The sequence below is a fragment of the Manis javanica genome, chromosome 1 (genome assembly GCF_040802235.1).
Source record: "Manis javanica isolate MJ-LG chromosome 1, MJ_LKY, whole genome shotgun sequence".
Classification (NCBI taxonomy): Eukaryota; Metazoa; Chordata; class Mammalia; order Pholidota; family Manidae; genus Manis; species Manis javanica.
The window spans coordinates 128,839,111-128,911,199 of record NC_133156.1 but is presented as its reverse complement, the minus strand read 5'-3'; the positions used below and the strand labels follow the sequence as shown (position 1 = coordinate 128,911,199).

Here is a 72,089-nt window from a genome sequence, read left to right as displayed (position 1 = left end):
TTTCTACCACAGTCTTTTTTGTGTTATTTGCTGTAATTTTAGCATCTTGTTTAGGAGGGAGGAGATCTCAAGCTGTCATCCATTTGTATCAGAAATAGTAAGTGTTTACCACAAAGAATCTTGTTATATGACCTGGTTCAAGCCAGTGTGCAGTAAGAAGGAAGGTGAGACCTGGAAAAAACATCTTTAAGATTATAATCTGAGACAACATGGTATGAATGCATTTTTTAAAAGATGCACTAATTTATATTTATTTGCTATATAAATTAATACAGCAGTGAGAAACAATGGAAATAATTATGGTAGGCTGAGGAATTTTGAAATTGTTCACAGGGAAGAAGAATTTTAAACTGGGCCTTAAAAATTGTTTCATGGCTGGAGATACAGGAACAGATGAGGGTGAAGGAGGAGCCAATGAAAATTTATGAAAAATAATGAAATTCCTTTGTTATTGATTTCACAGATCCACGCCTCCAATTATTATTATTATTTCTTGTAAAGACTTTTTAAAGTCAGTTTAAATCACACATACATAATCAACAATAAAACTATTCAGGTAGTAGTATCAGAGAGCGATATTTATATCTTAATTTATGAGCCTAAATCTTAATTTTAGTTAGAATAAAGTTATGATGAAATGCACCCATTATATTCACTATTGCTCCTTTTAATAGGTATCAATTAGTATTGTGTATGAATAGAATTGAGGTAAAACCTTTTAAGGATCTTTGAAAAGTAAAAATTTAAAATATTTACTCCAAACCTTATCCTTTCAAATAATTGCATTGTTCTTAGGGAATAAATTGTAACTGAACACAGGTTTAAGCATTTGCTTTAATCAGGAAAGACTAATTACTGAAGAAACATAACTTTTCCATTATCACTTTTCTTTTGTTCTTCCTCCTCCCTCCCTTCCCTTCCTCCCTCTCCTTTTCTCTTTCCCTTCCTTCTTTTCTTATTCAAAATCTACTATAAACAGGAAACACAAAACATGACAAAAGGAATGCGGCTTCTATCTTGGGTGCCATTTTCAAATCTTTTAGTCCAGCACTGAGATTACCTGCCATCACTGCTGCTCTCCGACTCCAGGCTTAGCTCCCATGAGGTTATTGTGCTATTTGCCCTTTGACTCTCAACCAAGTGAAGTGCTTTCTAAAATTCTTTCTTCTGCTTTCATAGCTAGAGTTACACCATTTGGAACCATGTACTATATAGCACTTTTCTCCAAGGTATCCTAGAAAAAATTTTTAATGTTTCATGGTGACTTTTTAATTATCTGGAAAGTAGTCCTGACAATTAGACTCTTTGTTTTATCCAGAAATTTTATCAGAGTATTGGGGATAAATGTGGAGAATTGTTGACAATCATTGTAACTGCAATAATTAAGTGCCCTTAGATAGAATGACAGCCTGTATTTAGAAATTCAGTGTCACCATCCAAGAATAGAATGACCATTGTAACTCCAGGGGAAAATCCCAGGGCAAAGTACCTCTAACACCAAATTCAGTCAAAGGGAGAAATAAAGTTAAGAAATCCTTTTATATCTTACAAGCAGTTGTCCCATCTCTCTCTTGACCAGGCTGCAGCAGAAGAGAAAGAGAACTCCTTCCAGCCTCTCCAGTCCAGATAAACCCTCACATGTCCTTGTAATCACCTATTGATGTATAGATGAACTATTTCTGTCCACCCCTTGTAAACATCTATTGATATGCAGATGCACTAAAACCAGATGAGAGATTCTGGAAATATTGCAATTTTACCCACAACCATCCAAGGACACCAACCAAGACAGAAAAGATATAATTAATTAAACATCAGTAATACAACTTTCCCTGAAAAAAACAGCATCTATACTTGCAAAGTTTTTATGCTTGGTATAATCCATAATGACCCATGAACTAATCAACCACATGTCCTTGTGCAACTTTTTTTCTCTGGAATTTTTTCATCTTTTTAGTTTTGCTGAGGATAATATTTTTGTATTTTTAATTTATGTGTAAGGTCATATTCTTCTGTTTATGCATTGCAATGAATTCTCATTAGAATTCCTATTAAAATTCTCATGTAGAATAGAATTTTAACATCGTTTATAAGCTCAGTCCGACCTGGTTTACTTCTCTGTTTTCACTTTATAAGTTTATAATGTTTTTCATGACCATTGAACTTCTCTATCACTCTCCAAAATATGTTCTGTTTTATTTCATTTTTAGTATTTATGCCTATCTAAAATAATTTTGTTTATTTTATTTTTTCATGCTTTTCAAATACTGTTTCCACTGGCCATATAAAATTCAAAAACGCTTTTGAATTCCAAATATTTGAGAATTCATATTTTCATAATTTTTATTCCAAATAGAATATGTACCTGATTTTTTAAGTTACATAGCAGAAATCAATTTATAATGAATTCAGTAATCCCATACTTCACTAATCCTTTGCAAGTAGCCCAATTTCCTAGAGGAAAATGATTTTAATAGTTTTTATTTTTACCTCATCCTTCTTCTGGTGGTTACTTAAATAATGTTCTGTATTTTGAAAAGTGAAAACATGACAGAGCTAAAATGAACCATGTGAATTTGAGCAACTTAATAAAAAAGTTAACTAAATTTTTAAATATTAAGGGAAAACAAAATACCCTATTAGGTACTTTATTATGTATCTTTTCCCTATCAACTCAAAATTTATTTGTAAATGCTTTTCCTTCCAAAGTAATAAGAGCAAATTTAATATCATGTAGCAAATATTTAAGCAGTAGATGAAATATTATCAGGCTTTTCCTTTAATATCCAGATAAACCATGTTATGTGCCAAGAACAGCAGGTCTTAGATGGACATAAATTGGATTTTAAAAGATAAATCCAATAAACAAAGGACTCTTGTAACATATTGAAATGTCAAAACCTAAGATGATGTGTTAAAAGATACTAGTTTTGCACCTATAACAAAATTATGTCCTCCTGAAGTGTTAAGTTTTTGGAATTTTACTCCAGCAGCTAATTTAATATCTTATTGATGATTAACATGAAAGAAATAAAGTCACACTTTATAATTTAAGAATGTTATAAATGGTGTCTTATTATAAACACAGCATTGATGTAAGGTGGTTTATGGTCTATGTTATATATACATAAATATAATAGGACATTTTATATATGTAAATATATATGTATAAAATCATTTATAACTTACACTGCAAGTTAGTGGTTTATATTATATTATTGATAAAATAAAATGTATCTTAAGATTGTATATATTCATAGCTAATATGATATGTTCCTGTTCTTTATTTTATTTGGGAAGGGCTTTTTTCTTATTTCTGTTACAAATTTGTAAATAGGTTAATCAACAGTTTATAGAGTCCAATCACTTCAACTTAGTATTAGAAGGGGCATGAAGCATTTGGACTTCAGAAGTAAAATTTTAATCCTTGTTTTCATTCCAATTTAGTAAATTTTCAATGTGGCTACTTTACTATTCTTCAGCAAAGAATGACACTTTTATTAATATTATAAATATGTATGTGATTTCACTCACAATTATTTATAATCATAAGTAAATGATACAAGATAAATTTAATTTAGTTAAATTTATTTTAATAAAGATCATCAGTTATTTCCAGTAGCACTATTCATATTTCAAATGTAGTAAAACATACTGAGCTCTTTAAACTAATTTCAGCACTTTTAAGAATGTGTAAACAATATGGATTCATTTTTACAATATGAATTCAGAGTTGTAATAAAAAGCAAAAAAGTTTTTCAGTTTTCAAATTGTCAGTGTCAGTAAAGACAACTTTCAAGAGGATTTCTTAGTTTCTATAGGTCATATTTTAATGGGAATTTCAGCTCTAATTTTTAGATTAATTTGTCCATTTATTCCTTATTCAACAAGTATTTCCATTTATCTTGTCAATGATTTACTGCCTACTATATGTTGCACACTGTTATAGATAAGGACTTACAGTGATTAAAAAATCAAGTATTCTTGCTCTCATTGAGATGATAATTCTGCTTAGAGAAAACAAGAGATATAATTTTAAAGGTAAATAAATTCAAATTGTACTGAATACTTAGCAAAAGATTATAAACAGTTAAATATTATAAAGAAAACAGAGTCACCAACAAATTAAGCAGGTTCTTTTAGAGTAAATTCTTATATTTCTTCTCTGTTTTTGAAGTCTTTTAATTGTTTTCATATTTTAAAATTTGCTGCATAAAAATTAAGCTTATGAAAGCACAATGACATGCTAATAAAACTCTCCTATTTAGATTTTTTTTAATATACAAAGATATCCGGTTTGCTGTTCAAAGTTTTTATACGTGTACAGTTATATTTTAGAAAGGAAAGTTAAGTGTTTATGTGTTATATATATAAAAAATAAAAGTAGATGGGGGAGAGATTGATTGACTTAGAAGAGCTTGGGTCTAAAAGCTCCCAGTGGCAGTGGAGGAATAATATAGCCCAAGTGAATTGACATATGTTTGTAACTTGTTCTTATCACTTTTATAGATTTAATTGCATAGAATTAATAAATAATTGGTAAGGTAAATATATGCATCTAATAGAACCAAACCATTTTCAGACTTGTTCCCAATATTCTTCAAGATAAATGCGATAGATGTAAAATAATTGGAAGCACAATTCAAACTGTGAAAATAAATTTTTTAAAATGAATATCCTTAAGAAAATGATATGACAGAGTCCATTAAGTTTTTTTTTTGCAGAAGTCCATTCAGACAGACAACAAGAATATATATTTAAGTAACTAATGATGTTCCTAACTTGCAGTGCAGGTTATTAATGATTTTACACATATATATCTACATATATAAAATGTTATATTATGTTTATGTATATATAAAAGACAATAAAGCTGTATTCATTTCTGCTATGTTTAATGTTTATGATTAAATTCAATTTTAAGGAAAATATTTTCTTAATTCAATTTTTGGCTTTCTGGAAATAAATATAACAGAAATAAAATAAATGAATGTCTTATTTCTAAGGTCTACTAGTACACAGCACTTTAATTTTCCATTTGTCTGAGACATTTTTTAAGTGCAAAAATCCTGTTTTGTTTTGCATTAAATTAATCTTAAGTGGTTACTTCATGCTCAGATAAATATGAAAGCATGGACAATAAGATGTTAATAGTCAACCATTATTTTAAAATAATGTTTTACTTGAAATTGATATAATGTTAAAATTAATATTACTATCATAACTATCAATATATTAGTAAAATCTTTAATTTGGTGAAAGGACTTTTAAAGTCTACAGCTTTGACTTTAGTAGAAAAGTAAAAATTCTAATGTTCTTGTTATCTGATTTTTTTAACATCTTTATCATCTTACTCAAAATAACACTGCATTTCTCCTATTCACGTTCAATATTAATCTTCATCATTAGATTATGCTTTTAATGGACGTTCAAGATAGTAAATTCTCTATTCTCCTAATGTGATTGTCAAATGCTCCAAGAAGAACTGGTAAATTTCATTAGTCTACCTCTGTATGATTTATAGTCCTGTTTCTTGAATAATGTAGTTTGAGTCAATATGCAAGATCCTTCACAGTGAAGGTGCTCTTGCTACATATAAAGGATCACTTATTCCTCCTATGAATATTAAAACACTGGCTTGAATTATAACAGCACCTTTCAGGGGTTATCCTTAGTACTTTAAGAACAAATTTAGTATCTTTCATGGTAGATGATCACAATAAGTGAAACAGTAACTAGGCCTCAAATAAAAAATGTAGGTTTCATCCAGTCCATGACTTTTGTCCCTAAATCAATTTTTTTGCTTAGTAGAGTGAGAGATTTTCAGAAGAATGTTGGAAATTGATATATAAGACCATATTTTAAAATTTCATATTTGTTGAAAAAAGTTAGTAATAATGTTTTCTTAGTTTCATAAAATTTAGCTTCTGGAAACATAACCTAAACCACTTCAAGTCTAGTTTCTATTAATTGTGAAATTCTGAACATGACTTTTGACCTCTGTGAGTCTTAGTTTTCCAATTTAAAAAAATTTTGTTAAGTATGATAATTATCCTTTTGGTTTCTTGATATTGGGTGAAGGATTAAAAAAATAAAATGTGCAAACAATCTATGTGTTAATTATGAGGTTCTGAAAAGATAAGGATAGGTACCAATAATAACCTGGTAATTTTTCATAATGGGAAAGAGTTTTCTTTGATGAAGTCTGTAACTTTATAGAAATACAGATCCCTTAGTGAGGTACTATTACTCAAAGCATCTCTAATGACTAATTAGAAGGCATTCTGCAACCATATCCACTATGTGCTATTTTAATTTCCCTATCAAAGTTTATTTATTTAATTTTAATACTCTTTTTATCAGGAAAAGAAATATCACAATGGACTAAGGCTATTTCAGAAGACTCTTTGTTAATGACTGACACTCGCAAAACATAAAACAGAAATGTGTGAAATGATATGCTATGTCTGAACAGACAGATAGCTTTCTGATAATGAACTTGACTTGCTTTGTGCATTTTACTTTCAACAACACTTTGAAATTGCATAACTAAATTATCTGGCTACTCTTTACTTGATAATTATTGTTGACATACTTAAGGCCACCCTTCTGCCTGAATTTATATAACAACCATGTTTCCATTGGTTCCATTTTTATTGTATAATATTACCTTCAAATTATTAACAACAAGCTGAACGTGTTTCTTTTATGTCTAAAGGTTAGGGATAATAATAATGGTTTCTTTTTTTCTCATAATGGGGAAGGTGAACTATTTCCTCTTTTATGATATTATATTCCTTAGGAAACAATAAATTTGTTGATTAAAAGCAGTTTCCTGACATACATTTCCCACACATGACAGTATTCATTTTTTAAAATCAAGGGACAAGATAACCTATAATAAAGCGAATGAAGTGAACTAAATCTACAAGCACATGATGACATTTACAATTGTGTTCTCCCAAGTAATCACCACCCAGATCAAGATATAGAGCTATTCTAGCACTCAGAAAGGAATATTTTTGCCCCTTCTCAGTCAAAATTAGCCCCTAGGGTTAACTACTCTTCTGAATTCTCTCATCAGTGAGTTTTGACTGTTCCAGAACTTTGCATAAATGGAATTATGTAGTTGATACTATTTTTGTCTCATGCTGGTTTCATTCAATGTTATGTCTGTGTGATTTATTTATGTTGTATATATTAGAAGTGTATTCTTCTGTACTGCTCTGTGGCATTCCAATAGGAAGATTTGCCACAACTTTATTCATTGTTTTTGTTAAGTATATAGGCTTTTCCAGATTTTGACTGTTATGAATAAATCTGTTGTAAATATTCTTGTGTTTGAATGGACCTACTTCTCTTGTGTACTTTTAGAAATGGAACTAATGGAAATGACAGTTATCCCAAATTGGTTTTATAATTTTACACCCCTACCTACCAGCAAACAATGAGAGTTCAGGTTGCCATCCCTATTCTACATACTTGGTATTTTCAGTTTGAGGTGATTGTAGTTATTCTAGAGACTGTAAAAATATTTTGTGTATTTTAAATTTGCCTTTTCCTGATGAACAGTGATATTCACTACCTTTCATTATACTTACTGGCCATTACAATACCCTTTATCTGAAACTTCTTTGCAAGAAATTTTTCCCATTATTATTATTTTTTCCTTATTGATTAGTAAAAGTTCTTGATATGTTCTGAATATAATCCTTCCAAAATGTATGTAGCCAATATACATTTACTTTCTCTGTTTCTTTGTGTTCTTTTTCATGAGGTCTGATAGAGAGCCATCTTGATTGTTATGAAAGCCAGTTTTAATTTTTCCTTTAATGATTAGTTCTTTAGGGTTTTTGACACCTATATTACAAATCTTTGACTATTGTAAGGTCATATAATTATGTAAATATTCCTCTGTGTTTTCATATAGAGACATTAGACTTTTTCACAGTTATGTCTATGAACTAAGTTGTGTCAATTACATTGAATGGTGTGAGATAAGTGTCCTCTAATTTTTTATCCATTACAGAGATCAAATTACTTGATTCAGTGTCTTATATTGATTTTTTCCTTCAACATTCTTCCCATTTAACCCTTGACACAAATCAAGTGACCAAAGCATGGATCTATTTTAGTACTATTTATATTATTTGTCTATTATTATGCTGATAGTATATGGTGCTAGTTTTTTAGTAAGTCTTGAAATCTGTGATGCTTTGTCCTCCAACTTTATTCTTCTTCAAAAATACATTGATCATTCTAGATTCTTTGCATTTCAGACTAAATTTTAAGATCAGCCTCTCAATTTCTACCAAAATTTTTTAAATGTTAGATTTTCTAATTTGTATTTTAGTGAGCAAGCACATGTATCAATGTGAGAAAAAATCAATACTTTATTCATAAATATGGTATTTCTTTAATTATGTATTTAAACATTATTATTTAGTATTTTTACAGCAATATTCTGTAGCCTATATTGTAGAGGCATTGGAAATCACCTACTTTTTTTATTGAAGAAAAATGTATTTCCTGATTTTATATTTTTGATGTTATGGTACTTTTAAAGTTTATACTCAATTATTCAATGATGCTATTCAGAAATAGACTTAGTATAGTCAGTCATACTGACTGTGTATCCAGCAATTTTGGTAAATATGCTTATTACCTGAAATACATTATCTAGCAGTACAAAACCATGTTTATCTACTTACAATTCAAAATAATATTAAGCAAAAAACAAACATAGAAATTAATTGAACAGTTTTTTGTTTTAATAAAAGGCCTGGAGATCAGTTGATTCCCAAGCATTGATAACATAAAAACACAAGACACATATCAGAGAGAAAGAAATTCACAGAAAAATTAATCAGAGCAAGCAAGGTCACTTACTGTATATGAACTCTAAAATTAACAGAAATTTGTTAGAGGTCATTCATTTTCTTGAGTTTAATTTTAATTTGGTGTAGATGCCATTGTATCTATATTTTAATAAGCAGGTCCTGGCTGATATTTGGGAAAAAGTCTGTCTATATATTCACCTGTTTATGTGTGTTTATGTGTGTGTATGTTTGCATGTGAATATAAATATTAACATACACATAATTAGCACTAATAATGATATATAGTTTGTATTCTAATACATTCTCCTCTATAAGGAATTCAGAAGTAGAAAACAAGAAGCCAATAAGAAAATAACAGGAAGAACTAAAATTTAAGAGGAGAAAATCAAAAGATACTGAAATAAATTCCTTTATTTTTGAAAGTGTTATGATGCATTGTTCTATCATAACATACAAAACATTTATGTGTATGTGTGTGTGTGTGTGTGTGTGTGTGTGTGTGTGTGTGTGTGTGTGTACACACACCCTAAATTAGATTTTAAGTTTTTTGAGAGAAGTCAAAGAATTGCATTTGTGTAGTCCATCGCATCTCTGAGAGCCTGGCATGAAACAGAATTCTTTGGATGACCAAGGAGCCTCTTGGAGCTCAGGCAACAGCAAGGTGAGCAGAGGAACCACAGAAAGAGCCCGTCCCAAACTGCCAGATGTGTGAGACAGGCCATCTGAGAGGCTCTGATCCTAGTGAAGTCATCATGTGAGTATAGCCATATGGGCAATGCAAGTCAAGATCAACAGAAGACCTATACAGATTGCCAGCCCAGAGCATTATGAGAAATAATAAACAGTTAATCTAAGTCACTTCAGTCTGGGGTGACTTGTTATGCAGCAATAGATACAGGTTTCTAAGAAGATAGGCAGCTATAATAAACTAAATTCTACATGAAGTGAAAGGATAATTTGATAAGAATTCAACTCCTGCTTCTGATTTAGCAAGGATGGGAAGCACACAAACACATATGCATACACACACACATCTTGGCCCAATAGGCACAATGATAAAGCAGCTGTAAAATAATATCATTCTTACATTTCTATTCATCTTCCTCATTCTGTATTCATTACTACTGTCTAACTTTCCAAGTTCACTGCTACTTTTCTTTGTTTATTTCTTTACAATGTACTGTATGGACTGTACGTGTCTGCCTCCCCTTAAATTCATATGAGGAGCCCTACTCTTCATACCTCAGAATGTGACTGTTTGTAAAGATAGGGTCTTTAAAGAGGTAATCAAGATTAAAAGTGGTCAGAGGGTGAGGCTCTAATCTAATCTGACCGATGTCCTTAAAAGAAAAAGGAAGACACTTCATGGGTGGGTGGATGTGCACAAAGGAAAGGCTATAGGAGAATATAGCAAAAAGGTGGCCGCTGACAAGCCAGCGAGAGAGACCAGTGCTTTCTGCTGTTGGCGCTTTGGTTGTGGACATCCAGCCTTCTGAACTGTAAGAAAATAAATTTATGTTGTTTAAGTCACCCTGTCTGCTCTATTTTGTTATGGCAGCCCTGGCAGACACATGTGAGAAAGACTTTCCTTCTGTCCTCCTACATTCAATCACTGGATGTCTGAAATAAAGTGACAAAAGGCAGATTAACCAGAGAAAAAGTATACACATTTGTGAATTTTTAATATCACATACACAGGAGTATCACAGGAAAAAATCAAAACTCCAAAAAGGTGAAGGTCTTGGGCATTTGAGGACTTCTGAACCATCATAATAAGGAAATGGGAAGGAGGATGTAAGCAACTTAGGAGTAAATCATTTTTAAGAAAGGTGAATAGGCCTTTAGAAGAATAGACAGGAGATATGATAGTTTATGACACTTTGGGTGTGGTGTCAACTTGTAGTGTCCTTTCCTGTGATAAGAATCAATCTTTAGAAGCTGATGAAACTCCTGGAGAAGGGATTTGTGACAATCGGGTTCTTTTGCAGAATTTGTCTTTAGGCAAATAAAGATAGCACAGAGAAAACCTTTCCCATTTTCTGTTTTCCAAGTGCCTTCCAAGTTCATAACAATCAATATACCAAAGCAGAATATTTTGGGGTGGCATGTCCTGAAGTCCTCTACTGACTAATGTATGTCCCTTAGTACAGGTATTTTTTCCATCTCTTATTTTTAAATTTCTTCTAAAATCAGTGTCACTTTTTCTGTGAAGACTTCACTATTTAGTCTCTTGTGTCAACTAGTGTTAATCTTCCTTGTTTCTCCTTTATGCATAATATTTTATTATTTTGCTTGAAATAATTATTATTGGAAGTGAAAATATGTATGTCCAAGCTTCCTTACCTCCAAACACACACTTCAGTCTCAATTATCAGCTACTTGGAAGGAAAGATTATTCTTATCATAGTCACAATAGGCCAAAACATATCATGAACTGGCCCTCAATAAATATAGATGAACAGATTTGTAGTAAAAGTGCTCTTTTAAAGGGAGATAGAGTTACATGTAAATACAAACCTTCATTTTAATGATTACTCTATGCCTTATGTTTATCATTGCCATAAAATAAAACTAGAATTTGATTATAAATCCAATATTTACAATATAATTTAATATAATCACTGTCAAATACTATAGATAGAAAAATAAGCACTCAGTGTGTTTTTTGAAGCAACTTTTTAAAATATTTCCTTTGACAACTCATACTCCAGAGGCTTACCCCAGGGCCAAACTTAACACTTTGATTTCATTTTTTAAGACTATGTAAGTATAAGCACATGCTTTAGTTCATTTTGTGTTATACTGCTGTGATATGTCACAGAGGATTATTAGTGATTAGGAGTAATATTAGGTCACCATAAAGTGGATGTTTCACTTGAGAAGAATGGCATGGAAAACCCTGAAATATTTGTCTGCCAAAGCTTGCCAGTTGTTCTATTTCAAAATAACAGGATCACCTGCGTTTTGATGTATATTTTTACAAGCATTGAAAATATTACAGGATAGTTCAAAATATTCTTTAATGCCAGCTCTATTCATTTCCTACATAATCTAAATGTGAGAACAAAAAGAACAAAATGTTACTAGGACTTCATAAAATTCATAGAGCAAGTGATATATACTAACCCACTTTCAACATTTTAAAATAAATTCATTGACTTATTCTTAATAAGGCTGAACAGTTAGATAGAGTAATAGAAAAAACATTGAACCACTGCCCTTCACAATGACTGAATTCTACTGTAAAAAAAAGCAAGAGGAAAATTTACTATTTGGTAAAAGTTTGCATATGAATCTGTTAAGTATCAGGTTTCAACGTGGTAAAGATGCAGATTAATGTGCCCGTGTTAAGTTCAATTGATCCTCAGGGACAAGAAGAGTCAGAAATGACACGACCAAAATGAATTGTAGCTCAGATGGAAGGTCTAAGATCTGAGCAAACGAAGTGTCATAAAGCATCGCATATAGTAACAGTGAGAGCAAGGAATGATCAAGGAGATAAGCTAGAGATGTCTCTCTTATGCGCACACATGCATGTACATAAACTTTATATAAAAACCCACTGAAGAGGAGGAGAGGGATTCAGAATACGGCAAATTTCTGGAGAACTGTTTTGTTAAGGAGAGTGACCATATGATATGAGGTTATGAATGAAGTAGACGATTATGCAAAATTAAGCCCCGTGGCCATGTAAAGTTCTATTTTTTTTTTTTTTTTTGCATCCCAGTAACTTAGTAAGGAAGGAAGCTAAAGTCTGTTTTTATCTATATTAAGCACACATACATAAATATAACCAAATCAAAAATGATTAATAATAATAAAAGTGATCTTCAAAATTGTCCCATACTGGGGAGAACTATCAAAAACAGCTGCATTATGGTATTATAACAATCCCAAGAATCCAAGCAGTTTACAAGAAAAGTACATCTGTCACTTACCCTGTATGTCGAATTTGCAATTTGCAACTGCTGTTCTGAAAGCACTACGGTAATATTTTTAGTATTTCTTTCTTTCAGGTTTTATAGAGATGGAGAAATTCAGTATAGGTGACAGGTATTTTAAGAGCTGAATGAACTAGTTAAATTTGTAACTAAAGTTTAGTAACAAGAGTTTGAGAACTAAAGCTTGCTCAAAATGTTTATCATTTGAAAAACTTAGAAGATCAAAGATGTTTCAATTGTTCAGTGCTTTTAGAGCATTGTTTTGAAAAAAACTAGAGATTTTCAATTTTTAAACAAGAAATTAAAAGCAACATTTAATAAAAAGCATTTTTTCCATTAAATTTTATTTGTAGATTTTAATGTGACATTAGTTCAATAGCTTCTTAATATGTAAGATTACCTACCACATGAATATAATTTTTTAGTGTATTATGTATGTATATACAACCAAACACACACTTGTGTGTGTATTACAGGCACACACACATACTGTATATGTATGGAATGCCCTTTACTGAGGAACACTGGTAACTTTGTACCAATGTATCAATTTTCCTTATGATGTACAATACTTTATATCAAATATATATATCCAACATTGGAAAATGTAAGAGGCAAGGGAAATTTGGAGGCAGCATCCAAGGCATAAATGTTTTTTTATACTTGAGAAAAAAACTAAGTAATAATAAAATACAGAAAAATGTTAAAAGTCTGGATAGCTTTTAATATAAATTAAACAACCTTGAAAAATTTGATATATAATTTTCTTGTTATTCTTTATACAAAAAAACAGATACAAAAAGACTGTTATGACGAGAATAGTTTTACTTGGAGTATTTAAGTGATTGTACCAGAGTATTAACAATTGCATGAAATTAAGAAGTATATTTAATTCATTCATGTACTAATCAAGAAAAATTACATAATAAAATAGTTTCTTCTGTTTCTGATTTGTTTTTGATAGAGAGCCAAGAATAACTTTTTTCTTACATGTAACATAAAATGGTTTATATGTAATTGCATCTTTATTTAAAACAATGGGTCATGTACTGTGCTTACTCAAAATACAGAAACAATTTCACTTATTTTAAATCTCCAAAAGGGAACATTTAAATGTAGTTAAAATGAAATCATTCTGTGGCTCTCTTCATTTTAAACATTCTATGAATGAGTATTTGCAATCTGTTTCCTGTCTCTGTCAAATATTATCTATTAAACACCATAATGACAACAGCTGTTGATAAACAAGAAAACATACCCTCAATTCAAATACCATCTGACCAACAAAAAAATCACTGCTGAATAAAACAAAGACAAACGTGAAGTTTTCTGACTCTCCTTTTTTAGCTTTTGAAATCATATTTATTATTTGAACTATAGTTTTCATTTCATCTATCTCAGGCTTGTTTACTCCAAGTTCATCACCTCTATTTATGTATATTGTTTATTATTAGTATTTGCCATAGTTACAAAGCGAAACATCTACAAATGTCCAAATTATCAGGTATTACTAACGCTTTTAATTTCTAATACCTGATCTACGTCCTTCCCTGACGTATTCTCTCCCACTTCCGGAGCTGATGCACCACTACATCCTTGAACTCCCTCACAGTGCCTCGCAGCCTGATGATTAAATGAGATCATGAATCAAATTAGGTAAGTATAAAGTATTGTACATCATAAGGAAAATTGATACATTGGTACAAAGTTACCAGTGTTCCTCAGTAAAGGGCATTCCATACATATACAGTATGTGTGTGTGCCTGTAATACACACACAAGTGTGTGTTTGGTTGTATATACATACAAATTAGGTAAGCACCAGCACTATACTGCTGGTGCTGGACAGCGGAAAAAGCTTGTTCAGAAACTTAGATGTTCATGCCAATGAAAAGGGTCAGCACGACATGATTTTTACCTGTATTCTGAAGTCAAAGATTTTTGAGCGTTCTCCACATTATATTATCTAGACTATATATATGATGTATGAAAATATCAAATGTCTACTTATATGAAAAGTCTGACTTGAATTTTTAATACTTAACTGCTGACAATTTTTGAGCTTCACTATTTCCTCTTCGTCTCCTGCTCTGCATTTGGAAAAGTGGATAAGAAATCCCAGGTGTTCCTTCCTTCAGCCTCTGCACAAGGAACTCTCAACTCTTGCCTTACTCCCTAGTCACCAGAAAAAAACAAACTTTTCTTTCCCTGCCCTGTAAATGCATTTTTGGACCCTCTTGGGAGCTACCCTGTGCTCCACAGAAAGACACTTTATTTCACTTGGAACCTTCCATACCCTCGATGTGTACGTGTGGCGCCATCAGTATCAAAAGTTGAAACAAATTTTCATTGAGGAACCATCTTTTTTTATCTGTAGATGGCTAAAACACTACTTTACTATGTCTTACCCTGCCCTTTTCATTAATTTAATAATAAAGAAGACATAGTCTCATTTTAATTTTTCACAAATAAATAGCCATTTTAAGGAAAAAAGTCAGAAATAAAATTCTTTTTGTAATGTAAATTAAATCAACTTAAGTTAATGAAATGTATATAGCTTTAATCATTGGACCTTCTGAATCATCAGTATCCCATATCTTACTTATGATGAGGAAAATGGGTATAAATAACCTAACCACTTTTATAATGGTGACTTTCTGATTCAATTAAATGTACATCTATAAAGGTCCCATTGCGTATTCTATTAAATATTTTTTATATAGTGCCTTCAGTGATGAAATGAAAAAACACTTATTTAGACTTAGGTAATACAGTGCTATATAACAGTATCTTTTAAAAGTATTTTAAAGGCTTAAGAAATAAAGACACAAATAATTATTGGATTTGGGTACATTTGCATATTCTATTAAAAATATGTGGAATTGGATTTTTAAACATTGTCATAATGGACAACACAGTTTCTGGTTGATTTCTCAGTACAGAGCTCTAGCTGAGTACCCAGATGACAGGTAGCATCAACTGCCAGGCATATGCATGTATGAACTTTCATCTGAATCCTGCAACCAGCCATGCTTTGTTCCAGCCCACTTGATACTACCCAATGCAGAAGGTAGTTGCCCCAACCAGCCCTGGACAAGTTGAAAATTTGTGAGCAAAATAAACTACTGCTTTTTCCAAATAAATTCATCATGATTCTTCTTGGACATATGGTAAGTTTCAACCCTGCATTCATATATATTTACTTATTTATTACATTTTGATATATCTTCATTGAAGGGTAGTATGTTTAAGATCTGAAAATACATTGGTGAATGTGTATGGGTATATTCACTAATACATCTTTATATCACACACACCACACACACCAGACAATACCCTCATGAAAATAAACAATAAACATGTACATATACTCAAGCATGTGTGGAACAAAATAGATAAACAAATGTTAATTGAATAAATGACTAAGAAAGAGATTCTGATTAAGACATTTTTTGAATTATCTGATTCAAGTTGTAATATAGTAACTTCTAATTATCAGTTCTATTAGTCCCTTTAAAGTATCATTCTCTTCACTGTTTGTCATCTCTTTTATTTTCCTATTTCTGGAAGATACAACAATCAATTTCCTCATCCCTGTTTTAACTTTCATGTAGAATTACTTCTGAATTACTTTTCTTTGACTTTTATGTCCAAGTTGCTGACCATGTATGTAAGACAATCTGTCTTGAAACATTATTATTACTAGTTTTAAGTCCCAAAGTGAACTTAAAAATTCAATAGTGTGGTTTATTGAGGTCTTACAGTAATATTGGCCTTCTGTGTAAAAGCCAACAGAAGCTTTGTGGGAACACATTTAATGACAAAATGTGATGTAATATTTCCTTTGGGTAATCAGGCTCACTTTTCTCAATTATACACAAATTTGTGTAGCTGGTTTCTGTTGAAAACAAAATGCTATTTTTGTTATTGTTATTTCTTTACTTAATGGTTGATATCACATATATTCTTTTATTTATTGTCCAACAGCATCTAATATAATGACTTTATGAGGGTTATATACACAGTAATTCTTTTGATTTTTTTCAAATTAATTTAGCAAGAGAGACAATTTTTACTTTATACTTGTTACCCAAGTATACTTTTAATTTAAAAAAATCAGTTTCTCACTTTTCATAAAAAATAGAGTATCTTAGCTCAAGTTGTAAAAAATTAACTAAACTGGGTGGCTCCTCAACAACAGAAATTAATTTCTTATAGCTCTGGAAGCTAGAAGTCTTATATCGGGAAGATCAGCATGCCAGCATGGTCGGGTTCTGGGGAGGGACCTCTTCTGTTTCAGATTGCTGACTATCCATCCCTACATGGTGGAAAGAAAACTAACAAGCTCTTATGCCTCTCCTTATAAGGGCACTTATTTCACTTATGAAGATTCTACCTCATAAACTAATTACCTCCCAAAGGCCCTCATCTCAAAATATAATCACTTTGGAGATAGCCTTTCAACATATGACTTTTGGCAGAACATAAACACTCAGTCTATCATACAGAGCATATACTCAGAGATCTTGTTTTGACAATATCAAGGGATTAAAATATTAAAACAAATGATAAGATGCCTGACCAGCATTTGTGCAAACATATCCCATTAAACAATATGTATGGGAATTCAACTGACATTCCATGAAGCATTAGCTATATTGTTTGTTTTCTTCTTGAGATGAATGAAGATTGATTGTAGACTACATAGTGTGTTATTGGATAGAAAATCAAAATCATTCAACAACGAGCCAAGAAACTTAGATTAAATTTTAAATCTATCACTTAGTAAATATATAAACTTGGTCCAGGTAATGGCCCTGGCCAGTTCTGAACATATAAACAAATAAGCAAAAAATAAATGAAGAAGGGGGCAAGTAGGGATTATATTAGATTGAATGTATACAGAGAGACAGTGAACATATATCTCTGAGATAAAATATTTTATAAAGCAATTTACTTGTAGCTGATATCAAAAGAAGAGTTTCCATGCCCTCCTCCCAAAAAAAAGAAGAGGGAACATTTAACCATGCAGTGACTGCAATTAGAAGCCACAGAAATTACAAGAGAATCAAGTCTAAATGTGAGTGCAAGTTCAAGGGTATATATGTCCTGTGTTTGTTAAGCAATCCAAAAACAAAAACATTCTGATTACCAACCCAGATTTGTGGTAGACAGCCCCTGCCAAACCTGACATGTGCATGCAGAAGTGCCATGTGGGACAGGGAACCATCCTTGTGGTGTGTGCATGTAAGAGCCTGAATTGAACTACAGAAATTAAATGGTTGGAAAAACAACAGCAATGAAAAAACTAAGAAAAGCCTAATGAAAACATCTACTTGTAAAAGCAGTGAATTCCAACACCCAGATCACTGCAATACAACTGAGAAAGATAACTTTTGCTAAAGGAAAACTCACAAAAACAATTATAAGATATATCATAGAATTGAAGAGAGTGTATCGGTCCAATAAATGGAACAAATGCCTAAGAATTGATAAAGTATAAAGCAATTTGAACATCCTTGTAAGTATTCCAAGTTATAAAGGATTGGATAGAAATCTTTTAAAATAACTTTAATAAAAATATAAGTGGATTGCAAAAATTACCAAAACTACTAGAAATGAAACAGTATCAACATTAAAATTCTAATGGTGAAGAAATATAAAACATAAGTGAGAGATTAAACTAACACTACAAAGCTGAAGAGGGAATTAATACACTGAAAGGCAGTACTGGAGAAATTTTTAAAAATTGTTCAGAGAGATACAGAGTTGGAAAAGAAGACAAAGAACCTTACAAAAATTAACTCAAAATGGATCACAGATCTAAATATAAAACACAAAACTATAAAATTCCTAGAATATAATACAGGAAAAAACCTAGAAGATCTTGTATGTAGCAGATGACTTTTTAGATACAACACAAAAGGCACAATCCATGAGGGATATAGTGGATAAATTGGACTTTATTAAAATTCAAAATTTCTGCTCTGTGAAAGACCATGTGAAGAGAATGAGAAGACAAGCCACAGACTGGCAGAAAATACTTGCAAAAGACAAATTTGATGACAGACTGTTAGCCAATATATACAAAGAATTCCTAAAACTCAACAACAAGAAAACAAACACCCAAATAGAAAAATGAGTCAAAGACCTTAACAGACCCTTCAACAAAGAAGATATACAGATGGCAAATAAACATATGAAAAGGTGTACATTGTATGTAATCAGAAAAATGCAAAGTAAAACAACAATGATATATAACTACATATCAATTAGAATGGCCAAAATCAGGAACGCAGCACCTGGCCTGGCAGTGGAGCAACAGGAACTATAATTAATTTCTAGCAAGGATGCAAAATGGTACAGCCACCTTGGAATATATTCTGGCGGTTTCTTAGAAACTAAACTAGCCATTATACAATCAAGTAATCGTGTTCCTTGGTATCTACCTAAAGGAGTTGAAAACTTATGCCTACACAAAAATTTGCACAAGTATGTTTATTGCAGGATTATTTATAATTGACAAACCTGGAAGCAGCCAAGATGCTATCCAGTGAGCAAATGGATAAACTGGTACATCCAGACAACAGAATCTTATTCAGCACTAAAAATAAATGAACTATCAAGCAATGAAAAGACATGGAGGAAACTTAAATGCATACTACTAATTGGAAGAAGTCAATTTGAAAAGCCTATGTACCATATGACTCCAATCATTTGATATTCTGGACAAGGAAAAATGTAGAGAGAGCAAAAATATGAATGGTTTCTAGAATCATGAGGGTGGGGAGGAATGAATATCCTGTGCACAGAGGACTTTTACGGCAGTGAACATACTCTTTATTTTATCACAGTGGATGCATACATCACACATTTCTCTAAACCTACAGAATGTATAACATTGAGGGGGAATTACAATGTCAGCTATGGACTTTGGATGACTGACTTGTCAGGGTAGGTTCATCAGTTGAAACAAATGTTCCACTTCGGATAACAGGGCAAGCTATGCATATTTGGGTGTAAGGGGTATATAGGAAATCCATGAATCCTCCTCTTAATATTTCTGTAACCCTAAAACTGTTCTAAACAAATACAATCTTATTTTAAAGAAAGGATAAGTGTCCATTTCGATAAGCAAAAAATACCAAAAAAACAACAACAAAAAACAAAAACAAAAACAAAGCAAACCCAAAGAAAGTGAAAGGAAAAAAATAAAATAGATCTGAAAGTAACAAAAGGGAAAATAAATGTATAAGAGTGAAAATTTTTAAAATAAGAAAAGGAAATTACTAATGGACAAAGAATAGGGTGCTCAGAAATATGCACAGTTACAACACAAGAAAAAGAAATGAGAGGTTGGAGGACTTAAAAATTGTGCACTATGTAGCAGATGAATAGAACACTGATGTAATTGTTAGTATTTTTATAGAAATAAGGAAAGGTTTTTGTTTCCATATTGAAAAATGCACTGAGTTACTAGGAGGAAAAAAACAAAAAACAGAACTGTTAGATTCTTTTTCACTGTTGCTTCTTGCATGGTACTGTTTCATTCTAGTTTTATTTCCTTTCATGTTGAATATCTAGGGGGAAAAATTATTAGTAATATACTCTCACTATTTTTGAAATGTATTTATTCTGTCTTCACTATAATTGACAATCTACTTGGGTGTGGAATTCTAGTTTGACAGTTACCTTCTTTAAGACTTTACATAGATTATTCCATTGTATTTTGGTTTCTATTATTGTGTGTGAAAAGTTGCTGTCAGTATGACTGTCATTCACTTGTATGGAATCTGTCTATTCTCTTTAGTGCCTTTTCTTTATTAATCCATGTGAGAAATTTAAAGATATAATTTAGTACAAAAGAAAATGATACCTGAATATAGCAGTGGGATGCAAGAAGCAATGATGAAAAAGACCTTGAGAAAATGTTGACAAACCCTCATAGTATTTTTAATTTTTTTAAGTAAGTGTGAATTAAATACTAAAAGCAAAACTCCAGAACAAGGGAAAAAATACACAAGTTTCTTAAAATTGTGGCATAGCCCCAGAAGAAAATAAAGAGATGTAAAGAGATGGATTAAACACAAAAGGAGACTAAAGTAATGCAGATGTTTACTGTATTTGTGGTTAAAAACCTCAGAATATAAAGACTTACTTGGTGAATTTAGTCTATCAATATAACTCAAATCACATTCCTAATGGGACTTCATGTGTCTTGACAAATATTTTATGATGAATATTAGATAATACATATATATCTTTATATAGAGAGTGACATGCCATTTTTATGCCATGAATTTATTAAAAAATAATTAAGTATAACCAAAATTACTCAACCTCAGCAGATATTCTTTGTTGTGGAAACTGTCCTGTGTATTGTGGGATATTTAGGAGCATCCCCAAACTTTACCCACTCGATGTCAGTAGCATCCTTCAGGTTGTGACAATCAAAAATCTTCAGGTACTGATGCCTGTCATTTTAAAAAAGAAGAAAAGAACATAACAAGTGTTACTGAGGCTGTGGAAATCTTGGAATATTTGGGCATCACTGATGGTATGTAAAATGTTGCAGCCACTTCGAAAAATAGTATGTCAGTTCCTAAAAGTTTAGCATACAATTATACCATATGATCCAGCAATTCTACTTCTGAATATATACCCCAAAAAACTGAAAGGAGGGACTTGAATAGATATTTTTACACTCGTGTTAATAAAAGCTCTATTCATAATAGCCAAAAGGTAAAAACAAACCTAAGCATTCACTGACAGATAAATGGATAAACAAAAATGCACACAATAGATTATTATTTGGCTTTAAAAAAGAAGGAGATTCTGATACATGTTACAAGAACCTAAGGACATAGAAATACCATTTCTCCCAGGAATTCCAATCCTAGGAATTTACCCTAAGAATGCAGAAGCCCAGTTTGAAAAAGACAGATGCACCACTATGTTCATCACAGCACTTTTTACAATAGCCAAGAAATGGAAGCAACATAAGTGTCCATCAGTAGACGAATGGATAAAGAAGATGTGGTACATATACACAATGGAATATTATTCTCCATAAGAATAAAACAAATCCTACCATTTGCAACAAAATGGATGGAGCTAGGGGATATTATGCTCAGTGAAATAAGCCAGGCGGAGAAAGACAAGTACCAAATGATTTCGCTCATCTGTGGAGTACAAGAAAAAAGGGAAAACTGAAGGAAAAAACAACAGCAGACTCACAGAACCTAAGAATGTACCAACAGCTACGAAAGGGAAAGGGACTGGGGAGGATGGGTGGGAGGGGAGGGATAAGGGAGAAAAAGGAGCATTACGATTAGCACACATAATGTAGCAGTGGGGGAGCATAGGAAAGGCAGTATGACACAGAGAAGGCACATAATGATTCTTAGCATCTTACTACACTGATGGACAGTGACTGTAATGGGGTATGTGGTGGGGACTTGAGAATAGGGGGAGTCTAGTAACTAGAATGTTGTTCAAGTAATTGTACATTAATGACACCTAAATAAATGAATGAATGAATGAATGAATGAATGTATAAAAAGAACCTGAGGACATTAAGGTAAATGAAGTAAGTCAAGACCAAAAGGACAAATACTGTTTGATCTCACTTTTATAAGGTATTTAGAGTCGTCACGTTCATAGACTCAGTAAGTATAATGGTGGCTGCCAAGGGCGAGGGAAAGGGGGTGTGGGGAGTTAGTGTTTAGTAAGCACAGAGTTTCTGTGCAGGAAGATGAAACATTTTGGAGATGGATGGCAGTGACGGTTGCACAATGATGTAAGTCTTCTTAATAGCATAGGACTACACACTCCAAAATAATTAAAATGGTAAATTTTATGTTTGGTGTATCTTCTCACAATTAAAAACAGGAACAAAACTTTTAGGGACCACACTAGGGAAATAACTCCAGGCATACACTGTCAAATAGCCTTGGGAGCAAGATTATCCTCCATTGAGAACCGAAGTGTAACATCATCAAGTATTCTCAAATATGTAAAAAAATGGAATCACTTCTTTCTCTGGAAACACTAATGTTTCCATGCAAATTGTTACAGCTTTTGGAGAGAGACATCAATACCTGGCTTACTTAGTAATACTCCATAAAACAGCAATTGTATTCCTGAATATATGTACCTAAGAGAAACTCCCACATATGTGTCCAAGAAAAAAAAGTCACAGGAATGTTCTCATCTGTAATTGCTTGTATCAATACAATGGTAAAAACTTAAATGCTAATCAACATAATTTTTAAAAAATATTCCAGTGTGTTTATGGCATTGAATAAATTATATTCCTGGCTAGAAATCAAAGTGCCACAGATGAAAGAAACAATAGGCACCAATAGCATAACTGAATTATGCAGAATAATACTATCAAGTTATTTACAAACACATGTAGCAAAGATCTGTAGAAATTTAGGGGAATGCCAAGTACAAGTTCTGAAGAGTATTTATTTTGGATGGGGGTAGGTTGGGGAGGGAAGTTAAGCTGTAGATCAAGGAGTATTTCACAGGATATTTCAAAGCTATTTTTATCATTTTATTATTTAAATTTGAACAGTGGGCATGCTGATGCTTGTAATATCATTCTTTATACATGTCTGTATTTCTATAATATGGCACAATGCATTTAAAAATGGCATAGTTTAAAAACCACATGTGAACAAAATAATTTCATCATTCTATAAATTTAATGTACTCTGGTACAATTTTACTTTGACATCCATTAACCTCATAAGAAATTATATAGAGCATTATGTTCATTTGGGCAAATGCCGTTTTATAACTCTTGTGTTTTTTAAACAATATGAGAACAAAAGTTTTTCTTATGAAAGAACACTTCAATATAAAACAATTTTATGATTTTTAAATATTGCCCTCAAGTTGCATTTGTTGAGGGAGTTACCAGTATATTCTTATGCATTCCACTCGCTTAGCTTAGCAAATAACCTGCTTTCACTGATAGTTATTGTATTATGACTAATTTCAATAAAAGTTGAGTAAGTTTAGGGAAAGAGTTTTGCCTACCTTTGCATTCACGCAGAATGAGTAATAATACATACTTCATCTAAAGGAAGTGTGAATACACTGTGTATATATGTAAGTGTGGAAAATAAGATTAGGATAGTTGTGGAAGGAGTGCACTTAAATTGTAAACTATAGAAAATATTCAAAAGGTGTTTTCTTTTCCAATACTATGAGCTGTTAAAAATTGTTTCTAAAACCTCAAAAAAAAATTGGTGGTGAGTTAGAATGGAAAATGGAAACAGTAAAAAGACCTTTCCCCAAGTTCAAAGCCAATAGAAATTCAGGCAGTGATTGCTTTTGACATGCATGACAGCTCATTATGCTATAGGCTTATGGAATACAGTGAATTTAAACTTTGATATCTTGCCATATTTCCCTCATGTTGATAAATATCAATTTTAAATTTGTCCAGTGAAATGATGGCTTGTGTACTTGCTAGGAAAAGATACCCTTTATTTTCAAATATCTCTGCTCTAATATTAGATCATAAATTGAAGATGGTAGTGCATTTTGCTGATAGAGTTCCTGGCCGGATGAAAAATTTTGTGGAGTTTTACAATTTGAAATACTGAAAAAGAGGTCAAAGTGATTTAGATTTTGAAAGAATGTCATTGTCAAAGTGAAGAGTCTGTCATTACCTTCATATTATCTGTCAGGAATATTTCACTTTCATTCAAATTTCAACTTTTTGAATGATTTTGAAAAGTTGGTTACCTTAATACCAACCAGCACTAAATGATAAGATAGCATAACCAAGTAATTAACTAGGTAGTGAAATGCTCCATAAACTTAGTGACATGGGAAGGTAATTTCTTTATGACTATGAAAACGTGCCATTTAAATAAGCACATTTCTATTTGTCAGTTTAATTTTTCATTGGGTGAATATAAGAATATAAAATGATAAATTTTTCTCTGTCATGAGTATAAAAATATCTAGATCTCAGTCACCAATGCAGAAAGAATAATCAGAAAGCTACTATATACAAGTTTTAAAATGTAATAGTTGAAACTTGTTACTGTCGGCGTTATGTACTAACATAAAGGATTAAATATTGCAAAATTTTGTGTTGAAAAGCTTTGATAATCAATAAGAACTAAAAACTTCACTAGCTATATGCTTCCATTTTACTTAATCACATCTTGTCTGGCCTAAGTTTGAGTTTTAGGTCCTTACCCCATTCCATCAAATAATTTGATAATCAACTAATAAGTTCTTATTTCTTTATACAAACTAAAAGCTTAACAGATCACCACCCCCCATTACATTTTTTTCACCTGGTAAGAATGTACATAAAATGTTCACTTGTTTGCCATCATTAGGAAGATTATATTTAATGAAAATAGATGATTTATTTTAATTTTGAACAACAGAAACAAGATCATTACTCTTCCCACATAAATAGACAGGATTACCACTCCTCAAATTGTTCAGTAGTTTCCCTACATTTACAGAAATGCCATCTATTGGTATAAAACTTGAAGTGTAAAATCAGAACCCTCAGGTAATGTTAAAATCTACTGTAACAGTTATGTGTTTCCAAATACCTATCAATAGAAGAAAAGGTCAACTATATAATAATAAAATAAGAGTCTGTTTGACTTCTTCATGTCACTGAAGAGCCTTTGTGAAGTATTTCCTAAAGAAAGAAAAATGAAAAATGTGTATGAACAAAACCAAACAATTCACAAGCTAAAGTTTGCCATTGTAATTTTTCCATGTTATTTTCATTTATGATTTTTTAAGACTTTTAATCACAGTGAAATACATACATCAAAATTTTAACTGTACAGCTCAGTAGTGTTAAATACATTCACACTGTGCACAACCACTTTGCAGATCTCTTCTCATCTTGCAAAACTGAAATTCTATACCCATTGAATATCAGCTCCCCACAGTTCTTTCTCCCCAGTGATTGTCAATCACCACACTACTTTCTATGTCTATGAATTTGACTATTCTAAATACTTCATATAAGTGGGATCAAACAATGATTTTCCTTTTGTGCCTGGCTTGCTTTACTTAACATAACATCTTCACGTTCATCCATGTTGTAAAATGCCTGAATATCCTTTCTTTTTGAAGGCTGAATAAATTTCTATTGTGTATATATGTCCTATTTATTTATCCATTCATCCACTGATGGACACTTGGATTCTTTCCTTCCACTTTGAGGTTATTGTAAATAATGTTGCAATGAACATACTTGTACAGGTATCTATTTGACACTATACTTTTCATCTTTTTGAGTGTATATTTATAAGCGGATCTTGGTGCTACATCCTTCTGTTTAACTTCAGAGTAGGGGATATTCAAATGCCCCTGCATCCAGCATCACCCCCACTTTTTGGCTGGCAATTTTTCATTGCTATGGGGCTCATTGTTCCTTTCAGACCACCTGAGAATTAACAGAAATAAATAAGTAGTTATTATTTTCCTGTAGTTCTTCGTAGGTTTTCAGAAAAAAGTCCACAAAACAGAATCATCACAATGAGGTATGCAATATGATTTGTGGAACAAACTTCCAACTGGAACTCCTTTTAGAATTATTATTAAAAATTATTAGGATTCCCAAATTAACCTGAACTTAAAAGCAATCATATTTCTTAATCTTGCTATTTTCAGCATTATAGTAACATTGAACTCTGAAGTTATCCCTTCTTTCTCAATAAAACTTGACTTTAGGAATCCTTATTATATTTGTTAGAGTCATTTTCCTGGTATTTTTAGATTATCAGGGATCTATGGATATAATTATTCTACAGCCCAGTTGCATTAAAGCCATATTCCACACTGCTTAAGCAATAAAACCACTCTTATATCTGCATTCCTTTTTCCAGTAAGCAGAAATGTCAGTAATAGCTTCTATCCTATCTTAGAATGGTTTTCTCTTGTCAATAGTTGATATAGAAAGTATATGCAATCCTTGGATTTTGTTTGGTTATCTGAATATGCCCAGCAGATGGTACAGGAGTTGGGTGAAAGTGAATAAAATACCATAAGATAGGTTGATGCTGGAGATTATGCTACATAAGAAGCTTAAAAGGAGAAATGTGAGACAAATTTTCTCATTAAATGAAATTTTTTAATAGCAAGTGGATTTACATACACACACACACACATTTGCATGCTGAAATTATGATGAAGAAATGACTGATGCTAAACAGGAAAAACATAATTTTAAAAGAGCTTTACAATCTTATGGTGATAAATCTTATATCTAATTTTTAGATATGACTAACAGACCATCTTCCTTGTTCTTTGCTGACTTAGGGTGAAAAAATGTCCTAAACTGAGGCACATACAGAAATTTATAGTCTAGGCAATGATCTTTGTTTGTTTTATTTTTTTATTTTGCTATCATTAATTTACAATTATGTGAACAACATTATGGTTACTAGATTCCCCTTATTACCAAGTCCCCACCACATACCCTATTATAGTCACTGTTCATCAGCGTAGTAAGATGCTATAGAATCACTACTTAACTTCTCTGTGTTATACTGCCTTCCCCATGTTCCACCCCCTACATTATACGTGCTAATCATAATGCCCCTTTTTCCCCCTTATTCCTCCCTACCCACCCATCCTCCCCAGTCCCTTTCCCTTTGGTAGCTGTTATTCCATTCTTGGGTTCTGTGAGTCTGCTGCTGTTTTTTTCCTTCAGTTTTTTCTTTGTTCTTATACTCTACAGATGAGTGAAGTTATTTAATAGTTGTCTTTCTCCTCCTGGCTTATTTCACTGAGAATAATGCAATATACTTCTCTCTTAGCACAGCCTTTGCTGCATCCTACAGATTTTGCAGTGTTGAATTATTGTTGTCATTTGTCTCTATATATTGCTTGATCTCTGTTTGTATTTGGTCATTGATCCATTGGTTATTTAGGAGCATGTTATTAAGCCTCCATGTGTTTTTGGGCTTTTTTGTTTTCTTTGCATAATTTATTTCTAGTTTTATACCTTTGTGATCTGAGAAACTGGTTGGTATAATTTCAATCTTTTTGAATTTACTCATGCTCTTTTTGTGGCCTAGTATATGATCTATTCTTGAAAATGTTCCATGTGCACTTGAGAAGAATGTGTATCCAGTTGATTTTGGATGAAGTATTCTGTAGATGTCGGTTAGGTCCATCTGTTCTAATACATTGTTCAGTGCCTCTGTCTCTTTACTTATTTTCTGTTTGGTTGATCTGTCTTTTGGAGTGAATGGTATGTTGAAGGCTCCTAAAATGAATGCAATGCATTCTATTTCCCCCTTTAATTCTGTTAGTATTTGTTCCACATATGTAGGTGATCCTGTGTTGGGTACATAGATATTTATAACAGTTATATCCTCTTGCTGGACTGACCCCTTTATCATTATGTAATATCCTTCTTTGTCTCTTGTGACTTTCTTTGTTTTGAAGTGTATTTTGTGGGATATGAGTACTGCAACTCCTGCATTTTTCTCCCTATTAGTTGCATGAAATATCTTTTTCCATCCCTTTACTTTCAGTAGGTATATCTCTTTGGGTTTGCAATGAGTCTCTTGTAGGCAGCATATAGATGGGTCTTGTTTTTTTATCCATTCAGTGACTCTATGTCTTTTGATTAGTGCATTCAGACCTTTTACACTTAGGGTGATTATCGATAAGTATGTACTTATTGCCAGTGCAGGCTTTAGATTTGTGGTTGCCAAAGGTTCAAGGGTAATTCCCTTACTATCTAAAACTTTAATTTACCTCACTTCATATGCTATTACAAACATAACCTAAAGGTTCTTTCTTTTTTTTCCCCCCTGCTTTTTCTTCCTCCTCCATTCTTTATATGTTAAGTATCTTTTTCTGAACTCTTTGTCTATCCCTTGGGTGACATCTATTTAGCCTAAGGAATACTTCCATCTATAGCAGTTCCTCCAAAATGCATTGTAGAGGTGGTTTGTGGCAGTTAAATTCTCTCAGCTTTTACTTAACTGAAAATTGTTTAATCCCTCCTTCAAATTGAAATGTTAACCTTTCTGGGTAGAGTATTCTTGGTTCAAGGCCCTTCTGCTTTATTGCATTAAATATATCATGCTACTCCCTTCTGGCCTGTAAAGTTTCTTTTGAGAAATCTGATGATAGCCTGATGGGTTTTCCTTTCTATGTGATCTTTTTTCTCTCTGTAGCTGCTTTTAAAAGTCTGTCTTTATCCTTGATCTTTGCCATTTTAATTATCATATGTCTTGATGTTATCTTCCTTGGGTCCCTTGTGTTGAGGAGATCTGTGCACCTCCATGGCTTGAGCAACTATCTCCTTCCCCAAATTGGGGAAGTTTTCAGCAATTACCTCCTCAATAACAGTTTCTATCCTTTTTTCTCTCTCTTCTTCTTCTGGTACCCCTATAATGCAAATATTGTTCCATTTGGTTTGATCACACAGTTCTCTCAATATTCTTTCATTCTTAGAGATCCTTTTTTCTCTCTGTGCCTCAGCTTCTTTGTATTCCTCTTCTCTAATTTCTATTCCATTTACCATCTCTTCTACTACATCTAATCTGCTTTTAATTCCCTCCATTGTATGTTTCATTTCAGATATGGAATTTTTAATAATTGAATCTCTGTCCAAAATTTGTCCCTGAGTTCTTGAATATTTTTCTGTACCTCCATGATTATGTTTATGATTTCAGGAAGGTTGTTGAGTTCAGTTTCATTCGGTTCCTTTTCTGGGGTTTGTGAGATTTTGGTCTGAACCAGGTTCCTTTGACATTTCATAATTCTATGTGGTGCCCTCTAGTGCCCAGAAGCTCTAGTCTCTGGAGCTGCTCAGCCCCTAGAGTGAGGTTGGGTGTGGAGGGGAGCAGCACAGGTGCCTGGGGGAAAGAAAGAGCTATTTCCTAATTCCAGGCTGCAGTAGGCAATGATTTTTTTTGGATGTGACAATAAAAGCAAATGCAACAAAAGCAAAAATAAACCAGTGAGGCTACATCCAACTAATAGGTTCTGCACAGCAAGGGAAACCATCAACAAAATGAAAAGGTAACCTACGGAATGGGAGAAAATATTTATAAATCGTATATCTGATAAGAAGTTAGTATTCAAAATATAGAAAGACTCATAGACACATTAAACTCAAAAGAAAAAAATCCAGTTGATAAATGGCAGAAGATCTAAATAGACCTATTTCCAAAGAAATACAGCTGAACACCAGGAAAAGGTGCTGAATGTCACTAATCATCAGGGAAGTTCAAATCAAAACCACAATGAGGTATCTTAGAATGGCTACAATAAAAAGACAGAAATAACAAGCATTGACAAGGATGTGGAGGAAAGGGAACTTCTGTGCACTATTGGTAAGAATGTCAATTAGTACATATAATATGAAAAACAGTATAGGGGTTCCTCAAAAATTTAAAAATAGAGACATGATCCAGAAATTCTACTTCTGGGTATTTATTATCAATGGATGAATGGATAAAGAAAATTATATATATATTTATATACATATATACATATATTATATACATATATACATATATTATATACATATATACATATACGTGTGTGTGTGTGTGTGTGTGTGTGTATACACACACACACACACACGCACACACACAAAATGGAATATTATTAGGTCATGAGAAACAATGAAATCCTGCTCTTCAATAAATGCATGGACCTTGAGGGATTATACTAAATGAAGTAAGTTGGACAGAAAAAGACAATTACTGTATGATTTCACTCATACCTGTATTCTAAAAATATAAAACAAACAAAACAGAATGGACTCAAATACAGAGAACAAAGTGGTAGTTGCCATAGGGGCAGGAGAAAGAGGGATGGATGAAATAGGTGAGGGACCTAAAGAGGTACAAACTTCCAATTATAAAATAAATAAGTCACAGGAATGAAAATACAGCATAAAGAATACAGTTGATTACATTGTTATATCTTTGGTGACATATGATAACTACATTTATTATGATAAACATTTTGTAATGTTTATTATTGTCAAATTATTATGCTGTACATCTGAAACCTAAAAATGTATAATATTGTAAATCAACTAGACTTCAATTAAAAAATGTTTTTTCAATGCCATTTCAATTTACCATTGCACTGAAGTTCTTATCCAGCAAAATAAGTAAAAGAAAATAAGTTAATGGTATAAAGACATAAATTTCAAGATAATCCAAGTAGGAAAAAGACAAAAATGATCCACAAAGAGACTGTAACTCCTTGGGGGAATATCCCAGGGCAAAATAACTTTGAAACCAAAATCGGTAAAAAGGAGTAATAAAGTGGGAGAAATCCATTTATTTCTTACAAGCAGTCATCCACTTCTGCCCTCTCGTGTCTCTCAGCTGCAGAAGAAGGGGCCCCACCCAACCTCTCTGGGCCAGATATGCCCTCCCTCCCCCTTGTAATTTCCTATTGGAATGGAAATGGACTCCTTCTCTCCACTCTTTAGAATCACCTATTGATATGGAGATGCACTAAGGCCAGGTCAGAGATTCTGGAAATATTGCAATTTTACCCACAGAGACACATAATAAATCAACCTGTTGAAAGCAAAAGATGAAGAGAGAATTCTTGAAGGCAGCAAGAGAAGAGTGACTTGTTAAGGTACATGAGATCCTGGGTGAGGTTACCAATGGATATCTCAGAAAAAACCTTGCAGGCCTGAAATCAGTGGAGTGATGTACTCAAGGTGCTGAAAGACAAAACTGTCAATTAAAAATTCTACATCTGATAAAACCATCCTTCAAAACTGAAGATGAAATTAAGACCTTTCATGATAAATAGAAGAGAAGGGAGCTCATTACCACTGGAACTGCCATACAAGAAACAGCGAAGGGAGTCCTTCAAGTCAAAGTGAAAAGAATCCCACACAGAGGTAATTCAAAGCCATAAAAAACTATCAAGTTCTCCAGTAAAGAAAAATACATGGACAAATAGTACTATGATTGTAATTTTGGTTTATAGCTATACTTTATATTATTCTATATGATTTAAAAGGCAAAATCATAAAAGTAAGTATAAATCAATGTTAATGGATACACAATATATAAACATTAATAACATAAAGGGGAGGAGGGTCTTTAAAGGAGTAAAATTTTATATATGATTGAAGTTAAGTTGTTATCAGTTTGAAATAGATTGCTAAGACTTTATTCTATGTAAGTACCAAAGTTAGACACAAAGAACATGTTTATATAATATATACAAAGGAAATGATAACAAAATCAGAACATGTCACTACAAAACATCAACTAAACATAAAATTAGTGAGAGGATATGCAGGGCAACAAGCCATAACAGGTATAGAAAACAAAACACAATGTGGCAATAAGAACTCACCTATCAGTAATTATTTCAAATGGATTAAATTGCACCATTACTTATGGTGGATGGTTTTAACTTCAGAATCAAAAAACAAAGAGCAGAATGGACTACAAAAATAGGATCCAACTCTTTGATGTCTACAAGAGACTCTCCTTAGATCTAAGGATATTCATAGGTTGAAAGTGAAAGGGTGGCGAAAGATATTCCATATTAACAGTAACCAAAAGAGGGCAGATGTGGAGGAGTCAGAGAAGGAAGGACTGCAGAGGCCTCCAGGATGGCCTCCGCACAAGCACCTGGAGCGTCAGCATCTTTGACGACTCAGAACATTACCTAGAGTGGACAGGGCTTCGGTCTCAGGTTAAGGATTGCTTCTAACAGGTAAGCTGAAAACGTTGCACTGTGGCAACAGCGTGAACCCTGCTGTGATCACCTTGACCTCTTGGGACACATGAGACAAGGGACAGCTGCACAACCAAGAAGGACAGATTGTGGGGTGGAAGGGGTTAAAAATACTGTTATGACTGACACATTGAGAAGTTTCATGATAGGAATGTACAAGGGGAATATGAGTCTATCACAGTAATAAGGACTGGGATACAAAACAAGGGACCACAGTAATAAGGACTGGCATACAAAACAAGGGACCTCTAGTCTTTAAGAGCTAAAAAATAAAAACTCAGAGGGTGGGTATATGAGTAAAAAAGAGGCACAGTACACAGAGGAGAATTATAAGTCCTTCAAATTTAAAGAAACAGATTTTGTTCAAATATATACTTTAAGTTAAAGGAAATATGTCATAAAAAGATTTTTTTTAACTTTGTGATGTTACAAATCATGCCATTTACAGTTACATCTCTTAAGATCTTAAGTAATTAGGGAATAAATGTTGGTTATCAAGAATATTTCTAAAGAGTACAAGATTCATAAAAGTACTGAGAACAAATGTACCTGGACTACGCGTTTTTCCTTATTTTTTGACTGCATATATGTGTATGATCTGCAATTAATTCTTGTTAAAATAACAAAATTGAAATAAAATATGCATTGTATTAGGCTGATCACATTAATGTGGTGAATTATGATTAAATTTGTACGTTTAAATACATACGTACAATGGTATATTGGTATCAATAAAAAAAAGTCCTAGTACACTGTGAGAGGACTGATACTGCAAAAGTATAAAAAAAAAGATCCTATACTCTGATCTGCTCTTCAAATGAGGGAATAATTATTCACTTTCTTCTCTGTATTCTACTCAGGTTATACAAATTTTGTTACCTTACCTGTCCCTCCAGTCACTTCATTTCTGCTTTTATGTTGCTTCTTAACCATGAATATAGTTTTTCTCAAATCAAACAACAAGGACTCATCACCTTGGAAGGACTAAAAATTTTAATGGCTATTATATTAATTACTTCCATGCTTACTTTTAATATTGTATTATAACTCCAGTTAAGGAATTATCCAAGACTATAATCATTCTTTATACTTTGGCACAGAGTAACCATCCCTCAAATGAATAGTCTTTTGTTAACATTTGTTTCTTTAGGTTATTTTTGCCCAAGATCAGTAAATATTAATATGCCTTAATAAAAATACATATTCTTTCTAAATTTATGTGAATGCAATCAATCCCCCAATTTTTTTAATTTGGGAGAATTCCAGAAGTTTCCTCTTTATATAAACTATGTTAGAAGCTACCCATATAGATAAATATCAGTATACTCCCTCACTTACAAAAAGAGGTATGATAGAAATAAATAGGTATTTTTGGTATGTTCCATATGTTTAACTCAAAGGTATTGTAAGATTATGCAAAACCCTCTGAGCAATTTTTAACTTTCTTGCCAACTGAAAATTATCTATGAATTATTGTTTTCAATAAATTAAAATCTGTTTAAAATTATTTTAAAACGTGTTCTAACCAATGTGGGAAAAGTCCCTCAAATAAAATCAAAGAGAAAAGATCACTCTTCACTAGGCTAATTTTATATAAGCTAAGTATGATTTAAGATATGCTTCAGGACTTTTATTCCTCTCCTTTTTTTTTTGGATGTTTAGTGACATACACATATTTAAGTGCAAAGTTGACAAAATGATCAATAAAAATACTTATAAAATATTTACTTCTCAGTCTAAAATATCTGTCTTTGAGTGGTGATTATTGCTCAAACCCTTTTGGATGGAATGAAACACCCTAGAGAACTTCCAGTTCTCTCAAGTCTATAACATAGTCATACATCAAAATCCTTGTCTTGAAAAATAACTACAGATATATCCATACATTTATTCCCAATAGAGGATTCCACTCTATGTCATTCATATATTGTCAGTTACTGTAATAAAATAACACTCTCCATCCGTTATTTCATCAGCAAGTAGTTTCTGTTTTCCCCTCACCTTGCCTAAGGCTTCCTGCAATCCACTAGAGGCCAATTATTAATTCCTCTGAAAAAAAACATCCAATGAATACATCCTCAGATCTTCAGAGAGCTGTGCCACTGACTCTAAGACCTAGGATCTCCAGCGCGCTGTTAGTACAGTCAGAAGGATTCTTGCCTGGCAGACTAGAAACTTCAAAAGCAGCAAAACAAACAGATGACTTTCAGTGGGAGCCTGCAGACTCCAAACTGTCAGACAAGAATTAGTGACATAAAGCTGAGTCAGAGGCATCAGAAAATGTTTTTTAATTATTTTCCTTGGGTTATTTGGATACATATTTTGAAATTCTATACTAACTGTTCAGTATCATGATGTCTTATTTTTTCTTCTGGTCTAATTTATAACAACTTAACAGGATAGTTGAACAGCTCCTTTAGTAATTGTTACTCTACTTCCATTTTTTCTACTGTATTCTACAAATGTCCTTCAAAAGTCTACTCATAGAGAGATGGTATGAAACAGTATCATTCAGAACAGAAGATTCAAGCCCAGAAAGTAACAGAAAAGTGAATAGCGTTTATCTGTAACAAAAATAGAATGTAATGAACTCTTTAGAAGAGCTTTCAGGCGTAGGCAAGAATTCCAAAATTATTTACCCAGTATTAGGAGACTATGTCTTTACTGGGCCGGGGATGGGCCAGAGAGTCCAGCACAGATTACAAAGTCGTAAGTGAGAAGATAGGTTCTACATAGCAAGTGTCATTGCCTATAAAATTAGCCACATATGTATTGCTAATTATGGACTATCTCCAGATATTACAAGTGTTAGTAAATCTTAACAAGCCTTTTTTTCAGTAAAATGAGCCACAGGGGTACCCTGATGGTTTCTACTGATTACCTCCCTAGCTCCACTAACCTCCTGCCCCTCAGGCCTTTATGAATAAAGGTTAAGTGTGCTGATTTTTTTAAAGTTTTCTTATCTTGCCTAGTATTATCGCATTTTATTACAACTTCACTTGCTTTTGCTAAATGCTATGTGCTTTTATTTACTCAAACTGAAAGTGTCAAATGGCAAAGAGTGGCCATATTATGATACATTTTAAAGATTTTTCTAAAAAAACAAATTTATTGTGTCCTAATATTGTGCTTGCCTAGCCACCAAAAGTTAATGGACAACATGAATATATTTACCTAATTGGGTTGTAATATTTACATTTTTTTCAACTACTAGAAAATTAAAAAAGGTTATTTTTTTCCCAAAAAATTCATATTTTAAGTGCTTGACCTTATTTTCAGTACACAAGTCAACAGTCACTTGGGATAGATTTGCATTTTAAATTGCTCAATCACTTTAACACATACCATTTATACTGCACTAAATGTGCAGGTTTTAATATTTTTGCAATCTGAAAATATTTGGATGATAAAACTTTTTAAATGAGTAGTATATCATTTATTTTTATGGAAACTTACATTATTTTATTGAAAACAATTTGAAGTCAGGTTTTATTTTTTTCTCAGTCCATTAATTGGAATATATCCTTCATGGTTCTTACACTTGTTTGTCAATAGTCATTTAATTTGAATTTCTTTGTAAAAATGTGTTTTCATATAAACACACAAAATGCTCTTTTCTTCAAAAATTATATGTTGTTTTCTTTTTTTAATTTAAAAAGTATCCTATTAGTCAAATGTTGTAGTTTCAACTTTTATAAAATATGGATCTGAGAAAATCTTATTTTAGCTTCAGTATGGAAAATAGAATGCAGTGGTGATAATAAATACTATATAATACTGTGACTTTAATAGAGGAACATGGTGAGGACAGGCACAAATGATAGGAACATAAAGAGCATATGCAGTGTCTAGAAGACACAGTCATTGCTTGGATGACACTAATTCTTGCCTTCAGGGTCCAGAAATCAGATCTTCTGTTACCAGATAGATCACTTTTTTTCATGAGCATTATATAATTTTGTTTTATCTGGCAATTCTATTTTTAAATTAAAATTACCTATTTAATCAAAAACATTGAGCCAAACAAGTATCTCTTCAGGACTGTGGGTAAAATTGCAGTATTTCCAGAATTGCTGGCCCAGCTTTAGTGCATCTCCATATCAACAGGTATTCTTAAGGGGTGGAGAAAGGTAGTTCATCTCTACATTAATGAGTAAGTACCTGGATGACTGAGGGCTTATCTGAACCTGAGAGTTGGAAGAGAGGCTTCACTTACTTTTGCCAGAGCTGGAGAGAGATGGCCTCCGGACTGCTGTTTGTAAGCAATAAATGGGTTTTAAACTTTATTTCTCCCTTTGACAGATTTTTGTTGTTGAGGTATTGTGCCCTGGGATTTCCTCTCCCTGGAGTTACAAAGGCCAGTGTGGGCCATACATCATCAGTTTATGATTTTTAATCTGAATGGTGTTCATATATTTCTCCTTCCTGATTTAGCAGTTTTTTTTAAATTTCTGTTATGAAGATTGATAGATGAAAAGATATTAGGTTTGAATCAATTGTCTTTTATTCATATGCAGTCAAAATTGTGTTTACCTTTGCTCTTTTTGCCTGGTTTATCATTTTAAAATTATTATTACATAAATCTCAATAATTATATCAAAATCTGTGGAAAAATCAATAATTTTAATTATCCTCAGTTAAAATTAACAGCAATTACATATAAAATTTAGTATTTTTTTATTTTAACAAAATTATGGTATTTGTGCACTTGTCCCCCAGATACTCTAAAATGTAATGAATTATGATTTTCTTAAAATTAAATTTTTTCCTTAAGATGTAATTCTCATTCTGCTTTTATAGTTTTCATTTCTTGTGTTCCTTCTCTTGCTTCCATTCCCACTTGATCAATCAGTTGTGAAGACTACAGTCACATCTTCTTAAGTTTTAATTTAAAAACCTTAGATAACATCTTTAAATTTTTTTATGAGTAAAACACAAACTTTTAAAGACAAATGTTATACAGTAAACTCTGTAATTTTCATCAGTTCATCACAGCGTTTTTCTTTTTCAAATTTGATATCAATCAATATATTAGTATTTGTTCTTCTATACATGCTCTAAGACATTATATATTTTAAAAACAGCCTCCTGTTGAAGAGATGCTGAAAGACGAAACTTACGTTTTAGTATGTAATGTGATATATCCCTTAGTCTGTCCAAACTCATGAACACCTTAAAAGCAAAAACTAATTTGCATTTAGCATTGATTTGACACAATATATAGATGATTATAATCTCATAAATATGTGTGGGGTTTTTTGTTTGATTAAAGGGTTTTCACAAGCACTCTCTTCATAAGACATACACAAATGATATAGTCTTCATTGTCTATTTGCAAATACTTTATCTTTTGTGTGATAGAGTATGCTATCTTAGATGACCATAGAATTTTTGGAACTATGCTTTATTCTCATAAAACCATGCCCCTTTCCCCTAGCTTTTATATAGCAGTTGAAGATTACAATGGCAGTCTGATTTATTATCCTCTGAGGTTAATTTGCAGTTTCATCCTAGGAACTATATATTTTTCTACTAATGATTGGGATGCTCTTTTTCCCCCAGTCAATCTGGTCCAGTTTTCTTTTTGATGTACATAGGCTTGTCTTCCTTCAATTCAAGAAAATCTTCCATTATGTACTAAATTACTATTTCTCCATTAACAATTTCTTTTTCTCTTTTTGAAATATCAATTATTGTCCTGGATATATTCACTAAACCTTTAATCATTTTCCTTATTCTTCCTTTTTTTATTTCATTTTACTGTTCTGAGATATTCCTTGTCCTTGAAGTTCAAGACTATTAAATCAGAACTTATAATTTATAACATATATAATTTACAATATACTTTAAATCATGTTCAAGAAAAATTAATTAGTTTAGTTATAATTTTATTTTCCCTTAAGGAAAAGCAAAGCAATTCAAAGTTAACTTCCATTAAATTAGTTATTATTGGGAAATTCTTGTTGAATGAAGAGTAAAGAAAAGTGATTCAACCTCATATTGACATCTGTCATCTTTTGCTTGGATGTTGTTAACCAAAGACTAGAATATTCAGTATTAGGAGATCTCTACCTTTCTTATTCAAAACAACTATTTAGGCCTTCATAACATCTTGATTTTGAGCAGATAAACTAGTTTTAAAAATCCACAGTTACATCATCTCCGCAGTAATAAAGTCCTGTTCAGATATCAAAAGGCAGTCTATACCTGACCGTCTCAGTAATCTCAAATTATGGTTCAGGTACAATGACAAATATTAGAAGATAAGGTCACAACTGTGTCTTAAAATTATAATGACTTTGAAATAACTGAAACAAATGACTTGTCACAAGAATTTTGTTATATTTCATTTCCAGAGAAGAAATCATGAAGTTAAAGTTAAAACCAGCAGTAGAAATGATATAAGCAGATTATTTCTTCTGTGGAACCCAGGAATGTATTCTGGAAGATATGAAAGAAGTTGTGAGAGGGGTGGAGCCAAGATGGTGGTGTGAGTAGGACAGTGGGAATCCCCTCCCAAAAACATATATATTTTTGAAAATACAGCAAATACAACTAATCCTAAAAGAGAGACCAGAAGACACAGAACAACAGCCAGACTACATCCACACCTGCGAGAATGCAGGGCCTGGTGAAAGGGGTAAGATACAAGCACCGGCCCAGCAGGACCCGAGCGCCCTACACCCCAGCTCCCGGCAGGAGGAGAAGAGTCAGAGCGGGGAGGGAGAGGGAGCCCAGGACAGCTAAATACCCAGCCCTAGCCATCCACACCAGAACACAGATACACAGTACATGCATGGGGTGCTGGAAACTAGGGAAGCAAGACAGTAAGACCTTTGAGTGGGTCCTGAAGCCGACGCCTCTGTGACAAAGAAAAGCAAGTGCTTTTTGAAAGTCTTAAAGGGACAGGGACCCCACAGCTGGACAGAAGCATCCTGGGTCACAGTCCAGTAGCTGGAAATTCCAGGGAACTCTGGGTGCACTAACCCCCTGGGCAACAGCTCTGAGACCTCTCATGGAGGTAAACAGCCAAACAGCCCCCCATCAATTACTGCTCCAGGGCCCCGCCATAGCAGAGCAGTGGCCTGAGGCTGGCCACGCCCACAGCAAGGGAGCTTCCTCCATACCAGCCGGGCAAGATACAGAGACCCAGTCTACACGCAATTGCCCAACACAAGCCACTAGGGGTCATAGTTGTCCCAGTAAAGAAAGGCCAGGAGCCAAGTGGAAAGCCTTGGCTCTCCCAGCTGACAGAAAGTCAATAGCTCACCACTGCTCCTATCAACATGAAAACGCAAAAAAATTTGATTCAGACAAGACTAACCCAGATAGCTTCAACATCTGCTGCATCTTCCCCTGAGAAGGAACTGGGGAGATAGATTTAACCAGTCTTCCTGAAAAAGAATTCAAAACAAAAGTCACAACCATGCTGATGGACTTGCAGAGAAATATGCAAGAACTAAGGAGGCAGAATACAGAAATAAAACAAGCTCTGGAAGGACTTCAAAACAGAATGGACGAGATGCAAGAGACCATTAATGGACTAGAAAACAGAGAACAGGAACGCAGAGAAGCTGATACAGAGAGAGATAAAAGGATCTCCAGGAATGAAAGAATTTTAAGAGAACTGAGTGACCAATCGAAACAGAACAATATCTGCATTATAGGGGTACCAGAAGAAGAAGAGAGAGAAAAAGGGATAGAAAGTGACTTTGAAGAAATAATTGGTGAAAACTTCCCAAAACTAGGGGAGGAAATGGCCTCTCAGACCACAAAAGTACACAGAACTCCCATGACAAGGGATCCAAGGAGGGCAACACCAAGACACATAATAATAAAAATGGCAAAGATCAAAGACAAGGACTGAATATTAAACGCAGCCAGAGAGAAAATAAAGATCACCTACAAAGGAAAATCCATCAGGCTATCATCAGACTTCTCAACAGAAACCCTACAGGCCAGAAGAGAATGGCATGATATACTTAATGCAATGTAACAGAAGGGCCTCGAACCAAGACTACTGTATCCAGCACGATTATCACTTAAATATGAAGGAGGGATTAAAGAATTTCCACACAAGCAAAAGTTAAGGGAATTTGCCTCCACTAACCACCTCTACAGGGCATCTTATAGGGACTGCTGTAGATGGGAGCCCAACTAAAAAGAGCACAGAACAAAACACCCAACATATGAAGAAAGGAGGAGGAGGAATAAGAAGGGAGAGAAATAAAGAATCATCAGACTGTGTTTATAATAGCTCCACAATCAAGTTAAGTTAGACAGTAAGATAGTAAAGAAGCTAACCCTGAACCTTTGGTAACCACAGACTTAAAGCCTGCAATGGCAATAAGTTCATACCTTTCAATAATCACCCTAAATGTAAATGGACTGAATGCACCAATCAAAACACACAGAGTAATAGAATGGATAAAAAAACAAGACCCATCCATATGCTGCTTACAAGAGACTCACCTCAAACCCAAAGACATGCACATTCTTAAAGTCAAGGGATGGATAAAGATATTTCATGCAAACAACAGAGAGAAAAAAGCAGGTGTTGCAATACTAGTATCAGACAAAATAGGCTTCAAAATAAAGAAAGTAACAAAAGATAAAGAAGGACATAATATAATGATAAAGGGCTCAGTTCAACAAGACGATATAACCGTTATAAATATATATGCACCCAATCCCAATACAGGAGCACCAACATATGTGAAACAAGTACTAACCGAACTAAGGGGGAAATAGAATGCAGTGCATTCATTTTGGGAGACGTCAACACACCACTCACTCCAAAGGACAGATCCACCAGACAGAAAATATGTAAGGACACAGAGGTACTGAACAACACACTAGAACAGATGGACCTAATAGACATCTACAGAACTCTACATCCAAAAGCAACAGGATACACATTCTTCTCAAGTGCACATGGAACATTCTCCAGAATAGACCACATACTAGGCCACAAAAAGAGCCTCAGTAAATTCCAAAGGATTGAAATCCTACCAACCAACTTTTCAGACCACAAAGGCATAAAACTAGAAATAAACTGTACAATGAAAGCAAAAAGGCTCACAAACACATGGAGGCTTAACAACACGCTCCTAAATAATCAATGGATCAATGACCAAATCAAAATGGAGATCCAGCAATATATGGAAACAAACAACAACAACAACACTAAGCCCCAACTACTGAGGGACACAGCAAAAGCAGTCTTAAGAGGAAAGTATATAGCAATCCAGGCATATTTAAAGAAGGAAGAACAATCCCAAATGAATGGTCTAATGTCACAATTATTGAAACTGGAAAAAGAAGAACAAATGAGGCCTAAGGTCAGCAGAAGGAGGGACATAATAAAGATCAGAGAAGAAATAAATAAAATTGAGAAGAATAAAACAATAGCAAAAGTCAATGTAACCAAGAGCTGGTTCTTCAAGAAAATAAACAAAATAGATAAGCCTCTAGCCAGACTTATTAAGAGGAAAAGAGAGTCAACACAAATCAACAGAATCAGAAACAAGAAAGGAAAAATCACAATGGACCCCATAGAAATACAAAGAATTATTAGAGAGTACTATGAAAACTTATATGCTAACAAGCTGGGAAACCTAGGAGAAAGAGACAACTTCCTAGAAAAATGCAACCTTCCAAGATGACCCAGAAAGAAACAGAAAATATAAACAGACCAATTACCAGCAACGAAAGTGAAGCAGCAATCAAAAAACTACCAAAGAACAAAACCCCCAGGCCAGATGGATTTACCTCGGAATTTTATCAAACATACAGAGAAGACATAATATCCATTCTCCTTAAAGTTTTCCAAAAGATAGAAGAGGAGGGAACACTCCCAAACTCATTCTATGAAGCTAACATCACCCTAATACCAAAACCAGGCACAGACTCCACCGAAAAAGAAAACTACAGGCCAATATCCCTGAAGAACGTAGATGCAAAAATACTCAAGAAAATATTAGCAAACCGAATTCAAAAATACATCAAAAGGATCAGACACCATGACCAAGTGGGATTAATCTCAGGGATGCAAGGATGGTACAACATTCGAAAATCCATCAACATCATCCACCACATCAACAAAAAGAAAGATAAAAACCACATGATCATCTCCATAGATGCTGAAAAAGCATTCAATAAAATTCAACATCAATTCATGATAAAAACTCTCAACAAAATGGGTATAGAGGGCAAGTACCTCAACATAATAAAGGCCATATATGATAAACCCACAGCCAACATTATACTGAACAGCGAGAAGCTGAAAGCTTTTCCTCTGCAATCGGGAACAGGACAGGGATGCCCACACTCCCCACTGTTATTCAACATGGTACTGGAGGTCCTAGCCATGGCATTTAGACAAAACAAAGAAATACAAGGAATCCAGATTGGTAAAGAAGAAGTTAAACTGTCACTATTTGCAGATGACACGATATTGTACATAAAAAACCTTAAAGACTCCACTCCGAAACTACTAGAGCTGATATCGGAATTCAGCAAAGTTTCAGGATACAAAATTAACACACAGAAATCTGTGGCTTTCCTATACACTAACAATAAACTAATAGAAAGAGAAATCAGGAAGACAATTCAATTCACAATAGCATCAAAAAGAATTAAATACCTAGGAATAAACCTAACCAAGGAAGTGAAAGACCTATACCCTGAAAACTATAAGACAGTCTTAAGAGAAATTAAAGAGGTCACTAACAAATGGAAACTCATCCCATGCTTTGGGTAGGAAGAATTAATATCGTCAAAATGGCCATCCTGCCCAAAGCAATGTACAGATTCGATGCAATCCCTATCAAATTACCAACAACTTTCTTCAATGAATTGGAAAAAATAGTTCAAAAATTCATATGGAAACACCAAAGACCCCGAATAGCTTAAGCAATCCTGAGAAGGAAGAATAAAGTGGGGGCGGATCTCGCTCTCCAACTTCAAGCTCTACTACAAAGCCACAATAATCAAGACAATTTGGTACTGGCACAAGAACAGAGCCACAGACCAGTGGAACAGAATAGAGACTCCAAACATTATCCCAAACATATATGGTCAACTAATATTCGATAAAGGAGCCATGGACATACAATAGGGAAATGACAGTCTCTTCAACAGATGGTGCTCGCAAAAGTGGACAGCTACATGTAGAGAATGAAAATGAATCACTATCTAACCCCACACACAAAAGTAAATTCAAAATGGATCAAAGACTTGAATGTAAGTCATGAAACCATAAATCTCTTAGAAAAAAACCATAGGGAAAAATCTCTTAGACATAAACATGAGTGACCTCTTCTTGAACATATCTCTCCGGGCAAGGGAAACAAATGCAAAAATGAACAAATGGGACTATATCAAGCTGAAAAGCTTCTGTACAACAAAGGACACCATCAATAGAACAAAAAGGTACCCTACAGTATGGGAGATTATATTTGAAAATGACAGATCCAGTAAAGGGTTGACATCCAAAATATATAAAGAGCTCACACACCTCAACAAACAAAAAGCAAATAATCCAATTAAAAAATGGGCAGAGGAGCTGAATAGACAGTTCTCTAAAGAAGAAATTCAGATGGCCAACAGACATATGAAAAGATGCTCCTTATCACTTGTCATCAGAGAAATGAAAGTTAAAACCACAATGAGATACCATCTCATACCAGTAAGGATGGCTACCATCCTAAAGACAAACAACAACAAATGTTGGTGAGGTTGTGGAGAAAGGGGAACCCTCCTACACTGCTGGTGGGAATGTAAATTAGTTCAACCATTGTGGAAAGCAGTATGGAGGTTCCTCAAAATGCTCAAAATAGAAATACCATTTGACCCAGGAATTCCACTTCTAGAAATTTACCCTAAGAATGCAACACTCCAGTTAGAAAAAGACAGACGCAGCCCTATGTTTATCACTGCACTATTTACAATAGCCAAGATATGGGAGCAACCTAAATGTCCATCAGTAGATGAATGGATAAAGAAGATGTGGTACATATACACAATGGAATATTACTCAGCCATAAGAAAAAAACAAATCCTACCATTTGCAACAACATGGATGGAGCTAGAGGGTATTATGCTCAGTGAAATAAGCCAGGTGGAGAAAGACAAGTACCAAATGATTTCACTCATATGTGGAGTATCAGAACAAAAGAAAACTGAAGGAACAAAACAGCAGCAGAAGCACAGAACCGAAGAATGGACTAACAGTTACCAAAGGGAAAGGGACTGGGGAGGTTGGGTGGGAAGGGAGGGATAAGGGCGGGAAGAAAAGAAAGGGGGCATTACAATTAGCATGTACAGTGTTGGGGGTGCACGGGGAGGGCTGTGCAACACAGAGAAGACAGGTAATGATTTTACAGCATCTTACTATGTTGATGGACAGTGACTGTGAACGGGGATGTGGGGGGGACTTGGTGAAGTGGGAAGCCTAGTAAACATAATGTCCTTCATGTAATTGTAGATCAATGATACCAAAAAAAAAAAAAAAGAAGCAGCTGTGAGAGCTAGACACCATCAGGCAGTGAGAAACACTATTGATCTGCTATTACCTAAGGTGTTATTCAGATTCTCATCTTGGCAAATATATATAGCACAAAGGATAAAGGGGAATTTGAATCATTTTACAGGAAACAAGAATCAGAAAAACTGTTTTCTGAGGCATGTGGGCAAAACTTGGGAAGCTGAAATTGATAAGATACCTTACTCTTTGCAGAAGCATCTCATATATGGGGAAATAGAATAAATCCATTCTCCTAATTTGACTCTCAAAGAGTAGCTAAGGAGCTGCTTTAAATATTGCACAACCTATCTTCTAATGCACCAGAGTAAGGCCAAAGTGGGACCATATGAGTGGTTCAGCCACACAATCTCTGTCATTTTCAAGAAGAGAGAAGAAGAAGAAACTTAAACTCTGAGTGTTGGAGGTGATCTGCCTTTGCTTCCACTATCTAGTGGAATTCCTCAAACTCAAGGATTTTTCTTGGAAGGGAAGGAAATTTAAATGCAAATGCTGTTATTCTTGTAAAAATCTGTTTTTCTTCAGATGAATGATTTATAAGGACTGAAAATGACAGCCTCTCTAAGTGTAATACATGTCTGGAGATAATTTAGAGAATTTTATACTATTTAATGTATAAATGTTAAGTCCATATAAAATCATTGTAATTGAAAACCATACTGTATTTTTTTTGAATTTTTTTAGAAAAAGCTCTTCATGTGGATGTTGGCCATCTGTATTTCTTCTTTGGAAAAATGTCTTTTCAGGTCCTCTGCCCATTTTTTAATCAGGTTGCTTTTTTGGTTTTAAATCAGAAGAGTTCTTCATGTATTTTGGATATTAACCCCTTATAGCAGAAATCCTTTGTGATTATATTCTCTGTAGGTTGCCTTTTTGTTCTGTTGATGGTGTCCTTTGTCGTACAGAAGCTTTTGTATATCAACTATACTTCAATAAAAAAGAAAAAAACCTCAGTTCTCAAAAATTGACTGCTGTAAGGAATTTCTACAGATCAATTACATCCAGTTGTAAATTGAATTATTTCAAAAGCAAAATTACAAATAACCCCTCAGTAGTGTACACTTTAAAAGTATATTTAATTCATTTCATTTTAGTATGTATGATGTGGGGTGAGATCATGAAAATAAGAGTTCCTGGGGCCTAAAATTTATTCACATGTCTATGAAATTAGTTTGTAATTTGAAGGCACTGATAGGTGACATGATTTTGTAGGGATCTAGAAACACTGACCTGTGGAATATATGACAGGACCAATATTTTTAATACCTAAAGGGTTCCATCTCTCCATTCCCATTCTTCTGGAGATTATGGTTTTACCTAGGGGTTTCCATCTCTACTCTTAAAGCACAATTATTCTAAACCTGAGATACTTTTCAAACCATACAGGCAAATAAAAAGAAAGGAAACTGGATGCTGGGGCTTCCAGGGAGCGTAATACTCTTCAGGAATTTTGAAAGCTGGGAAGAAGGTATAGTATGAGCAGAAAAGTAGTAAGGGAAGAAAGGGTTATACTACCAAAGATCTGTGTGTATATGTGTGTCGACTAAGTCCAAGAAAAACAAAAAATAAGTTTAATTCATACTTTTCCTCCTGGATTATGTTCTTTTAAGCTCAATATCAATTCTGCCTTACACTAAGAGTTATATCTCTATCTGTATTTCTTTCTATAAATCTCTTTAAATACAGTATTACATAGACATATGTAGACAGACAACCAGATAACCTAGTATATACATGAACAGTAAGATCTGAGATTTACTTGTACATACTCCACATAATATTAAATGCAATTAAAGATAAAAATATGACTTAGATATTCTTCACTTAATAAAAAACATAATTTTAAAATATTATTAGAGTTAACTGAGTCAACCTACTCATAATTTATTTTTAAGATATGCTAACATTTCCAATCTGTTCTGAGATACCATTTTGTTAAATGATCAATTTATAACTCCAAACTCACAGTAAGAAGTATGCTACTCAGAATAATGTTATCCCCATCAATGCCACTATTTCTGAAATTGCTCTGAGTCAGGTGCTCCAGGAAGAAACATTTCAGCACTACAAATTTTCAGGATCCTCATCTTACCTACTGATGCCACCAATCTAGTAATGTAGCCAGATACAAGTCCGTGAAGCAGATACCATTCTCCTTTAGATACTTTGGCTTAGAAAGAATTCCTGTATTCAGTGCAGTCTTCCAATATAATTCAGAAGCAGTATAAATTTGGCTAGTCAATAGAGTAAAAACTAAATCGAGCTGTGATCTAACTCTTAAATTGTATTTCTATTTATTTAGAGTGAAACAAAGGAATTAAACAAACTGGTTTGGGATTCACTTCTCTCCAGATTATAAGAGAATATTCCAGCAGAAATCAAGCAAGCAGTAGATGTAGTTTAATTTCCTTGTAAACATACTGATAACAAATCTTTTAGTTAATAGATCAATGGTCCTTTCTAGGAAAAGAGTACTAGCTATGAATTGCTATAGTCAGAATGGTCCAAGTTTAGCACTACTTATAGTAAACAAAACTGGAATCTATTGATTCATAAGGCATGACTCTGAAAAATGTCATGTCAGATACACAGCTCTCTGGGATGTAAAAGGAGATGTCTTAAATATTCTCCACAAAGTTGATTATGCACATAACTTATTTAGAGAATATATATGCTTTGAGTCAGAGAGCCTATGTCTTGATGTGAAACAGAGGGATCTGGGGAGCTGTCCTGGATTTCCCAAACTTCTTGTTTAACTATGCCCCTTGATTCTTCCTATACTCAAAATTATTAAAAAGGCTAGATCCTAGGCAAGGTCTCTGATTTATTTGAGTCTAATGTGACAATTCAATTCATTGTGTTAACACAGTGATACTTTCTCAAATTGCTCAGAGTTTATAGACGCAACTGCATATTTTAAATCATCCAACTCACATCACTTATAACTACCTAACTTCAATAAGCCTTTCTGTGTGTGTGTGTGTGTGTGTGTGTGTTTTCTGATCTCTTACATTAATTTTCAGTTTGATGACAGATGATTTCTGTAGAGTTACGTAGCAAAGCATTGGAAATACTATATGCACTAAAAGAATTTAGGAAAAAAATGAAATATCTCTAATGTAGGGCAGGATTTAGTTTGAGGAGCAAAAAAATCCTGCTCAAAACTATATGCTATCCCAATTAGAAGAACATAAGCCCTAATTATTTCTGAAATCTAAAGAAAATAAATACAGTAGATCCTTGCTAGTTAACAAGATAAATGATTAATTTAAGGGTAGAAATTTGTAAGAGAAAATTGTATTTTGTCATTTAGCCCATGCTGTAAAGTGAATGTTCCTGCATGTGTCTGTAGGTGTGTGTGCAGGGATGAGCATATGGGCTTACACACAGCCTTTAACCAAATGAAACAGTTTAAACTTGAAATTGGTAGCATTTGCTAGTTTTAAAATGAGAAGGATTATAATAATCTTGCATCATATTCAAAAATATTCATCTAATTAAGAAGTTTTTAGTACTAATGAACACGTTATCTTACAACATCTGAAGTAGTAAAAGATCATAAAATAAATGGCCATTATTCTATGATTTATAGCCCATAAAACTTAGAAGTGGGTTGTCAAAAGTAATCAATATCTTTGGTGGAGGGAATCCTTAAAATCATGAGATTTCAGTTTCAAATGTTTTGTTTTAGGCAGTGCATGAATATAAGAAAATAAAGCCAAGGAAAAAACTATTTGAATCCATCACTGAAGTAACCAAATTCTTATTTAAAGAAAAATAGGACTTCTAACTTCTTCCAGTGTGTTAGCAATGAAAAATCACGTAGATGTATTTGTAAATAAAGAGATAAATTAGTGAACTATATCTTTGCTCTTAACCACCTTGAATATATATCTGAAGTTTCTATAGTGTTTTATAAGGTTATTTTGTGGGGGAGAAAAAGAACATTGCAAGCAATGTTAAAGGGATATGTAATAGTTAATTATTCCATTGCCATTAGGGTTCTGTCTAAAGAAATTATTTCATAACTTATTTGAATAAAAAGAACTGTAAACTGTACATGCATATGAATTACAGGGACCTTTTCAATGAACTTAACAAAACATTTAACAATAAAAATGTTTTAAATCTTTCTGCTTCCTATTAACAAACTGATTAAGTATCCTGCCACATAAAGTAAACTACACAGATGTTCTGAGGTAATTAAATTTAAAAAGCTATTAACAATAAAGTGCCTATTCATTTCATAACTACTTAATGGAGGGGGCATAAATTTGGATGTTAAAATAAATGAATATCTCTAAAATTGGACAATTCATTATAATATGAGCTTTATATAGGCTTTTTGATATTAAAGAATAAATTACATTCTTTGTAAGCTTTTTTTCCATTTTCCTCCAATTGAAAAATAATTAAAATCAAGTAGAAAACACAACCATAATAATAAAAGTAATAATAGTGCTATAAGAAAAACAGTATTTACTGTGATGTCATATGCCTGGCATTCTGTTAAATATTGTTCATGAATTATTTTTGCAATCATTACCTCTTTGAGCATCTTAATAACAATAACAAAGATTTCAAGTACATGCAGTGTATTATTTAGCCTTCAGAAAACTCTATATAGTAGGCAGTTTTATTTTGCTCATTTTAGAGATGAGTACATTTTTCCTACAGGAATGTAAGCAAACTGTCCAATGACACACAACTTACAGTGTTAGAGATAGTTAGTGAACTATATCTTTGCCACATCGTCTGAAATAAATGTGCTTAACCACACATTTCTACTGCCTATCAGGAATGAAATGATACCTATCCAAGACAAACAAGAACTCAGAAGAGCTCTAAATAACCAGAAAGCCAAATTTATAAATTATTCCTTTTTTTAGTTTTGTTTTTCTTTAAAAAAATGTTTCTTCTAAATATTTGACATCTTTAATGAAATAAATAATAGTCAAGTTATTGATGTAGTTACCAAAAGGACTCTGAATTGCTTTCCTTTCATATCTATGTGAGAGGCTTAAAGATGACAGGATCAGAACCTCCCTTGTTTCCCTATTATAATAAATAATACAAAGGGCAGGAATGGCTGATTTTTATTTAATCCTGTTGTAGTAGTTTCCTGGACTGTTATAAAAAAATTACTCTAAATGGGTGGCATAAGAGAACAGAAATTAATTTTCTCACCGATAGTTAGATGTGAGATCAAAAGCGATGTGACATCAGGGAGACACTCCTGCGCGGCCCTGGGAGACCATCAAGCTCTTTGCCGCTTACAGCCGGGTGGCTCCAGGTGTTCCTGTGGTTCCTGAGTACTCCAGTCCCTGCTGCCATCTTCCCACAGTCTTCTCCTGTTTGTGCCTATTATAAGGGCACTTATTATTGGATTTAGCACCCACCCTAAATCCAGGATGTCATCTTGAGATCTGAAACTTATATCTCTCTGTGAAACCCCTTTTCAAATGAGATCACATTCACAGGTTCTGGGAGTTAGGACTTAGCCATATCTTTCTGGGGATCCACAATTCAACTCACTCTGTGTTTCCAAGAAAGACTGCTTTGCTAATGGTGAGTTCATTTGTTATTTAAAATAAGAATAACAAGATATCCTAATTAAATTTCCATCCCTCTTCTGAAAATTCCAAGAAATCCTAGGGCTTATTCAGTTCTTATAAAACACTGAATATTTTTTTTTCTCATTGTGCTCCTGAACTTGGACATATACCTTTTAAGTCTGGAAAATATGATTACTACTTCCAAACGTTATTGCTTATATAGAAAAAGATAATGCTTTTCCTGACTGGGAACTTATAATGCACCTACCTTGAGGGGGGTATCAAGGGAATTCCCTCCTAAGTAGATCTGCAAGACTTGGTAGAGCATACTCATCTAGCTGAGGTGAGGGTTCCAGAGGGTAGCTTACTTAATTGTTGTATCTAGGAAAGGTTTCTTCATCCAATCATGGTAAGGCTCCTAAATTATTGTGGAGAACTGCAGCTTAAGGCCAGTTTTGTTCTTTTTTTGTTAGACAGTATCAATTAGTGAATACAGGAGCATTTGTGGGTCTCTCCCTTAGTGTACCACAAGAGAGGAACCTTTTCTAGGGCAATGAGCTCCTCTCTACTTGCATTTGCATGAGAAAGAGATATTACTCAAGCTGTAATTTACAAAATAGAAGGAAAATTTGCTTTAAAATAATTTTCTGCTCCCATCAATACACTTAAAACTACTAGCATATTTTGAGTGTAATGTCTTAAAACTACTAGTAAATTTTTTTATATACACACATACCTATTTGGAAACTGAGAAACAAGATGCAAGGTTAAAAGAATTCCTGCATGTGGCTGGACCTCATTGCATTTTCATCTTGTCTACATCGGTTTTAATCTAGAATGCATTACAGATGTTTTAAAGTGTGTAATATAAATATATGTGGGCACTCTAGGGTATAGATTGGATTTGCTTATAGTTATGGAAGTGAGCAATGATTCCTTATTTTATTTGACTATGCACGTTTAGCAAACTAGCTTTGGCAATATTTTTTCTGTTTTCTCCCTTTTTCCACTTTATTATTTGACTTGCTACACATTTATATTTGTATTATGTTTCATGCTCAAAAAATTTAGTTGCTCCAGTACATCCTGACAATCTAAAATTGTGTACATTCTCTATTTTAAATTTCAAAGATTTTTCCAGTCTGCTTCTTACATAAACTAAGAAATATACATACAGACACATATATGTACATACATACATGCATGCATATATCATATACATTACATATGTTATAATTGCCATATATGTTATGAATAAAATATGTATGAATATAATACATTTACATTTTATTAACACCATGCATATTTTCAATTCTTCAAGTTTTTAATTAACTCTTCCATATCTTTTCCCATAATGAAAATGATCCTTTTTCTCTTATCTATATTGCAACATTAGTTCATTTTTCAAAGTCAGCTCATACCGAGTTATAATAATCTATTCCAAGAGTAATACTAATGTAAAACCAACAGTGAATTATTTATTAACTTTTGTCAAGGTTTTGGGTAAGGACATTGTAAATATTTCAATATTGTCACACATGTTCTTTAATTATTTGTTAGTTTTTTATGTCTTAATCTACCAAATAAATGAAAATTTCTAGAGAAAAAAAGCCAAATTTTATATTTTTTGAATCTCCTATTACTAAGAAAATACTATTATAAACTTAAGAAATCATTAAAACTAATTAAACTACTTAGCTATTAAACTTATTAGCTGATTTAAAAACATGCAATTAAAAGTCCATGAATATGCTTTAGGAAGGAATATAATACTCTTGAATTCAAGAAACTGACTTTATAAATTAAAAACATTACAATTTCATCAAAAAACAGATTATTCCTTGGAAAGTGTAACTATCAAAACCAATGTTAACATTTGTCTGGGTTCAGTTAGCTTAGTTTAAACTTAGATCTGTAAATTTTCAAATATTAAAAATTAGAGAATAATAATATATGGCTGACAGACTTAAAAATCTGCTATAAATATGGGGGCAGGGTAGAACAAGCTAAAGTCCATAGTTCTATGTTTTCAATAATAGCCTTTTAAGTAGTCTGGAAGAGTTCTCTTGGTAGCCAGTTATGTTTTAAAGTCACAGTTTAAGTCCAAGACAAAACTGCTCTAAAGTGGATAAGATACAATAGCCAAGGGCTATTAATTAGCATTATAATATTCAATAAGAAATAATAATTTATACATACCACATCTCCTTCATCCATTCATCCACTGAATATGGCAGAAAGGATGGTATACCACTTGTGAAGTTGCAGTGCTTTCAGTTTGGCACACAGTAGTGGCCTGGGACACCCCCTCTCCTGCTCTTCCCTAGAATACTCACCCTAGGAGAAATGAGATTCCATGCCCTAAGGCATCCAAGCCAAGACACTCATGTGTTGAGGGAACAAGACTTTCCAAAAATACATGAATCAGCATGGACTGAGACCACTGCTCACTTCCACCATTTAATCTCCAGATGAAATCACAGTCTCAGGCAAATTTGTCTATAACCAGATGAGAGAAGCATGGTTAAGGGCACCCAGCTAAACTGCACCTGGATTCTTGGCCCTGTCTCATACAAACTGTGAGATACCAAAAGTTTTTTGGTAATTTGTTATGTAATGAATAACTACTACAGATTTTAGTACCAATCAGTTAACAGTAACAAACATCAAAATATGAAAATGGCTTTGGGACTAGGTAATGAGCTTTTAGGAAAGTGTTGGCAAAGTGAACAGGAGTAGAACACGCCAGGGGATTTTAGGCTTGAAGTTGCTGGTGAGGGTTTAAAGGACAGCGATACATATTTTACTGAAACAGTTGGATAGGGGATTCTTGTTATGCAATGACATAACATTTAAAGTAGTAAAGTAGTATGGTAAATGTGCCTAATGAAGTGAGTATATCTAATATTTTAACCAAAGTCTCAAAGATGTCATGTTTTCTTGTTTCTTATAGCAAAATGTGAGAGGAGATAAATTGAAGAAAGAACTATTAAATAAAAGGAATCAGACTCAATAGTTTTGAAAATCCTCATCTTCTTCAGATGGTATTTGATGCTAAAAAAAGAGAAATGACTTCCAAGGAAAGTTCAAACTCAAGGCCCTGTAAGAAAAACATGGTCAGAGGACGAAGCAAAAGACAAAAATCCTGTAAAGATTATAACATCATAGATCTTCTCAGTCAAACAACAGGGCTTCTAAGAATCAGGGCACTGTCTCTTAGCAGGAGGCCAAGGTAAAAGAGCAGCTTATCTTGAAAAAAAGGTTGCAGTTGAGGCTTTTGTCTAATTCAGTAGTCCCCAAGAAGATTCAGAGATGATCCACAAATTTCCTAAAAGAGTGACACATGCAGAAACAACACCAGCATTTACTGAGGGAGACAGAAACAGTCCAGAATAAAGAAAATCCATTGGACCTCCTGAATTACATGGCAGGAAGTAGGCTGAAATTGCTGCTCAGCAGCAAACCCAAGTTAAAGAAAGCATAGAAAAGAAAGGATCACTCAGAGGGCAGAACTAAGATTTCAAAGGGTAACACCAAAGCATTACGGAATGACTCCAGAGACTTGCAACCTATTTGAGAAAATTCCAGCATTTGCCTTACTGGATAGCAGAATTGGTATGGGCCAATGATTCCTTTGTTCCTCCAACTGTTCCCAGGTTTAAACAAGAATGTCTAATACAGTTATCTATGTCTATCCCACCAATTCCTATGGAGTATATGAGAAGGCAGGTAACTTGCCTTCTTAATTTCACAGGCAGAGATCAAGTAGAACAGAATTGAGAATGTTTAAGGAACCAGGGGGAGCCTCAGTCACACCTGGACTTGATATAGAAAAGAAGATATTTGATTTTAAACAGATGCTTTTTGATTGTCTTTGAAGGGGGTGAGTGTATTTCGCATATGGGAAGGACATGAATCATGGGAGACCAAAGGCAAACTGTGGTAAGCACTCTCTCAAACAGCGCTCAATTCTCCCACCTCCTGGTTTTTAGATCTTTGTGCTAACTGAACATCCTTTATTTTTATTTAGATATTGAATATTAATATGTTGTTATTTTAGTAATATATGATGCCGGACTATGTTGAATTAAAAATATGGGAAAAAATAAGGAAAGGAAAGAAAATGAATTTAAAGGAAAGTTATCCATAAATCTACTACCTAAACCATCTCCCCTTCCTGCCATTCAGCTATGTGTCCTTTTATTTTTTTTTAAATGGTCATAAGATGTTCAAAAATTGTGAGACATTTATAGTCATCAAATTGATGGTGATAGGGTGAAATTTTAAGTAATTCCATAGATATTGTAATAGTGCATAATGCTTTCCTTTCTGTAGTTAAGATTTTGTTTATTTACAGATATGAGATGTGAATTCAAGGTAGGATTACTATCACTATATTGATTCAAATCAATCTTGTATCACTAGATGTTTAAGTATTTATAAAATTATTCAATTAATTAATTATTGCTAGAGTATAAATATAAAAATGTCATGAATTATATTTTTCAAATATATTTTGAAAGCTGTCTTTCCAAAATAATTACCTATTAGTCTATGAGTTTTACTGATGTTCCTGCCACTGCTCAAAATATTTAAAGAATATTCCCTTTAAAAATGTCTTCAAATCAGTTTGGAAATGCCTTCAATATTTACATAATTTTTTAATTAGAAGACAAATTTAATTTTTAGTATCATGCGAAAGGCATTGTGGGAAAATAGATTATCAAACTGGGTAATATAATTTTATTCATATTATTTGTCTGTAAATACAGATTTTTTTTATATCCCTTAAAAACTTCTCTGAGATAATTCAAAATGAGAAGAAAAAGGGTTTTCAAGAAGAAAAGCTTTATTACAATATGGCTTATTCGTTCAAAGGTAATAGTGTAAGGTTCAATATTCATGTGAGTCTGTAAACTTGATATGCTTATAAAAATAATCTGTCATGTTATAGTCACATCTAATACATTTCACTAATTGTGTCTTTATAGCTTAATGAATTATTTTTTCCCCCAAAAGCAGTCACCTTAGACATCATTAATAAGATCAGACTTAATTTGCAACAGACCCAATGAAATGAAAAATTAGGTTAGCTTGATTTAACACAATTGGTCAAAAGGCCAAACTAAATTCATTTTAGGCAAATTCAATGTCTCTATCCTGTCCTCTTAAGACCCAATACACTGGTAGCTTATTTCAACAATTACGTTTTTAGTTATTATAGTTTTATATGAATCTCTGATGACATTAACAAGCTATGACCTTGGGCAAGTTGTCTTACCTCTTTGTGACTCAGTTTCTTATTTTATAAAATGGTAGTAATATTTACTTTGTGTTACTTTTGAGAAGATTAAAATAAACATCATGATTAGCAGAGTGCCTATTCCATGATAAGCACTTAATAATATTTAGACATTGTAATCATTTTTCTATTTAATTATTTACCTAATTATCCTATCCCCTCCCCTATTTCACACTTATCTTAGGCCTAATGTCTTATAATACCATTAGTCAATGTTTTCAATAGATATCCATTTTCCATTGGTTACCTAGTTTTCTTCAGATGTTTATGAGTTCAATTTATTTACAGTAAGACTCCACAGACTGAGAACCAGTTTGTCTTTCTCAAGATGATCTTTTATTTAGAAAGCTGAGTCACTAAATGAACTGCAAAAGTCAACTTTAATTTTTATTGTTCTCATTTTTCTTTTAAATTGAACTATCAAATCATCCCTGACTCAAAAGCTCAGGCATATCTCTTAGATTTTACTGTGCACATTCATTTACTAACAAGCCATATCTTTCTCAAATATTAAAGAGCCTAGGCAATAGGCTCCAGTTTTCTAATATTAAAGCTTCAATTAAGCTTTTTTTCTGCATTTACCTAATTCACCCTGGACTTAGGTTTATGCCTGTGGTGAGCAGTGGGTGGGGAATGACAGCATTGTCATATTGATCTCATTTTTACTTTTATTTATTCTGCTCCTTTACTTTTAGCCTCCAGCTCCTAGAATGGTAACAGGAAACCGAGGAAAGGAGGGGAAAGGAGACTGGGCACAATCTGATCCTGGAGACTTCTGCTTCATGGGACCTTTCTGTGAATTTTTGATGGTCTTTTTGAGAACCTCCCACTGCATTTTTTTCTGATACAAATAGATCACTTTGCCCCATCATTCCCTAATTGTCTTTTTAATATGGTGACTCACATTGGCACTTGGTTCATTTGGGCTGCAGTAAAATGGAGGTTCATTTGGAATCAAATGCAGGTTCATTTGATTACAAATAAATCAAATTCAGCTTCCATCCATGACATCCATCTGGATCTTGAGATGACCTGCCAAAATCTGGAAAGTCAGGTTGCTCTCTCTGCGTGCTCTTGCCGTAAATGGGCACATGAAGTTCCTTAGGTGTAGACTGATACAGGAAAGCATCTGGCACTAATATCTGTACACCACAGTCACTGGTGGGCACAGGTCATGCCTTCCAATTGCTTCTCTTTGAATCACACCCTGTCCTGGTTGGAGGTGAGGAGGAAGGAAGCGCGCACTCACACTTCCCAATAAAAAGGAGGGAACAAAAGTGTTTAGCATTCATCATCCTCTCCCAAATCAACACCCATCATCTAAGTGGTTTTGGTCAGTATTCTTACTTCATTTTACATCACCTGACCTTGTAATATCATTATTTTTGTAATCCTAAGGGTCTCAACCAAACTTCTGAAACAACAGAAACATTTCACTTAATAACCTGCTACCTATTCATGCCCTCATTCATTACATACACAATTACTGCTTTTAGTCTGAGCACAAATTCTTATTTCCACCATTTTCAAACCCTTGGGACAGAACATTTCACCCCTAGTACTGATAGTAGCTAAATTTTAGCTATAATCTAGTCAATAATAATCTGAGTTATCCATGGCAAGTTAATAATTTAGAGAAGTATTAAACCGTAAGAGCCCTGAGTCTGGTTAAATTTATATATGGAAGGAAGCTTTCTGTGTTTTCATTCTGGCTCCATTTATAAACTGTGTGACCTTAGAGCATTTAATTTCTCTAAATTTATTTTCATTTTCTGTGTATTGAGAATAGTAAAGCCACATAAATTGTGATAATTATCTCCGAACGTGCACATTAATCCTTTACCTCATGTATGGCACAACATAAACATTCAGCATGTCATGAATATTCACTTTCCCTGAATACCGTACCCACCACAATCTCCCTTATCTCCCTTGTATGTAGTACTGTGGGAGGCAGTGCTGTGTTCAGAACCATGGAGAGCCAGCTCTTTCTTTGAACACAGTCACAGGGGAGACATGTATTGACGGGATGGGCAACAAGCACCTTTTCTGGTTCTTTTGAGAACTGGAGGTGCAAGAGTAAGAAAAAAGGCCTTGCAGAGGCAGACGCTGTGTGGGTTACCTATTTGTCTCCTGTTCTCGCTGGTGAATACCAGGGAGTTGTGCCACCTGGATTCCAGTCTCTGGCCCTTCCTCTAAACCTCTGGTTTTCTCCACCACTTAAAATAGGTAAAACCACTTCCTAAGGCATGCAATCCCAAGTCCTGAAAATTTTAATCATTATTACTGTTTTTCTTACATCTGTCTTCAATTTTCTTATCAGAAAAAAATATGAATTAGCAAGGCATTCAAAATTTAATATTGTTTGCAGATGAATTGCTCCCATAATTGTGTCATTATCTCTTCTCAATCTCTTTGCAACTTTCTTGTCGCTCTTAGTCCTTCTAATGAAGATTTCCTCAAATTCCAGTCTTTGCTCCTTTTTGTCTTCTGTACTATATTCTTCTGTGGCAGTGACTTTCAGCAATTATTTATTTATTTTCCAGTGTATACTCTTAAAATATCTGTATTTGTAACTCGAATTTCATACCTATATTTATCTTGCCAGTAGTGACAGAATACCTATTTTTAGGTATTTAACAAATACTTAAAAAATAAGTACCTCAATTTGATTATCTATCTTTTTTCCACAATTATTTTCTTTACAATGAATTCTCTATCTTGTTAAGCAACCCTGCATTCTATCAGTGACCCACACAGGAAAATTTAGTTTCTCCAAATTTCCACAGCCAATTACTTGCAAATTCAGGTGATGCAATTTGACAAGATTTTTTACTTCATCCTTACCTTTGCAATAATATTGTTGCCTTAATTTGGAGCTCATTATCTCCTTCCTGAATTGTTTGTCTTGATTCATCACCAGTTTTCATGCCCCCAATGTCTACTCATTCAAAATACATGAATTATACAGTCTACCACTAGAGTAAGACTTATAAGCAAAAACCTAAATTTTTCTATCTTTTTCTATTTTTCTGAAACACCTTCAGTGACTGCAGGCTGCATATGCAAGAGCTCACTTATGACAGCAATATCATAAGTGCTTTCAGTAAAATCCATAACTAGAAAGAAGCTTCTTTTTGTTGTTGTATAATCGTAAATACATACGGAATTCCTTTCCACCAACCCATAGCTCGGAAGTCTCATCTTTCCTGCTTTTCTTCCTTCTCTCCATTCCATAGTATTTTCTACATTTAAGCCATCCTTCCAGGACCCAAGTTCCATTCCAAAATAGTGGAGTAATGCCTTCTATGCCTTTAACATCATTTACTTTCATTTTTGTGGGGAAGAGCAAAATCTTATTGTGTATGGATAGAGCTGACATTATATTGGTTATAGTTTTCAGAATCTGCAGAATCACATTACTTTCTTGCTGATACTGTCCTATATGACATTTGAATATTTTGGCTAATAAAGTCTCTGTAGCTCTAATCAAATATCCTTTCCACTAGTGGTAAGCAATATCGCAAAACGGAAGGAAGGTGAAATCCCATAGCTACAGGTATAGAACACTATTAAATTTTCTGTGCTGACGTTTAATTCTGACTCTAATATATTTTCTAATTTATTTTTCTACCATTATATCTTGTGTCAGAGGTTGCAGATTGTCTTAACGTATCTCCTTTATTTATAGATCTTCTTTAAAGATTTTATTTAAAGCTACAATTTTCTAATCTCTAAGATTCACTTCAAAGTCTATCTTACATTATATACTTAAGGTGATTATGATTCGGTATTAGATGGAAATAAAAGTTTGGGTAGAATTTTAAAAAATTATCTTTGTAAGAAGTGGTACCTCTGTTCTTTTTTCTTCTTTTCTTTTTTTAAGCTTTCTATACTTTTTTAGCTAGCCTGCAATGTGGCCATGATAATAAAGCTCCAGTAACCTTCCTGGATGACAAGATGACTTTTATTTTTTGAAGCTGATTTATAAAGATAGCAGAACATAGAGATAGAAGAACCTGAGTCCTTCTAGAAACCATTACATCAGCCCTGAACTTCTATCTTCAGAATACTTTTTTACATGATAGAAAAATGAACTTGTATTTCTTTTCCCAACCGTGTTCTATATACCTGATCCCACTCCTAAATACTATACCTTCCCATTCTTCCATTTACTTCCTCTCTATCCCTGTTACATATGCACACAGGTAAATTGGAGCCAGATCATATGTAGAACCAATTGCGTGCATGTCACCCCAACTCTGTATTCAGTGACATTGCACTGATAGCTTAAAATCAGTCATGGTGGGCATTTATAGCAGACAACTCAGCAAACATGACAAATCAGGTCTTTCAGTCATATTTCTTCAACCCTAGACCATACTTGTTAAATCTAGCACACTGCTTCACTCCTGTGCTCACTCACATACACACATCCACCAGGCTCGGGATACAGTAGACAGTCTATTATTTTTGGTTGGCAGACAGTCCTTTCCCATATTTTTTTTGACTCATTCTCTGTATCTTTCCTCTGAAGACTGTGCATCTGTCCTCTGTCCATGTCACCATGCTAATCCCTGCTAGTGAACAATTATTTTTCAAGACCCTGTGTAAGAATAGTCACTTTATGTTTCCACACTTAACTTCACTCTGAATCTCAGAATTAAAGTCACTTTCCTTGTTCTACTATTGTGATTTCTTTGTGCCACTACATTACTCATTAGTTTTCTCTGCATTATTATCCTCCCACCCACCTCTGCCAGTAAACTGAAATCTCCTGGAGGGTAGACAAGTGTGGCATTCATTTTGACATTACTCAGCATGCCTACCAAAATTCACTGTGTTTAGACAAAACTGAACAGAAGATTGCTGAGCTTCACTGGCTTTATTACTAGTTCAGAAGCATCTCTGGATGAAAAATATTGTGTACGTGTATTTTCCTTAAAGCTGACTAATATAGTGCTGGTTTTCCAGAAAAGAAAGTATATTTATTTTGTTGTTATTTTATTTAAGTGCTACAAATGAGTCAACATTACAGGATAAATTCTTAAATAAAAAAGAGTGATTAAATGCACTGGTTTCAGAAATCAGTTTCTCCTATTTTTGAAGTCATAACTTTCCTCATGGCTTAGTTCATTTTTATTCCATTTCAGATATATGATTTAAGTTTACACATACCCAGTGTGATAATAAAATAAAATGTGATATTATTCAGAAAGTTATTATTTCCATTACTTGATTTCATACTATATATACCAAGCAATAGTTTAAAATCCTAAAAATAATTTCAATAAATGTTAGATAACATTATACAATTCATATTAATTTGGCATTTTTGTCTTCGAGTAAATTTTTTTATGTCTCTTTTTTTTTCTCCTTTAAGTCATTTGTGTCCAGGTAGAAAACATCTAACCTGTTAATGAAGACAAAGCAATATTGTATTTCATTTGGTTAAGTGACAGGGAATGTAATTTGAATATATTTACACACATAAGCATAAATATAAAACTATATAGTATAAAACTTCACTAACAATATTGAAAGAATAAGATAGTACATCATTTGCATCATTCATTACCTTATTAACTTCAAATTTTCAAGACTTATCATGCATGGCCTTTATGAATATGGACTTTTAAATGTTCATCATTCAAAAATGTTTTTTTGCATGTGAAAACATTTTTTAATAAATAATTAAAAATAAAATATAAGATCAATCCACATCTGCATTTAATGAGATTTGTGACTAAACTGTCTGAGATTGTTTCCTCTTATGAATAATAATAAGATTGTTTAATATTGTGATTGAATTGCAAATGAGATGATGTATACACAATGGCTTGAAATTATACAATATTAAAATATATGTTTGGATCATGTGTCAAGTGTTTCCTTGCTGCTGAGAATAAAGAGATGAAAAAAAAGAGTCAATGGATGGAAACAGTCTTCTCCTCCACCTAGAACCCTATAAGAGTTTCCGATTGACTGAAGGATAAAAATAACACTAATGTGGCTTATTTGGCCGTTCGTTAATAGTTTTGTAAGAAATATAGGTAGAAATCCATGAAGCTGACCTAACCACCACATTCGAAAGAGAAAATAAAAATAAAAACAGCACCCAAGAAGTGAGGTGTGGAATAAGAGTTTAGAACCAATGCAAGTATTAAAATAATATAACAGGGTTTAGAACCAATGCAAATATTAAAGTAATGTCCATCCTATCTAAATTTAATTTATATGTATCATCCCCCCCCACCAAAACAAAACAAAACACATGAAAAAACAATGATGCTTTCAGGCAGTGAACATGTACCTGGAAAACCACTAAGTAATGATAGCCCTTTGCTCTTGAAAGTCATCCAATTGAGAAAGAAATCACACCACTGAACACACCTTTAAATGTCAATCAAGTATAATAGCACTGGAGGAACCTCCTCAGCTAACATCAACCTGCTTCTCCCTCTGAAAGGATGCTTGCTAATCCCTGAAGTCCATACCTTCCAAACCTACACAGAATAGCGGTTTGCTCTGCTCAGAAAGATTGCACCTTTACCATATAGTTTTCCCTAAAGTCAATAAGGAATTAATTACTAATGCAAGGATTTCTGTGTGTGTGTGTGTGTGTGTGTGTGTGTGTGTGTGTGTGTGTGTGTGTGTGTGTGTGCCTCTTTTTTTGACAGGGTATAATGATCTGAGCATCAGTAAATGATATGACCATTAGGAGCAAGATCAAAGATTAAGATCAACAAGTTTAGGAAGGAGTGATATGGATGGATGTGTGAAGAGAACAAAAATGTGAGAATATTTTTGTTTTAAGTTAATGCTTAACAGAAACTATCCATCCTCACAGAGGCTCTCAACAATCAAAAAGGCAGGTATATAATCCAATGACCATAAACATTTGGCTATAATGTCAGAGATAAAGAATGAGCATTTACCTACCAACATAGATTCTCTCTCATAAAAACGAATACAGCTACTGTTACAGGGGAGATCCTAACCCAGCAAAATCAGAAACCAGCACTGCACCTTCAGTGTAGTAGAATTCCTGACAGTGAGAGAGAGGTTTCATCATACCTGTTCCCTCATGACAGGGATAGCAATTTGATAACAACTTTAAATGTGACTCTGCTTTTCCTGACTATATTGCCTCTCAGAATATCACCATCTAAAGACTTAAAGAATGCTCGATCTATTTCTGTGATATTTTGCACAATTTTGCCACTAAGTAATTATTATAATATCAAAGGAAATGTCTCAGTTGTTACACAGCCACAGAATCCACTTGTAAGACTACATCCAATATCATATCATCAGAAGCCTCCAGGTTTATAGAATACTAAAATAGCATGCAAAGAACTCAGTTAAAGCAATAGTTGACAGAAAATCTCTGCAGGCATTCTATCTCTGCTCTAAGATGCTAAACCAATAGCCAAGATAAAGTGCAGTCACTCCACTATTCAAAACTGTTTCAGGAGTACCCCCAAAAAAGACTAACCTTCCTAATGACAAAATTGAAAAATCTATGCTTATTGTCACTGCAACTTTAAATTATACAAGATGAGGACATGTTAGATTGCATGTTTTCCACCAAAAACCACTGTTCGGTTTCTGTTGAACTTGAGTCTATGGTTACTACCTTGATGCTTTGGTTTGTCATGCTCCTGAACAATCAGGGGAATAGGAAAAAGAGATACATTCTACTGACAGATTCCAAGTATAAAGATCAAGAATTCCTTCTATAGAATAAGGGCAATCTGAAACCAAACAAATTAATTTTGGTCTTTTTTAATGATTCTATGCTCATAAGTAAAAGAGAACATAAGATTACAGCAACTTCATTCTCAAAAGAACGAGCACCAATGTCTTCAGATCTTTCTGGGATTAGATTCTAGATTATACCAAGGGGCCAGCAATCCAGCCAGCCACAGCATTGCTTGAGGGTGAGGAAAATATGCAATGACTGATAAAGGAGAGAGGTGGATAGCAGTTACACACTCTGCACAATCTCCAGCAGCAAAGACTGTAACTTGTTTCACTAACTTTTTTGGATGAATTCTTTGAAGGTATTGTAGCTACCACTTTTCATGTGTCTTAGGTATAGATTAGATTTAGTGGAGAAACAGAGCATGTCTGAATAGTGATGGTGTGAATCATATTGGACATCCTTCGTGCACCCCTGTGATTCTCCCAGTCTCACCTACTTTTTCCATCCATCTTCAACATCCAAATACTGCAGGAGTCACAATCAGCTTCCTGCTGGTGCACTATGGACCGTGCAATCCAAAAGAGCAAGGGAATTAATTATTCATGGAGATATCTTTTGACCAAGTGGAAATGAGTGCCTATGAGTAAGTTCTTCCACTTTTCTTCCCAAGATGGATGGGTCTGGGAAATATTTAATACATCTCCTCATATAATCATGGTGTAATGATATAAAAGAGGCAGCCACTCAGTACTGCATATTTGTAGCATTTCTCTCTCTTTCCTTGATAAATTCTTCCTAATTCCTGATAATCTGGGGATTATATTCACCAATAAAGTGGCCTTAGAAGTTTGGAAGTTTTTGAAACTTTTGTTTCTTCCTACTCTGCATAAGTAATTCATGACCCTTATGCTAATTGGATCTACCCATGGAGTATCTCCTTTTAGTTTCCCCCTGTGGTAATTTGGAAGACAAACACAAATAAAATATCTACAGTCATTCAGAGTAGAAGGTATGAAATGAGTCCATGGTAAGGGATAAATATAAGTAGAAATAGATTCTTTAATACTTCAAAGCTAAACTGAAGATATTGTAAGTGGCTTGAGACTTGTTGATAACTTTGGAGTTTGGAAATCACATTTTGAGAGCTGTTATTTGGAGAAATTAAGCACTCATTTAGGAAGGAATGATGCAGAAAATGATTCATGTATGGTTGCCAGAAGATAGGCTATTTCAGTAATCCAGGTGTGAGATGATGAGCTCCAGCACTAAGGTGGTGGGAGTTAACAAGTAAATAAAATGACATGTTTAAAGACATTTAAAGGGCAGGAATGACAAGATTTGATTGCCTATTAAAAATAAGTGATGAAAGAAGTAAGTGTATTAAAATAATATCAAACTTCCAAAAATGATTTGCTTTCTGAAACTCATTCTTTTCTATTTTATAAAGCAAACGACCATATTTTAAGATGTGGCTATAATGTAATAAACAAAATGTATATTTGGGAATCAATAAACTTATTCAAGAAGACATATAAATTGAGAGTATATTTTCAGCTCAGGCTCCAGGCACTAGGCCAGTCCTTGTGAATAATGAGTAACGGTGAATCAAACAAACTACCTGCCTTAAATGGCATTTATTCTAGTGGCAGGGGGAATTATTTCATTTATTCTTTCCACAGAAAAAATTATTTCATTATTCTTTCCACAAAACAATTTACAATGGTAATCAGAAAGCCTTTGACAATTTTTTATTGAGGTTTATTTTAAAACTACTTTTAAAAACTGTATATTTTGAGTTATAAATTCTTATATATTAAGCATATTTTTATAAAAGTAATTGACATTTTAAGAGGTTGTCTATAAAAATCATATTAAAAATATATTTGTAAAAGTAATTGACATTTTAAAAGAGATTACGTCTTTAAAAATCATATTTATATTATTCTGCATTATTTCATTTTACTAATGAAGAAATTTTAAAATAATCTGAATTTATTAGTAGAGGTCCCTGTATATAAATTACCAAGTATAAATGGATAGTTACATTTGGCCATTTAAGCTTTAAATACATATAGGAAGTATAATGAAACAATGCTACAGATATAACTAAGATGCTATACACATCTCTTTCCACCTTCCTCTCTGGCCAGAGTCAAAAATTAGAATAAATTTGGTGCACATTTTTGTCATACAATGTGTTTTGTGTTCTTTTTTACTGAATTTAAGTAACATATAGGCATGCTGTATATTCAAAAATTACATATTTAGCATAATATTCTATGAAACATTTTTCCCCTGGATTTAATAGTTCAGTATTTTTCTAGGATTTATTTGTGCTGATATATTTAGAAGTAACTCATTTAACTATAACTTGATATTTTTTAATGACATTATTTACCCATTCCTCTAGCAGAGGAAGTTGTCACATGATTTCCACTTGTGTTTTATGTTTACTGGCATTTTTTTTTCTATTTTCTGGATTGATTCTGCTAATATTTTATTTACATTTCTGGAACTGAGTACATACATGATGTTAAACTATGATTATCTTTTTCCTTTCCTGGAGAATCTATATCTGATTTTAATATGCACTACACTTATGTAGTAATATAATGTAATTCTGTATGTTATACAGAATTTTCTATTTTCTGAATTGTTTTATTTAAGTTAAGACTGATTTTGAAAAAAAATTTGTTGGGCAATATCAGTAAAAAGAAATGAGACTGCTTTAATTTTGTGGGTTTGCTGAAATTTGTGAGTTAAAGGTCAATCCATATTTTCAGTTCTTGGTGTTTTAGTTTTGACTGAGTTGTTTCCTGGTAGTACTACAGTTTGTTTTTAAAATAGCACAGAGTTGATCATGATATGTCTAATTTATTTTTATATTTTAATCTCTCTGTGATTTTGCCTTATTTTTCTGTTCTGGTTGTTAATATATTACTCCTTCCTTTCTTTCTTTCCTGATCATTTTAGAAGTTTATCTTTTTGTGAGTTACATTAGAAAGTCAGATTTTCATTATGTTGTTTATCTCTAATTACATTTATTTGATAATTTTTATGCCCTTGTGTTTTTCTTTGTTTAGATTTTACTTTTGAAATAACTGATTTGACCCCTCAGCTAAATTTGTCTTATTCTAGATAATTATCTAACACATTACATTAACATTATAAATTTTTCTCAAATCAGAGTGATACCAGGGTTCTAGTTCACAAAGTCAAAGAATGAACTTGCAAACGTTCAAGGTAGGCAAGCAGGAAAAAAAGGCTTTTCATTTATGGAAAACAATAGTACAGAACTCCCAGTGCACACTGGGAGGGAGAAAGAGTGCCCATATCTGGGATGTGTTTAGGGGTCTACATCTCAGACTTATCTGAGTTGTCTAATTTCTACTGGTTCCCACTGGAATGCTATTCCTTGTTTCAACCAGTCTTATCAAAAGTTGTCTATATTTCTAAATTTGGCATGCTTGTGCAATGCTCAATTGCAGCAAAAAATTTAAAGAGAAAAAGGGCATTTCCATCACAGGCGTCCTGTTATTGTATATTCCTGAGGCCCTCAGTAAGTTTCCTGATTTTGTCCTTTCCCGAGGTCCTTTATCCTGTTCTAACTAGACAGGGGCTGCCTCTGTCTTTTCCCTGTCTCAATAGTTTTGGTTGAATTTGATAAGTTTTGCATAAAGATTTTTCCTTTTTTTTCAAGTTCAATACAGTTTCTAATTTAATTATTACTTGTTCATGAGACAATTAACACATGCGTCTCAAGTTATAGTTCATTTTAACAGAATATGGACCATGGCTTCTGAGAAGAAGTGAATATTTCCCAAAATAATTGGGAAATCCATTTTTTTCTCCTGAAAGATGGATTTCTAATGTATTTTTTACTCCATAAGTACACTTATATAAATTACTGAGTATGCAGTAAGTCCCTTTAGATGGTGGAAGCTTGTTGTTTGGTAATTGAAATACTTATATCTTCATGAAATACTCAGCCAGAGCCAAAAGTTCGGGCTGCTGCTTTGTTATAGAAATAGTTTGAAAATAATCTTACAGTATATCGTTTATAACTAAAAAAAAAAGCCTCAAAATGATCAAAAGCAATTTGGTTTTAGAAAAACTTGTCAAAGAATCGTGAATTAAAATTAATCCTTAGATGCTTTGAAGTCTCTAATTAATTGAACTGCTTATAACCAATAATTATTTTATAGTTCTGAAATGCTTACATTTCTGGAAAGAAGTAATATACAGTGTTTTACACATAAATGTCATTTTACAATATATTACAAGTATCACTGACATTTTCATTAATGAAATTAAAACATGGGAGCATAGTCTTTTTGGTGGCCCAGGAGAGCTATGCAGTCATTGTGTAATTCTGGCTTTGTTAATTCTCTTTGTAGACTGTGTTTTCTGGTTTAATTTAAAAACAGTGTTTCTAAGTTAAATTACATGATTTATATATAGCTCATTTAATGACAAATAAATCTAAATTTTCTCCTCAAATAAAGTAAGAAACATATAGATCATTAATTCAATGACCTATAATGATATTTTCTCTTTTTGTTTCAATATACATTTAAAATCATAGTGGAGTCAAAGGTGTAGAGCACAAGCTTGACAACTGAACAGTATCAATGACTCAGTCAAAATCTAGCCTATTTACATGTAGTTTCAAACATGTAAATAATGAAGCTCAAGAGATCCAAAATTGATTTTGATTTATTTGACTCATGTTTAATTGAGTGAGTGGATAATTTATTTGCACATTTTCAGAAATGAAACATTTAAGGAATGAACAATAATGATTTTAAAAAGTTTATTATGCTGAAAATTATACAGCTCATCTTATCTAGTTCTGGTATTTATGATCTTTTTTTGTTTATTTGACTACATTTTTAATTTGGGTCATATCTGTCAGAAAAGAAAATTACATATGGTAAGGTTGCTTATTTTATTACAATTCTACATTTCTTTTATCTAGTATAGACAATTTTAAGCAACTTATAGTTGAAAGAGCACTTGAAGGTAATAGTAAGCCTTGCTCTTTGAACAATGTACTAGGTATGGATCTTAAATAAATATCCAATTGACCTACATGAGATGATACCTTATAGAAGTATTGGGACCATCCAGGGAAATGGTTAAGTATTGTAGATTCAGAAAACCTTAGAACAATCTGGCCAAGACTGAGTCTATCAAAGATGAAAATATGCAAAACAAGATACTCACTGGGTGATATAATACACTTAACACTCTACAGTTCTGGTTGTTATTGCCATGTTACCTTGGTCTAATCAGATTGGTCCTAAAATTTAAAATAAACCCAGTAGTAAAGTTAGAATCATGCTCCTTAAGAATAATGTTTTTGGCTGAAAGGCTCAACTTCTTATCTGTCATCATCCTCCAACTTTGTGCTAGACCATAATTACACACACACACACGCACACACACACACACACACACACACACACACACTCACCAACACTGCTATTTTATTGATATGTACAGATATGGGAAAATTCTCTAAAGTTTACCATCATAGTTACTTCTTATATTGCTATTTTATTTTAAAAGTTTTTGAATTTCAAACACAATGTTATCCTTTAGTTTATTAAAAATACTACTTTGCAAAGTTTGATTTTTTAGAAATAATTATGGAACACAGTGATTTAGAATACTTTTCCACAAATTAAATGTATATATATATTCCATTCATTCATAATCAAATATGAATTTTTAGTGTTAAAATTTTTCCAAGGATAATATCAAACACCAACTATGGCCCTTTTATTTCCTGTAGGCTTCAATTTTAGGGTTAGGGACTTTCTTTTGAGCCCTCCATCAGTTTCTTCACACACACCTGGAATATCCTTGTAATTTTTTTCACAAAAACAATTCAAAATAATTTGATTAGATGTGTAATAACAATAATCCTAAATATTTTAATAGTAAGGGAGAGTAGCACATATAATGCAACTCTTAGTTAGAAACAATATTTTAAATCACCTAATCTGATTATCTTCAACTATATTTCTTAATATTTATCTATATAGATCAGTGTTGATTTATGCTTTTGATTTTATCATGGGTATTTTTAATGTGACTCTATCAGTTTTTCATATTATTCTGTATATATATACATATTTTTTTTCTTGTCCACAGGGCCATAGGCCTGCTCTGAACAATCGTGGGACCTGGGACAAGAAAACAAATGCAGGTTCACATGCCATATATGTAAATATTTAATATGTAAGTTAAGATAACAAACCTTCATGTAAAACATGTTCTATCATGCAAACTTAACAATTACCTGCCCTAAAAACAAAATTGAAAAATATTCTATAAAGCTATATGTTGCATTCTGGGGCATTTCCATGCTCCTAAGCATGGAGCCTTAGTCGGCGTCCTCTGTTCACTAACTTTAAAGGCAGTACTATAAGATTGTGTTTGTTACTTAATATTTAGCTTCTTATTGCACTTAGTAGCATTTTCTGCCTCCATTATATTCCCAACTAATGAACTGACCCCAAATACACCATGAAAAATAACACTTTACATTTTAGAAAGGATTATGGCAGAACATCTGACAACTAAAGGATGTACAAGATTCCCTAAGAAAAAGAACAAAAAAAGCCTAACTGTAGTGGATAGTACTGTAATACTGATAAGCACAGATTTAAGGGAAATCTATTCATGAAAAGACACCATAAATAAAGGTTTAAAAAAGTATACAAAGAAAATATATCCAATGCATATATGTGATTAACAGGGCAATATTTATTCTTTATTTCTTATATTTGCATAAGGTATAGGAATGTCTACCATTCTCCCCAAAAGGCAAGTGGTTGATGGGAGATTGTGCTCAGCACCATATACAAGGAAAAGTGGGAATTTATAGCCAAGAAGTGGGATGGAAAATTACTAAGATGAATCATCAGAGGTAAGGAGGGACTCTGGATAAACCTACCGAGCAGGCTTCTTGCGGAAGGAAGGCCAGAGTGATCAGACATCATCTGGGGAGTGGTGGAGGTGGAGGAACTGGGTTCCATACCAGTGATTTGGACTAACCTGACTTAGCAGAATTCTTGCTAAAATTGGGTAATTCAGAGGTGAACATGGAAGTCCAAATGTCAGGGCTTGGGTGAGAAAACAGTTTAGGGAGCCTGAGCAGAGTTTGTTCAAGGAGAGAATCTTTGTCACAGCCATGGCCCAAAACCATGCCAGGTTTAGGTTTCTCTAAAGCCCTCATCATCTTAATTTATTCATTTTTTTATTGTCTATTTCCCATGCTAAAATGAAAACTCCAAGATATCATGGATAATTTGTTCTTATGTATTGACTCATCAACTAGGACACTGACAGCCAATAATAGGTGTTTGATAAAAATTTGTTGATTTATTATCTATTGCATAGCTTTTATTGGGAATTTGGTATAAAATAATTCATGAAAATTACTTTAGCAACACCTGGTATAAACCTTCAGTAAATAACAGCAGTGATCATTTTGTCTATTATATTTTAAGAAGTTAGATCTAGAATGGTTAATCTAATGCAGTAGAAAGTAAAAATTTACCACCTAGCTGACAGTCCTGAATAAAAGGTGTAATAAGCATACTGTTTTGCTTCTTAGATACATTTGATTTCACTGCTGCCAGAAGTAGTAAATTGAAGAAGTCAGTGATTTTATTCTCAGGATGTTCTCCTCTCTTCCACTGACAGCATCTGAAGTGCTGCTGAGAAGCAGCCATGAAATTTGATAAATATTCTCTAATTTACTCCCACTTTTCAAGTATGTAAAACACAGGCAAAAATATCAGAAAGCCAGAAACCATGTCATTATGTCAAAATAAGAATAAAAGAAGTTCCAACTTCAAAAAGAATATTTTTAGTTGAAATACACATTTGTATTTGAACATAGTAAACATTATGCGTCTGAGTAATAAATTAATGGACTTCAGGTACTCTGGGAAGAGCAATTGGAATGTATCAGTCAATGATTTGTGTAAATTTGACTTACAAACTTCTAAGTGCTTAGGGGATTTCAGTGAACAAGTACCCTCTATGCCCTCCACTAAAGTTATTGTATAAGAAAGACATGTATTCAATAATGAATTTAAGAACAGTGTGCACACAGATACTAGACTTCCAGACTTCAAATAGCCTAGAGGTCTATGAAGGAAGTCCAGAAAATGTTATTGTCAAGTGGGGACTGTAAACGTAAGAAGACATTAACCCAGGTAAGGAGGAAATACAAGAGGAGCGAATAACATGTGAGGAGGCTGTGAGTGAGAGTTTACCTGAGCATTACAGGGAATTTAAGAGCAGCCTAACTAGAGCACAGAACTTAAAGGGAACAGAGGTGGGTGCTGAAACTCAGAAAATGGTCGGGGAACTATATGAAAAAAATTATGGTATATCTTAAAGAAAAATGAAGCCATTTGAAGATAA

General features: G+C 33.3%; 1 long non-coding RNA gene across 1 annotated transcript; it reads right to left on the bottom strand.

Annotated features, from left to right (window-relative positions):
- Nucleotides 1–21,124: 21,124 nt before the first annotated feature.
- Nucleotides 21,125–52,917, bottom strand: LOC140848995 (uncharacterized). The gene is made up of 3 exons (XR_012130404.1): nucleotides 52,834–52,917; nucleotides 50,267–50,440; nucleotides 21,125–21,254 (listed from the first exon to the last, which is right to left on the bottom strand). It is a non-coding gene; the product is annotated as an uncharacterized lncRNA (long non-coding RNA).
- Nucleotides 52,918–72,089: the final 19,172 nt, after the last annotated feature.